This window comes from Microtus pennsylvanicus, chromosome 11, assembly GCF_037038515.1.
Source record: "Microtus pennsylvanicus isolate mMicPen1 chromosome 11, mMicPen1.hap1, whole genome shotgun sequence".
Lineage (NCBI taxonomy): Eukaryota > Metazoa > Chordata > Mammalia > Rodentia > Cricetidae > Microtus > Microtus pennsylvanicus.
Window position 1 is genome coordinate 91,739,634 of NC_134589.1, and position 69,345 is coordinate 91,808,978.

At 48.7% G+C, this 69,345-nt stretch overlaps 5 protein-coding genes across 5 annotated transcripts in view; all 5 read right to left on the reverse strand.

Annotated features, from left to right (window-relative positions):
• LOC142831647 (prostatic spermine-binding protein-like) overlaps nt 1–699 on the reverse strand; it is a 3,051-nt gene extending 2,352 nt beyond the window's left edge. The window contains exons 1-2 of the mRNA XM_075941852.1: nt 615–699; nt 398–503 (exon numbers count right to left, since the gene is read on the reverse strand). Of these exons, the coding sequence (XP_075797967.1) occupies nt 398–503; nt 615–669 (161 nt within the window). The 5' untranslated portion in view covers nt 670–699. The remainder of the gene's footprint in view (nt 1–397; nt 504–614) is intronic.
• A 16,574-nt stretch (nt 700–17,273) lies between these two features.
• LOC142831499 (pancreatic adenocarcinoma up-regulated factor-like) lies at nt 17,274–19,259 on the reverse strand. The gene is made up of 4 exons (XM_075941687.1): nt 19,182–19,259; nt 19,013–19,093; nt 18,705–18,807; nt 17,274–17,684 (listed from the first exon to the last, which is right to left on the reverse strand). Exons 2-4 carry the CDS (start codon nt 19,083–19,085, stop codon nt 17,366–17,368), a joined length of 495 nt encoding a protein of 164 aa, XP_075797802.1. The 5' UTR covers nt 19,086–19,093; nt 19,182–19,259; the 3' UTR covers nt 17,274–17,365.
• Nucleotides 19,260–32,350: 13,091 nt separating this feature from the next.
• Nucleotides 32,351–34,250, reverse strand: LOC142831498 (pancreatic adenocarcinoma up-regulated factor-like). The gene is made up of 4 exons (XM_075941686.1): nt 34,188–34,250; nt 34,019–34,099; nt 33,719–33,821; nt 32,351–32,763 (listed from the first exon to the last, which is right to left on the reverse strand). Exons 2-4 carry the CDS (start codon nt 34,089–34,091, stop codon nt 32,445–32,447), a joined length of 495 nt encoding a protein of 164 aa, XP_075797801.1. The 5' UTR covers nt 34,092–34,099; nt 34,188–34,250; the 3' UTR covers nt 32,351–32,444.
• A 10,241-nt stretch (nt 34,251–44,491) lies between these two features.
• Nucleotides 44,492–49,387, reverse strand: Prss21 (serine protease 21). The gene is made up of 6 exons (XM_075941688.1): nt 49,291–49,387; nt 49,166–49,192; nt 48,699–48,864; nt 47,886–48,169; nt 45,028–45,182; nt 44,492–44,745 (listed from the first exon to the last, which is right to left on the reverse strand). Exons 1-6 carry the CDS (start codon nt 49,385–49,387, stop codon nt 44,506–44,508), a joined length of 969 nt encoding a protein of 322 aa, XP_075797803.1. The 3' UTR covers nt 44,492–44,505.
• Nucleotides 49,388–62,951: 13,564 nt separating this feature from the next.
• The window catches only part of LOC142831492 (serine protease 33-like), a 6,481-nt gene continuing 87 nt past the window's right edge, over nt 62,952–69,345 (reverse strand). The window contains exons 1-5 of the mRNA XM_075941678.1: nt 69,038–69,345; nt 68,411–68,573; nt 66,792–67,072; nt 64,949–65,112; nt 62,952–63,624 (exon numbers count right to left, since the gene is read on the reverse strand). The exon at nt 69,038–69,345 is cut by the window's right edge and continues 87 nt beyond it. Coding sequence (XP_075797793.1) covers nt 63,358–63,624; nt 64,949–65,112; nt 66,792–67,072; nt 68,411–68,573; nt 69,038–69,167 — 1,005 coding nt within the window. The 5' untranslated portion in view covers nt 69,168–69,345 and the 3' untranslated portion in view covers nt 62,952–63,357. The remainder of the gene's footprint in view (nt 63,625–64,948; nt 65,113–66,791; nt 67,073–68,410; nt 68,574–69,037) is intronic.

The following is a 69,345-nucleotide window of genomic DNA, read 5'->3' on the forward strand; positions in this document are numbered from 1 at the left end:
AACAGAGCTCATGAGGCAGACACTGGTGAGGACAGTCACGATCTGGCCTGTCCCTGGGGGATGGCCAGGCTCTCTGGAGCAGAGCAGAGGTCTAGAGTGGCAGAGTGACCTGCACATTTCATGTCCTGTGGACGCAGGGACATCTCTTAGACCATGGAATCAGTTTGTGTCACTACCAAGGAGCACTAAGTGGAGAAGGGAGCCTTCATCCTCTGTGATTCTTTCTGAACCAGAAAGGTGGAGGTTCCTCTCTGCCTGCCTCCCTGATGACTGTCCAGTCTACCCCAAGCCTGAGCATCCCAGCTCTGTGTAGGCTAATTCAGGTTAGGGATCTAGACCATCCAAAGGAGCAGGCACAACTGGGGAGTGCGGGAGCCAGGAGTCGGAAGCTACTCACCCCATGATGCACTTTGCTATTGTTAAGTAGACCCGGATGACCTTGATTTCACCCTGATCTTCACCACGAATGTAGAAATAGGTGCCAACTTTTCTGCCCAGTATGTCTGGAGAAAGCGAGGCAGAAGAAGATGCAGGGTCACTCCCTCACTCAGAGGCCCTTACACCTAGGACGGGATGGAGGAGGTGAATGCCACAAAGGAGGCTCAGGTACTCACTCTGGGCTCTGCAGGTGGGGCCAGCAAGGAGGGCCAAGGTCAGCAGCAGCAGCATGGCTCCTGAGGGTTTGGGGCACAAGCCTGGGGCTTGGAAGTCACAGGGAGATGGCAAGTCTTCAAGAAGGCTCTGAGGAAAAGACATCAGATCTAAGGGATCCCAACACCCAGACTGAGACAGTGGAGCATTTGGGAACCCTCTTTCCCATAGGCACCAAACGTTTCAGAAGAACCCAAAGACAGTTTCACCCACATGCCCACACTGAGAGACCCCAATGACAGTGTGCTAGCATTCTAACTAAGCTCTCAGCAAGAGGTCCCAGGATGTCACCTTACCCTGGGCTCCCCAAAGTCTAAAGCTTCTCCTGGAGAAGCCCCGTGTTCCAAACCTCTCCACCTGCCCTTCATGGTTCAGTCTCTATCTGGCTCAACCCATCCTCCCTTCCCCTCTGACCTCTCCTCCTGCACCAGGCTGGGCTGCTGCTCCTTCCTTACCTGTGCTGTGTGGTGTGAGCCCCTTGGCTCGTTCCTTTATACCCTGATGCCACTCAGTCATAGTGGCTGTGGGAACGGTTTCTGGAAATGCTTTGTCAGTTGGCCTTCAGAAACTGGACTTTTGCCAAACCCTGTAAGCAAGATGTTCATATGCTTTGCACCATTTAAAACTATGTACGCAGTATGCTACTACTGTGTACTCAACGTGTTTAAATTTATTTTGACTTTAAGAAAACAATGTAACCAATCTACCATGCCTGGGACTCCCATGTAATCAAGTTTTACAATCTAAACTAAACAAATAGTTTTAGAAGGCTAGGTCAGACACAGCAAGGGAACTAAGAAGGAGTGCATACAGGTTAGGAACTGTCAATCAGCAGAGGAGGGTGTTTATCAGAGGAAAATGAAAGAGAGGAGGGCCAGGATGATGGAGAAGAGTTTCTTCCTCCTCCTCTTCCTCCTCATCCTCCTGATGAGACAGACTTAGAATATGGGGGAAGTTGGGGAAGTGACTGCCAACACAAAAGCTGTGTTTAGAGCCAGGCAAGTTCCTCACAGAAGAGCCACTGATCTGATCTATGTCTTTCTTGAAGGAATGTGTTGCCTTTGCAATCTCGGCTCTTATTGTACACTCTTTGAGCTACTCGATAATGCAAGACATCCTGGTTTGCCAAGAACAAGCCGTGACCAAAGTCATGCAAAAGACTGTAGACGGCCTTCAGAAGAACAGCTCTGTGTATCACAGGAACAATGCCTGTCTTCTGCAATGACCTCTCCAAAACCAGCTGCTTCTTTCTGATGCTCACACCTGGTGCTCAGTTTCCATACACCCTTTCATTGCCTGACCCAGCACGATGTATGTGTGTTTGTCTGTGTTCTAACCTGCTGAGAGCAGCAGATTGAAGGCAACCTAGAAGATAACAAATCTCCACCATAAATGTTGGAAGCAACATGTGGACCCAGGTTGCTAACATCTGTTTGATGCTTTTGTTGTTTGTTTGTTTGTTTGTTTGTTTTTATGCTCTACTGGGTCAGTAGGGGCCAGTAGAGAAATTTCTTCCCTTGTTAAAATAAAAGTCTGGTAACAATTATTTGTTTGTTTGTTTGTTTCTTGAAAAAGGGTTTTTTCTTATAGCCCTGTCTGTCCTGAAACTTGATTCATATAGTCCAGCATGGTCTCAAACTCAGAGATTTGCCTGTCTCTGCCTTCCAAGTGCTGGGATCAAAGGTGTGTGCCACCACCACGTGACATGGTATTAAGACAAAATTCCACCCGCCTTTTCCCTCCCTGTTTCAATCTGCTGTTCAGTGAGCAGCAAAGGTGGTCTTCTGCTCAGTGGGGAAGGACCAATGAGGTCTGTCTGGTTTGCTTTTGCTTTAAAGGACTGTGCTAGAAATAAGTTCAGGGTTTCAAAAAGCCGCTCAGCATGACCAAACTTCCCTTCTGACAGAGATATGAAGAGCAAGTTCTCAAGCAGGAAATTCAACTGGTTCTATCCAAGTCCAAGGGACTGTGTCTTTTACCCACTGGCTGGTGCAAAAGATTTCACAGTTTGCTAGTTGGTTGTTTAGTTTGAAAGGAATTGGTGCAAAGAAAATGAAGGAAAGCAGGAAGGGGTGGGCTGCTCAAGTTCTGGGAACGTAGCAACCTTTGAATAGAGGAGAATCTAACTGGTTCTGCATAGCGGCTGGAGATACGCATAGGGGTTAACTGCGCGTGTTCCTCTAGAGGACCAGGGTTCAGTTCCCAGGACCTAGATGATGGCTCCCATCCATCTGAACTTCAGTTCCCTGATATCCAGTGCCCTCTTCTGGCCTCTGTAGGGACCAGTCACACATTGATACACATCCATACATTCAGGCAAAACATTCATACTTAAAATAAAGCTCAAAATATTTTTAAGCTTTCCATACATTTTACTAAATGGTGAAGATTTAAAAATTTGCATAAATCTTACAAAGTAGGAGTCACTAAAAGATTTACATAAACTTTATAATGTCAAAGAGATTGCATGATGTAAAATTGTAGTAAATAAACATTTTATTGTGTTTGATAGAAAAGACTAAGTTAACGTTTTATATAAATCCATCCTCTAATATCTAAACATTCTTTTCTTCAAACTCATTAACAAGGCATTGGCTCTTTTTTTCTGTCATATCATAAAATAAGAAACGTGTGGCTGGGTGGTGGTGGCCCATGCCTTAAATCTCAACACTGGGGAGGCAGAGGCAGGCAGATCTCTGAGTTCAAAGCCAGTCTGGTCTACAGAGGGAGTTCCAGGACAGCCAGGGCTACACAAAAAAACATTGTCTCAGAATCAAAAAGGGGTGTGTGTGGGGGGGTCCTGAGCAGATACTGATCCCTTCAATAAACTCCATGGATTTACCTGTGTGCCCCACCCCCTATCCCCTGGTTTTGGGGTTATAGCAGCAGGCTTCCCTGAGCAGCTTTTATGTGGGAATTCAAAATTGGGTCCTCCTGCTTGCACAGCAGACTTTTTCCCAAATAAGTCATCTCCCAAAGAGTCAAATTTCCTAAGGATCTTCACCTAACAACACAAGCAACCCCCATGGCTGCCTAAGCCTCTGATAGCAGTGATAATTTATCTCATATCAGCTTATGTTCCAGAAGGGTGAATCCAGATGAGCTTGATACAATAAATGTAGAGATAACTATTAAACCAAAACGCCAAACCAGGTGCACCAAAGAGCAAACAGAAGGCATGCTCTGCCAAGCAAAACCTGGACTTCCTGGTCACATAGCAAACAACCGTTTCAATGGCTCAGTGGAGCCATCATTCAAAATGATGAGCATCTCAAATGTCCCTTCCTTAACAATTGTCGCCAGTCGTGCAACAGAAGCCAAGTTCACCAGCAACTGTGCAAACTAGAAAGTGAACAATTAGAGTATTGTACATGGGCAAAAACAAAAGCTCTTCTCCTTCACGAATTCATCAGTATGCATTTATAGCCAACCAAAACTGATGGCACAGACCCCGGGACGGCTCCCTGCATCCCAGATGCAGGAGTCAGTGAGCCACTTGTTTTATTCTCAGGGGTTAATTTTATTCAACCTGGGAAGCTGATTTTAGCCGAGTTGCTGGAGGGAGTAAGGAGTTAGACCCACAAACCTGCTGTACCATAAAAAAGGATTAGGAGACAAATCAATAAATCGTACACACATACATAGCCCACACATACACACTAAACAGGACAAACAGAATAAAAAAGTGGAGAGTGGCTGGGAGAGACACCGATGCTTTTTGCACACCCATAGGCACACGTGTACAAACACAGGAACATGCTAACTCACTGAAAACACGGCCACTCTCATTCTCTCCCGCTGGAGCCAGCTAAGCCCTACCTCCCTCCCAGGAACCATGTGTCAATGTCACAGTAGGCGGTTGGTTGACTTCCCATGGGCGCTAAGGAGTTCAGGATGGAGTCTGTGCTGTGGGTAACAAGACTGGAAACACTTTAGTCAACAGTGCAGAATTGGAGGTTGACCTTCAGGGAACTGCTCCTTCCTTTGTTTCCTCGATCACTCGGTCTCTCATGAAGTCTCTGGGAATTAGACATTATTATCATTCTTTTTGGAGACCTGGTCCTCTGGATAGACCAAACACGCTAATAACAACCTAAAATTATCCATTAAAAGGCTTTGCTAGGATTAACAATATTACTACTTGAGAGCAATATTACCTGGAGAGAACAATATTACCACCATCCCTCCTTACACTTCATATTGGCCCTAGTTCTTGCAGACAAGAACTCCTTGCATTTCTGAAGTGCTTTATGAGTTCTTTTTTTCTTCTCTTAAAAATATATATATACACATATACATATATATTTATATATACATACATATATATGTGGCTTAGGAGATGACTTAGCAGTTAGAGGGCTTATTGACAACTATGAGGACCAGAGTTCAGATCCCCAGCAACCCACATAAATGCCAGGTGGCTCTAATGGGTCTGTCTGTAACTTCAGTCCCAGCAGACAGACAGGATGCCCAGAGCAAGCCAGTCATATTAGCAGTGACCTCTGGGTTTGATTGAAAGATCTGCCTCAATGAAAAAGGAGGAAGAGCAATCAATGATGATCCCCAGCATCCACCTTGGGCTCACACATGCACGCACACACACACACATACAAACACACACACACAAACACACACACACGCATGCATGCTTGCATGCACACCCAAACATACATATGTCCCCCCAACACATGGAAAAGGCACGTATATGGGACTGGAGAGAAGACCCAGTGTTTAAGAGCACTGGCTGCTCTTTTAGCCTTAGTTAGGTTCTCAGCACCCACAGAGTGGCTCACAACCATCTGCAAGGCCAGTTCCAGGGGATCCAATGCCCTCTCCCGGCTTCTACAAGCCCCAGGCAATATATGATGTGCACACATAAATGTATACATTATATATATACATATTTTAGAGCATGCACGCCTTTAATCCCAACACTCTGGAGGTAGAGGCAGGCAGATCTCTGTGAGTTTGAGACCAGCATGGGCTACATAGTAAGCTCCAGGCCAACCAGAACCACATAGTGAGACCCTGTCTCAAGAAACAAAACAGCAACAAATAAATAAGGTACTCATACACATGAACACCACATACACAGTAAATGTAAAACAAAGAGTACACTATTATTGTGTGTCTGTTCAATATATGAGTAAAGGATGTATACCATATTGTGCCTGTGGAGGTCAGAGGCCAGCTTTATGGAGCTGGTTCTCCCCTTCCACCTTTACATGGGTTTGGGAGATTGAACTCGGGTTGCCAGGCTTTTGTGGCAAGCACTGTGACCCACTGAGCATTCTCACTGGCTCATGGAGTCCCTTTCCTATATCCATGGCAGTTCCTAATGACGCAGGAGTTCTTCAAGTCAGCTTGTCTCTAGACTCTGGATTCTGACAAGAACATGGGTTACTGGTGTAGGAGGTCCTTCTGTTTATGTGTTGCTTTCATTGGTTGAATAAAGAAACTGCTGGCCTGATAGGGCAGAATTTAGGTAGGCGGAGTAGACAGAACTAAATGCTGGGAGGAAGAAGGGCAGAATCAAGAAGAGATGGATCTCCTGCCTGAGACGGACGCTGGTTAGAATCTTGCCACTAAGCCACAGGCCTGTGGCAATATACATTAATGGAGATGAGTTAAATTAATATGTAAGAGTTAGCCAATAAGAAGTTAGAGCTAATGGGTCAAGCAGTGTTTAAATGAATACAGTTTCTGTGTGATTATTTCGGGTATCACCTAGCTGGGCGGCTGGGATGAAAAGCAGGCCCTCTCTCCGACAACAGGTTACAGAGATCTCCCTGCAGACAAAGAAGACAAGCTTCATTCTCCACCAGAAGAACAGGCGTACACTAACAGTTAATAGAAAGGACCCTCAGGGCCAGCTCCTCTTCAGACCCTTTCTCTGTACTTTTGTGTAGAAAGAACTTTTCAATGGTCACGAGAGACAGCCTTTGGGTGGGCTAAGCCCTCCCTTTCCAATAGTACTCTCCCAACTATTAGAGAGGCGGTTCTGGCAATATATATCCAGAATGAATACGGATAGACTATGGCCGCAAAAGCCCGTTCAAGTCAGCCAACCTCCTTACACAGGAGCAACAAACCACACTCAGTCCATGCCTCCCAGACATGGTTCAGTCCCCAGCGTGGCTCTCCTGGATTACATCAAACAGGACCATCCCTCAGAAGGGTTTGCTGCTCATCCTTGGGCTGAGAATAATTTGGACCGCTCCCTATGAGAGCAAACAGCTCTGTGGTACTAACCCCTGGCCTTGGTTACCTCCAGAGTGGACTGACAGATGTCATCTAGAGTTGCTTGGGTGCAAGGGGCAACAGGGAAAAGTCCAACTGTTGTCCCAAGTTACCATACCCCTTCTTTCCAGGCTGAGTTTTCCATGGGGACAATCACTTAGCTCCCATTATTATCATAGCTACAGGACTCGAGGATGCCATTTGGTATGTTGAGACTCTCCGAATATACTGAGAGAGCTGAAGTGACTTTGACTCTATCTGTTCCAACAAACTATGTCATCCATTCTCAATATGTCAATCAAAGCAAAAAGTAATACTGAAAACCAGAGAAAAGAGATGTAGTCAGTGTGGTCACATTGGGATGAGGAACAGAAGGAGGGCACCCCAACCCCCAAGTCCATCTTCAGGATCCTGCCATGAGTTTTAGGTCTAAATAGAGGGCAAGCTGTGTGCATAATCAAAGTGTTAGTCAGAGTTAGTCCTATCCATCAAAGACTATATCTCATGAGTTATCAGAATGATGTGATGTGAAATTATTTTCTGGTAGGTAAGTTCTAACTCTGGCTAGTGGGAGGGTTTCAATCAGTCCATTTTCGCAGCCTGGGATTCCTGGGGTGCCATTAGGAGCAACCCAAGACAGCTCTTCTTCATGGCCCACTTGGTAGCAAACGATTCTGGCATGCAACGTTTGAGGGAAGTCATGAGAGATCCATCCGAGTCAGCAAGCATCTCTGGAACACACTGAATAGAATGCTGTTTCCATCAGAAGGGGGCTGGCTGTCTTCGGGGTCAATTCTTTCAGTGGTCTCACAGCTGAAGGGAAGGCGTAGCACCTCTCTCCAGAACTCTTCCCCACCTGCTTGTCAGCTACAATGCAACCTCTCTTCCTGATCCCGAAGTCATGCAATAATGAGAAAATATGACGAGAAAAGCAGTCATAGAAAACTGTACACTCTAGATACTCTTGGAGCATCAGTCTCCTTGTACTATTATCAAGATTGAATGCTGTGTCTATAGCCCTAACAATTCCACTCTCATCTGCTTTACATGACCTACAAAACCAGATTCAAACCAACCCAGACACCACCATGTGTTTTGGTAAGCAACCTCAGAATTAGCTCTACAGATTTCATAGTGGAAATAGCTTAGACTTATTATAATCTTAGCACTAATCCTATTAGTCTCTAGACTTTGTGTGTTGTATTGCTGCCTCAACTCTCCCTTACAGCTGACCCACCCTCAGATGGTTCCGTGGCAGTCTAGCACTGGGCATCTGGATACCTTGATTGTACACTGAGGCCAGAAAGTAGACAGGAGTGAAGACAGTATACCCCATCTCAGCACGAGGTAACCAGACTGACTCAACACCTCCTGAATGACTTTAGGGTCTCAACTCTCGAGGGAGAGATTGTTAGATAGCTAGTGATATGTTGGCAGGAATGGAAGACATTTGGGCTGAACGCGGCTCTCATAGTCAACAGCTTGTAAAACCAGCAGTTTATAAAACTGGAACTACAGGACCCTGGTCACACAAGTCCTATCTCTGGCCACGGGAGGAGCTGAGACATCGTGAACTCGTCAGAGCCTCATAGTTAGATTCCTGATTACTATACAAGGATATACCATCACCCTCCTAATGCCATCATCCACAAAGACCTGTCAACCATCCACACAGGAAAAAGCCCCTTGGGAAAGGCATTTTAGAAATCGTGTGGAGCCTGACCAAGACAACGATCCCTTAGGCCATTGTCCACTCTTCAGCCCTCCGCTCTACACTGTAATAAACCCTAGCTGCCTCCTCTCCAGGGTGCTCTGTGTGTCTTGTCTGAATTCTTTTGATGATCACAAGGGCCAAGGAGTCCAGCGTGCATTCTAACTCTGTTAGATCAGCTGTGTGTGCCTGTGGGTCTCTCTCTCTCTCTCTCTCTCTCTCTCTCTCTCTCTCTCTCTGATCGGTGGGTGGTTTGAGACAGGGCTTCTCTGTGTAGCCATGGGTGTCCTAGAACTTGCTCTGTAAGCCAGGCTGGCCTTGAACTCACAGAGTTGACGCACACCACCACTGTCTCGCTTGTGGATCTCTTTTATGTGAGTTCCTTGGTCTCATCACTGTTTTCTCAGCAGAAGCCAGAACTCTAGACTCCACTCACCAGCAGGCAATCCCTCATTTACTTCCTTCCTCTGTCACCAAAGCTTCCAGGAAAAGCTGGATTTGGTCCAGAAAGCTCCAGAATTTTTTCCAGCCTGATGCTGACAATGCACAAAGATAGCCTGCTGTCTCCTCTTTTTCGGTTTTCCCTCCCCAGATGGAAATTGTGGAGGAGAGAGAAGATGGAAAGTGTGCTCATACAGTCTTTAAGCCCCGAGGCTTAATCTGGCCGACCAAGGAAGGCTCTCTGGTGCTGGTGTGGGGGTTGAGGGCACAGTAGCCAGGGTGGTTCTGGGTCCGGGAGAGATGATGTAGCATTGCATCCACAGCTCTGGTAGCCAATGTCTGCACATCTGTTGAAGCAGTCTCTTACAAGTTGCTCTTGCTAAGAAGTGTCCACACTTCTGTCCTCACATTAACTAAAAGCAAGATGAAAGTCTGACATCTCTGCTTTCATTTTGTGCCCGTCACCTTGGCGTCTAGTCAAGTGGTACCCAGCTTTCTCCAAGGATACAGGAACAAGAGTAAGTGGGCCTCTTCTCCGTTTTTACAGTGTCCCGATGGTGGCAAAGCTCCTCAGGTTCTCTAGCCATCGTCCTAAATGTGCAATCACCTTGGATTCCAGTGTTCTCTGAAGTTTTAGTCTCACTGGAATCCAGGAGAAGGGCTATGATGATGTTGCACCCTGCAACGTAATTTTCTCTGAGAACGTTTCTTCCTTCAAGCAATAAGAACTTCTTCCCAGCACCTTGCAGCATATAGCTGAGGTAACAACAGACAAGACCACACCTAGACCAGGGCTGCTCAGTTATGCATCCCTCTTGCCCTTTGTCTTCATTCTTATGTGATTGCATATATGTTTCATGTATGTTGTCCGTGCATACATGTGTGCGCCTGCAGAGGTCAGACAAAGGCATCAGGTGCCCTCCTCTGTCACTCCTCTCCTTTATCCAATGAGGCAGAGCCTGTCCTTGAACCTGAAGCTCCAGTTTGTCCAGCTAAATTGGCAGCCAATAAGTCCCAATTATCCTCCTGTGTCTGCCCCCCATAGCACTGGGGTTGCAGACACTGTGAGACCATGCCCAGCTTGTTAAATTTGGGCTAGGATACAAACTCATGTCCTCGTGGTTGTACAGCAAGCACTTTTAATCACTGACCCATCTCTCCAGTTCCCCATTTCTTCTCTATTTAAACCCCAAAACTCTTGTCAGTACCCTGAAGATGGAACTGGGGTCACAGATGTCATAAATATGCTAGGTCACCAGTACAAATATGTTTGTGTGTTTCCACAGTGTCAATATTTATTGAATAACAAAAAATTCATAAGGGACAGTGGCTTCATTGTCAGCAATTAGATGCCAGATGTCCATCTCTTTACATGAGGGAATTGTACCCTTTCCTTGGTCTCGTGTGTCTCATAAATTCTTGGGGCTGATTCTCCTGATATAATTTTAATATACTGTACTAGCTGGTTTTGTGTCAACTTGACACAAGCTGGAGTCATCAGAGGAAGGAGCCTCAGTTGAGGAAATGCCTCCATGAGATCCAGCTGTAAGGCATTTTCTCATTTAGTGATTAGCTGGGTAAGGGCCAGGCCATGGTGGTTGGTGTCATCCCTGGGCTGCTGGTCCTGGGTTCTATAAGAAGGTAGGCTGAGCAAGCTTGTAAGCAGCTCTCCTCCATGGCCTCTGCATCAGTTCCTGCCTCCGGGATCTTGCCCTATTTGAGTTCCTGTCCTGACTTCTTTCAGTGATGAACAGCAATGCTGAAGTGTAAGCCTAATAAACCCTTTCCTCCCCAGCTTGCTTTTTTGCCATGGTCTTTCATCACAACAACAGAAACCCAAACTAAGACACATACCAATGTGCTTCTACAGTCTCAATAAATGTATAGGCTGGTACCTTTCCTGCTTCCGTGAACAGGTCATTGGTAAGTCTCTGTACATGAGTGGCACCAGACACCAGACAGACAGAGGGCGCCATTCATGTGCAAGAGTCATCTTGTATGCTCAGGTGTCAGAAGCTATTTTGACAACTACGAACTAATCAGGGAATCCTCTGCTGGCTAACTTTCCAAGTCCTGGAGGGTACTCTGGTGGGCTTTGGGAAAGAAGAGCTATCAGCAGTTCTGCCCAACACTGGGTCCTGCATGCTACAATACTGTGGTAATTTGAATAAGAATGGCCCCCATAGGCTCATATATTTCAATTCTTAGTCATCAGGGAGCAGCCCCACAGTGAGATGGATTAGGAGGTGTGGCTTATTGGTGTGGGTGTGGCCTTGTTGGAGGAAGTGTGTCATTGAGGGAGGGAGCTTTGATGGATCAAGAGCCCACCCCAGGCCCAGGAGCTCTCTCTTCTGCTGCCTGTGGATCCAGATGTAGAACTCTCAGCTACCTTTTCAGTACCATGTCTGCCTGAATGCCGTCATGCTCCCCACCATGATGATAATGGACTAACCCTCTGAAACTTTAAGCAAACCCCAACCAAATGCTTTCTTTTATAAGAGTTGCTGTGGCCATGGTGTCTCTTCACAGCAATAGAACACTGACTAAGACTAATTCCTACATGCTAGGCAAGTTGTGCTCAGTGGTGCAATAGTGGCGTAGGTTACAGGGCTAACCAATTGTCTTCTGATTAGATTTGAAGCCTGTTACATTGGAGGGACTTTATATTTGGTACTCTAAACTTGGTTAGAATCCCATGACTGAATATATCATAGTCTGTTGGGCGAACTTAACAGGTGTTTTGCTAAATGACACTGCTTTTATTTAATTTTTTTTGTTTTATTTTATTTTTAGACAAGGTCTTACTATGAAGTTCTCATTGACTTGGAACTTACTACGTACATCAGCAGAGATCTTCCTGCCTGTACATACTAAGTGCTGAGATTAAAGATGTATGCCACCATAACCAGGAAACTACCTTCTAAATATATATGTTTATTTCCATAGATTTGTGTGCCTCTCAACCTTGGTCAGAGAAGTTTCTTTTTGCAATGGGCAAAATACTGATCAAAATGCTAAGAACTTGTGGTTGTGCATGCTTGGTCACCTACAGCCACCTCCTCCCCATCCAAGACTCAGTCAAGGACCATCACAGCCACCTCCTCCCCATCCAAGACTCAGTCAGGGATCATCACAGCCACCTACAGCCACCTCCTCCCCATCCAAGACTCAGGGACCATCACAGCCACCTACAGCCACCTCCTCCCCATCCAAGACTCAGGGACCATCACAGCCACCTACAGCCACCTCCTCCCCATCCAAGACTCAGGGACCATCACAGCCACCTACAGCCACCTCCTCCCCATCCAAGACTCAGGGACCATCACAGCCACCTCCTCCCCATCCAAGACTCAGTCAGGGACCATCACAGCCACCTACAGCCACCTCCTCCCCATCCAAGACTCAGGGACCATCACAGCCACCTACAGCCACCTCCTCCCCATCCAAGACTCGGGGGCTGTCACAGAAGAGCAGTACAGAGGAAGGGAAGAACTGTGAAGCACTGAATTGTAAACAGGATGTGATGGTTGCACAGACTAATTTACAGCAGCTGCGGTTGCCTGCACAAGATATCTATAAGATCAAGCTCGTCAACATTCCAGGGATAAGAGAGCGGCTCCCAGCACCCCACCCCTAGCTGAAGAGCTATTGGCAGTTGGTAAAAGTTGAGGGAGGGAAGAGTCATTTTTCTTTAGGAGTGTGGCCATTGGGAGGTTATGACTACAGCATAGAATCTGCCTGGAAAGCTGGGTCCAAGCTTGACTGTGCTGGCTTTTAACAGGTAAGATTTATACTTGTGGAAGAAAGAAGAAAAAAAGCTGCTTGCAATAGAAGCTTAACGGAAGAATTGACAATAGTGGACAACAGCTTAATATGCTTAATATGTTTAAAAAGCAGGGTTGGAGTACATATACAGTGTTTTTGTAAGAGATTCAAAAGTACATACAAATTTAAAACATGGGGGGGACTGGAGAGATGGCTCAGTGGTTAAGAGCATTGCCTGCTCTTCCAAAGGTCCTGAGTTCAATTCCCAGCAACCACATGGTGGCTCATAACCATCTGTAATGAGGTCTGGTGCCCTCTTCTGGCCTTCAGGCATACACACAGACAAAATATTATATAATAAATAAATAAATATTTTTAAAAAATTTAAAATTTGAGATTTATGTTTTCTTAGTCTGGAATCCACTGCCCCAATTCCTTTAACCTGTGGTGCCTAACCTCCCGCCTTTTTATTACAAAAAAGGAGATGGGAATGTAATGATCTGTCTCTTTAAGAGACAAGCCACGAGCACCCCCTCCCCCATGTGCTGAGGCAGGCAGGTCTTCCTTCTTGTTTACATCCTTAGTCTCTCTCTCTTTTCCAACTCCCTCTTGGAGATGCAGCTTCGGTCTCTCCTCTCTCTCTCTCTCTCTCTCTCTCTCTCTCTCTCTCTCTCTCTCTGCCTCTGCCTCTCCCTGCCTCTCTGTTCTTCTCCCCTTCTCCCTTCCCTTCCATAACTACTAAATAAATATCCAGCCTCATTCTGTATGGTGTGCCTATCCGTCTGTCTCTCGCCGTCTGTCTATCGCCAGCCTCCACTGGGGACCAACCACCTTTGGAGACCTGCTGAGTGGTCTCGTGCACCATCCCTGCCTGGGACTGGCTGCTCTTGGGACCCCCTTCCCACTGCCTGCCGCCGCTGGGGATCCCACAGCAAGCTACTTGGGGATCTGTAGCAATTTTTAATAATCCATTACACCTGCCCTCTCAGATACTTTGTCAATGATACGTGGTTCTTTGCTAGGATTTTGTGCCCAAAACACTGACCAATGGTTTCAGAAATCTTCTTACTCTGTGTTTGGTTGGAAGCATCACCCCAGCTCCCTAACACCCATTTATACAAAAAGTCCAGATTGTTTGCCTGGGGCTTCATCCCAGCTCCTGGAATAAGCCCCCTCCCCAGGGAAGGTCAAGACCACTCCCACAGGCTATTTAAACTGTGCCTCAGAAAATAAACACATGGTCTCCCAGCAGTGTATAAACCTGACTTTTCCTATAGGGCAACCAGATAGCTCCCCCATACCATGAAGCAATGGGGTGAAAACGATTCAGTCAGTCAAGTCCTTGTTCTCATAGACAAAATCTACAAAAAAATGGTCCCACACTGCCGGGGTCTGATGCCCCAACATAAACTATCTTTCCCTCCAGACTAGCATGAAGGCACGGGAATAATTGAGACACAGTTCACACAGCAATATCGGAAGGGAGTCTTGGGGTTCTTTCAAATCCTGAAGATCACCCCGTGTTTATTATCCAAACACCTTTTTCCCCCCAAGGTAAACTGAGGTGTAACTTCATTAGCCTTCTGTTTCCAGGATAGCAAGACTAAAGTCATGTCTGCGGCTCTGTCACTAGCTTGGAATTGACACCTCTTCCCAGGTGATCTACATAATAACAAAGCAAGGAGCAGCATATCCTAAGCTCAGGAGACATCATCTGAAGATGCTTTTAGCACCTCTGTTGCTATTGTGGCCTGAGAGTCTGGCTGCTGATACAATGATAAATATGTGGCCTGTATAAAATTACCCCACACCACACAAACCTTTATTGACAGTACTCACTGATAAGAAAGGAGCCTCATCCAGGAGGCAGTATGTCTGCTCTAACAGCAGACTCAGGAAGGTGTGATCTACAGGTCTTCTGCTCTACTTAACAGGCTACTAATATTCTGTATCACCCTTCTCCTTGGTTTCAACTAACATAGGATCACAGCCCCGGAAATTAAGAGGAAAGAGCAGCAATTTGTAATCCCCAGCAAGGCAAGACTTCCTTTACTTCTTCAAACATTTTTTTCTAGTGTCTGCCTTTGAATTAGCTAATAAGATATCATTCAGACTGTGATAAATTACAGATTGTGGAAACTGTACAAGAATTATTTCCAGTAGTTTTGCATAAAATATTGCACAGCATGGGGCTATTTAACATTTCCCTGTGGAAGAATCTTTCACTGATATCTCTTAACTGGATGAGAATTATTACAAGTAGGTACCGTGAAAATAAATTTATCCCTATCCTTTTCTTGTAGAGGTATAGTGAAGAAACAAGCTTTTAAATCAGTAACTGTAATAGGCCATTCTTTAGGTAACAAAAAAGGCAAAGGCATTCCAGGTTGTAGAGAGCCCATTGGCTGAATTACTTTATTTATGGCTCTCAGGTCTGTCACCATTCTTCATTTTCCAGATTTCTTTTTAATATTTATTTATTTATTTATTTATTATGTATACAATATTCTATCTGTGTGTATGTCTGCAGGCCAGAAGAGGGAACCAAACCACATTACAGATGGTTGTGAGCCACCATGTGGTTGCCGGGAATTAAACTCAGGACCTGCTTTGGAAGAGCAGGCAATGCTCTTAACCTCTGAGCCATTCTCCAGCCCCCGCTGGAGATTACTTTTTAATAACAAATACAAGAGAATTACAAGGGCTCACATATTCTTCAATATGTCTAGCATTTAGCTGCATCTGAACCAACTGATTTAAATAAAGCCTGTAGCTTCTCTAATGTCAAAGGCTACTGGCCAACCCAGACAGGTTTGTCAGTAGGGCTGTGGGTACCTCTGAGAGTTCAACAGCTATTGTGTCCTGTTTTTGTACAGCCTGGATAGTCTGTGACTATTTTTTAGAGTGCCTTATAATATTATTCCTAGAAACATGAATTGGTTTATGGTCTGCTTCTGAGATTGAAGGAATATTAGTGTGTCCATTGCTGTAACAAATCTCTCTTGCTCTCCATCTCCCCCCCTCCCTCTCTCTGTGTATCTCTCTCTCTCTCTCTCTCTCTCTCTCTCTCTCTCTCTCTCTCTCTCTCTCTCACTCTCTGCTCCGCTCCTGGTTCTCTCCAGTCCAGGTCTACTCTGCTGGCCAGGTTCAGCCTCTCTTTCTCTCTCTGCTCTGGACTCTTCCTGTTGCCTCCGGCTGTTCTCTCTCATGTTTGTAGTGAAAACTTCCCCTTGACCAGACTAAGAAGCAATCATGCCATCAGTTTATATGTCAGTCATGAATACCATTTTGAGGACTCTCAAATTACATCCAAGGGTTGTGAAGACACTTCTCTATTGATAAATGAGATTACAGGTGCCATCCAGGTGCCTTACATGGAATTACAATGTGACCAAACAAAGCCAGGAGTAACAAAATGTTTAATGCTTGTCCTCTTACTGAAAATATGGTTTCTGATGAGATTCCTAGGAAACATCAGGCTGTTTCGCTGAGAAACTCTCTGCAGTCCACGCCTTGTCTTCTGTTGTGCTATTGGTGAATTGCTTGTTACTTAAAGACTGAGGTCAGCTGCAGTCTGAGTGGTTATTTGGAGTTACATGCCAAGGAAGCTAGGTCTTGCTTGACAGTTTGTTTCTATTCTTTGTAACCTGGTTTTCCATTTGTATTGAGATTTTGTTAAAGAGTTATCTCTACATTTGTGGCATGAGACCCAAGTGGATCTTCTTGGGCTACTTTGCCACAACAGGTGATATAAATTATCAGCACCCTTAGCAGCACTCTGGGCCCCTTTATTTGTGTCTATATCTGTGCGGTGTGCATGTGATGTATATGTCTGTGAGTGTGCACGAGAGTGAGGAAAGGCACACACTTACATGTGCGTACATGCATGTGGAGGCCAGAGATTGACCTTGAGTGTCTTTCTCTGTTCCTCTCTGGCTTATTCGTGAGCCAAGATCTCTTCACTGAAGCCAGCCCTTGCAGATTTGGCTGGACTAGCTGGCCACTGAGCACCGAGGATCAGCCTGTCTCTGCTCCTCCCCAACAGGTCCCATGGCTGTGGTTATATTTGGGTAGGTGCTGGGGAACCAAACCTGGGTTCTCATTTTTGCACAGCAAGCCCTTTACACATTGAGCCATCCCCCCAGCTCCTCCAGCCACACCCTTTTTTTTGATCCCTCAGTGCCAAGAAGCTTGGTGAGACCCAGCTCTTGGCAAATGTTTAGTGGCCTCCCTGAGGACCCCTGAACACCCAGAGAAGCCTGGAACAATGTAGAGTCAGCAGAGGACAGCCGAGTGTGGACCACATACACAGAACAGGACACAGTGGTGGTGTCTGAGCTGACACGCAGAGACTATAGCCTAGGGTCATTGTAGGCAGAGCCTAATCCTTGCCTGATCTACTTCTACCCACCCTTCATTTCAGTTCACAGAGACTGCTCAGAACAAATCCCACCTGGACACAGAGTTCATGCAGATGTTGTATTTATTAGTGGGTTCAGTTTGGAAATCGGGGAGGGGAATTAACACAGACCGCTTCAGCTTGCGTGGCCATGCGCCTTAGTCTGTGCACGTCCCACTTGCACTCCCCCACACAAATTTGATGGCCCTTAACCCACCCCTCACATAAAAGCCACAGAAACCCTTGAGCACATGGTCAGCATTTTGAGGGTAATCGGAGAACTCATTGGGACCTTTAAGGGACCCAAAATACTGATCCCGTGGCCTGCTGGTGTACAGGACTATTTGCTGAATATAGGTTCTGTATGTGCCGAAGACCCAGAGGACGTGTTCATCCTCGCTCAGAGTTAGCACCACAGGAGTCCCCTCGGCGTAGCCACTTACATCACCCCAGTTGTGATCATGCTCCGCCTGGACACTAGGAGAGAGGACAAGCTTAGGACCCTCATCCAGACATGGCGTGACCTGCCTCCTGGTCCATGGTGCCCCTCCCTGCTCTCTTCTGACTTCTTGAGACACACAAACAAGTCCCTCACTTGGAAAGCCACTCTCAGACACTGTGGTCCTTACTCAGCCTGCTGGGGACTCAGTCCCCCCACATGCACAGTGACATCACAAGCAGAGCAGAACCTGGTTACCTGCTCAGGAGACCTTCAGACAGAACAGCTACTGTCACGAGAAACTGACCCTGGCCAAGCTGGGAATTTCTCAGTTTTGGTCACTTATAAGACAACAGCATACCCAGAAGAACAGGTGCCTTCCATGCTCTAGGGGACTTCACCAGCCCCACCCACTGACTCCACTGGCATCCTCATCCTTCCGGCCTCAAGGAGGGTGAACCCCACTATGAAAGGCCTACTTTGAGTTTTCTGCTTCCAGCATATCATGCCACTAATAATCAGTCAGAGCTCCCCTCTGACCCTTAGCTCTTAGACTCTAGCCAGACAGCTTAGATTTTGCTTCAAGTGTGGGGACTCAGCACCTTGTGTGTTTGACTTGAGTAGGCAGGTGCATCTCCAACCTTGATCAACCAAGATGGGCTGATCAAATGGATTAAAAATGGATTCTATAATAACAAGAGTGTAATCAAGAGAGGTTTTTTGGGGACAGAGACAAGACAAAAGGTTTGTCTAGTGGCTTCCTGACTATAAACATCAAATAGCTTTAACCAGTCACCAGGAGCCAAATGGGAACTCTGTGGGAAGACACCATTGATCAGTCACCCAACAGGGCTACGGAATAACTCAGTTTCTCTGCCTCTGTCCTCTGTGTGTGTGTGTCTCTCTCTCTCCATCCCACCTCTCTCTCTCTCTTTCTCTCTCTCTCTATCGCTCTCTCTCCCTCTCCCTCTAGACCATGTACTTATAGATGGGTTCCTGAAACTGGAAGAATTGGGACAGGACACAGCAGGAGGAGCCGTGACCCCGCTCATACTTACCCCATGATCACGTTATTCCGAACATACATGCGAACTCCTGTTAGGTTTTTTCCCTCAGGTATGGAAGTACAGAAAGGTGTGCCCGTTGTTGTGCCATGATAATCTGTGTGGACAGAAACCCAGCAAGGAGAAAGTCCACTCAGCCATGTGGAGGGCCTGTCTTCCCACCCTTGAAGCCAGGGAGGTTGTCCTGCGACCTCATTTAGTCTGTGGCAAAGGCTGAGAAGTGTCCCTGGGCTCCGGGGTTGAGAAAGATGAGGTGGCCACCAGAGAGAGGAGCAGAGGTGCACACCCCACAGCTGGCTTACCATCTGCCGAAAGGGCTGGGGTCCCCAGCAAGGCAAGAATCACCAACAGCAGCATGACCTCCGGCTGAAACATCTCAAGATCTGAGAGAAAGAGCAAAGATGACCTAACTCCTAGTCAGGGAACCAGCTGGACTTCGCCATGCCCGCCCCTGGGAGCCATGCGCCTTACCTGACTGGGAGAATCTGCCCAGGGTATCTCGTGCCTGGACCTCCTGCCCCTCCCCTTATATGCTCCTGGAGTCTCTTGGGCCCCTGTCCAGAAGGAAGCAGCCACAGGCCACCAGAGGGACAGGAAGGCCCTGGTGGGGGGCTCTTCCTGGGAGAGTTCTCAAAGCCATGTGGGGAGGCTCCAGGACACACTGTGTTTGCCGACTTGGCACTGCAGCTTACATCAACAGGGCTGGTGACAGTGACAGCCATTTATTCCTATTGTCACCTCTGGGTTCTCTCTCATGAGAGCCTGGTCAGAACCTGGTATTACAAGTGGGGGAGGTTTGCTGGGAGCCCTTCCCCAGCTCTGCCAGGCAGGTTTCAACCAGCTCTGCTGAAGGAACAACTGGCCTCAGAAAGTCTACAGAGCAGTAGGAGTCCCAGGCCTCCATAAGCTTAGGCAGCCCCAGGTCTGTCAGTCTTTCCAGAGCCCCTACAAGGTCCTGATGACCTCAGAGAGTCAGGGACCACAATCATGCTCCTGCCCTGCTTAAGGAACAAGGGGCACTTAGTCATTGGCTGCTTGACCTGTCACTCAGGTGTTCAAGGTGGTCTCCCTCATAGACTGGATTTAGGAACAGGACGGGTGAACAGGTGCCGAGGGACTCGGAGGTTTTGGGGATAGAAAGACACACAAGACGTTAACAGGAGCCACAATTAGAGGCAGAGACTGAGGGGAGGGTGAACTCTCTTGTCCATCCCATCTGTAGCACCTGAAACCAGACCAGGGTGTGTGTCTGTCTGTCTGTTTGTCTGTCTGTCTGTTTGTGTGAATGTGTATGTTTTGTGTTTGTGTGTGTCTCTGTGTGTCTCTGTGTCTGTGTGTATGTCTGTGTGTCTGTGTGTTTGTCTCTGTGTCTCTTTTTCTATGTGTTTGTGTGTCTTTGTGTCTGTGTTTGTGTGCCTCTGTGTGTCTGTGTGCCTGTATATTGTGTGTGTCTGTGTCTTTGTCTATATTAATGGGATTGAACCCGAACCACAGATACATTTGGCATGTGCTCTCCCTGAGCTTTTAAGGGTCTTCCGTTTCTGTGTTACTTGTATGTGCATGTAGATTCGGAGTTCATGCATGTGTGTGCACATGTCAGTGTACATTAGGTGTCTTCTTATTTTTCCCCTCCTTCTCCCTTTCCTCTTCCTCCTCTTCTTCCTCCTCCTCTTTTTTATTTCTTGAAGACAGGGTCTTTCTATCACCCAGGCTGGCCTGGACTAGGTTTGCCTCAGATACACAGAGATCTACCCCATCTCCCAAATGCTGATATTAAAAGCCTGAAATACTCCTATTTTTAATTTTAAACATTTTTATGTATATGGGTCATTTTGCCTGCACAAATGTCTGTGTACCACTTTTATGTTCAGAATGCTTGGAGGCCAGAAGAAGGTAGCAGAACCCCTCGAACTGGAGTTACAGACAGTTGTGTTAGTGCCGGAGTCCAGCCCCGCTCCTTGGGAAGAACAGCTGCTGAGCCACCTCTCCAGGCCTTTATCCCTGCTTTTAGACCATCTCTATCTAATCCTAGAGCTCCCTGGTTCGGTTAGACTGGCTTGTCAACAGGCCCCTAGGATCCTCCTGTCTCCCCACTTTCTCTGTACTGGCATTACAACCATGCATGGCCACAGCCAGTCTTTTTTTTTTTTTTTAAGACAGGGTCTTTGGGCTGGGCTCCAACTCCCAGAGATCGCCTGCCCCTGCCTCCCAAGTGCTGGGATTAAAGAGACGAGCCACCACTGCCCAGCTGCTTTGCTTAATCTTTAAAACATATTGTGAATTCAGAACTTTGAGAGAAATGTAAGCTGAGAAACAGCAAAAGTAGAGGAAGATATATAAATATATATGCATCACCGAATTGTGGCGCTTTTTCTCTCAAGGAGCCTGCACGCCTGTCCTGGTGCCGTGTACCATCGTCTTCCTATGCACTCTCTGCTTAAATACTTGCTAAGAAATTCACTAATGTTGCTTTGCTCTGGTTCAAACAGAAGTTCTCTTATGGGGCATAGATAAGGTTCTGGCTTTATGTAAACAGAAGTCCCTAAACAGGAAGGGAAATCCTCCAGCTGCTGTGGGTTTGTTGAGCGGTGTCTCCCTGCAGAAGCCCTTCTCTTGGGCTTCTCTGGATATTTCTGTAGCTGCGGGTGAGCTGAGTTTGCCTTGATTGCTCTTCATCATCTCAGCCTCACTTCTCTGGCTTCTGTTTCTTTTGTTTCTCCTTTCCTTTGTTTTCTGACTAGAGACCCATCAAGTATTTAATACATGTCTCCAGCCATCAGCTAGGAAAACCCAAAGTCTCCATACACTTGTCTTGGGTCAGAGAGAGGAGCACACAGCTTGCCTAGGAAGACATCGCTAAAGGAATGACCCAGGACATGTTCTGAGCTGCCCTCTGCATAGACAAGTTCAGGAGCCTTGCCTCGATTCTGTTCAGATGAACTGACTCTGGGGTGATCCCAGAGAAGCTAACCTGGTTAGGAGTTACATTTTCAGACCCAAGCATTTATTGGCCAACTAGTTGCTGAAGAGGACTCTTGTCTCTTTCTATTGGTGCTAAGGTTCTTCTGTCTGCCATCTCTCCCCCACTAAGCTACCTTACTGAATCTAAGTGTGGTATACACCTGCAGGAGCCCCTGGAGGCTGGAAGGGGGTGGCAGATCCCTGGAAATAGTGACAGGTGTTTGGGAGCTGCTATTTGTGTGCTGGGAACCAAACCCCAGTTCTCTGCAAGAGCAGTAAGCGCTCTTAACAGGCCAACCATCTCTCCATTCCCCTCCCCAGCTGTCTTTAGAAAGCTTGTTAAGCGTCCTGGATAAGTGGTCAGTGTCTCTCCTGGCAAGGACATGCAACCTTCCATGTCAGCCTCCGGCTTTTCCTCACGGGGACTCTCTGACTCTCACCCTGGTTCTAGATTCTAATGAACAATGCTTGGGAAAGTGGCCTTCAAAAATTTTCAAAGCTGAAATGGATGAAGAGAATTTTTATGGTTTCTTTGTTACCCAGATGTTCAGTGCTTCTAAGCCTATCTTTAGAACTTTGACAAGAAGACATAACCTGACATCCTCAGAAGCCTGCAACACTCCTAGAGGAATCCTGCCGCCTAGCTGTGGGAATACCAGCACCAAGAAAATGCCTGTATAGGACAAATCAATGTTGTCTAGACCAGAAATGGGGAACCCAGAGTAAGGAGTACCTGAGATCTCCGGAGGCAGAGGGTCAGAGCTCTACGAGTTCAAGACCAGCCTGGTCTTCAGAGCTATCTCCAGGAAAGTCACAGCTCTATAAACAGACCCTGTCTAAAAAACCGCATTTCCCCAGCTTTTAAGGGGAAACAGAATTAAGGTCTATTTCATATCATACACGAATATTTTCTCCTTTTCTTTTAGGTGCACAGGTAACTAGAGAGACAACATGAAGCCACAGGCAATCAATCATCTATTCCTGACCCAGCCTTTAGGCCGAGTTTGACATATTTGGGGGGCAACTTTATGGTAACAAAGACTTTTATATAATTCTGCCTAATCATAGTGCAGGTTAAAAGGCATGACTTAGAAACCAGCTTCTCTAAAACTGCAGCATAAGAGGTTTTCATTTTCTTTCATTTATTTTGGGGCACAAGGGATTAATATAAAGATCTGACTGTTCCAGGCGAGGGCTCTACCACTGATCCTCATCCCAGCCCTAATATACAGGTTTGTTTGTTTGTATGTGTGTCTCTAGGACAGTTATTCAAGGTGCCTATAAAGCCAATTCCAGATAAAGCATAGCATTCAAGAGTTCAGTGTTGGATTTGAAGTGCAGCTCCATTGAGAGATGCCTGCCTGGCATGCACCTGGATTCAACACCCAGTACTGTCTAACTTGGGCATGGTGTCACATTCCTGTAATCCAAGAACTTGAGAGGCAGAGAATCAAGTATTGTATGAGACTTGTCCTAGGATGGCAGGAACAAATGTCTATTCATCCCAGATAGGAACCAATGACATAAAAGTTAGGACACCAGAGAGGTCGGCACATGGTGGACAAGTAGCCACATAGCCAGGAAGGAAGATTTAGAGAGAGAATAAGGAAGCCCCAAGAACCAGAAAATCCTACTTAGCTCTGGTCAGCACTCAGAAGAAAGCCCAAAGAGAAGAAAAAGAGAAAGTTACACCTTCTGAGGCAGGACTCAGAGAGGCAGGCTGCTCCAACAGAGCCTCATGGACGGCCCCCAGAGCACTAGCCAGAGGAGGGAATTCTGGGAACAAAATCACATCTCACTAAGGGAATAATTGTTCCTCCTACCTGTTTTATATAGCCTCAAGTGGACCAGCCTTCCTGAGGAGTGGTCCTTCGCTATGTGATTGGTTCACACAGCCGGATTAACTCTTGAGGAGCAGACAGAGGATGTCTCCATCCACAAGAGTATTCCATGGTCCACTGTAACCAGGGTAGGGTGTTCTTCACCCTCCTGAGAGTGCTCCTAGACTTTGGATGCCGTCATCTGAATGAAAAACCTGTCCCTCTGGCAGGACTGTACTGCATTGAAAAAAACACTAGCCCACCACAGCCTGTGCCCCTCACCTCCCCCCTTCCCTCTGTCTGGATAAAAACTGTTACGTTACATCCCTAAAGTCAGCCACCAAGGTCTATTCCCTTCTTTGGCCACTTCCTCCTCCTGAAGCTGACTACTGAAGTCCAGTAATCAATAGTTCTCTTTGGCTCATTTAATTAGCATGCCCAATTAAAATGAAACACTTCATCCTAACATGGGTTTTCCCCTTCACCTTTATAAACCACAGCTTGCCTCTGGGATCATCTGTCTCCGCTCTATTCTGAGGCAGTCCTTGTCCCTCTGGGACAAATATCCCTGGCCTCTCATCCCTTGTTCCCTTCCCATTAATACTGGTTTTCTGTGTCTCTTACGTCCACATCCTAGCCCATTTTAACATAGATCTCCCCTTCTCCTCCTCTTAAAAACTACACCTGCAGGGTCTTTTGCTGCTGATTTTCTGCCTGAGTCAGAGAGCAGCCACTTTAACGTTCCTTCCCTGCCGCCAACACTTAATAAAGGCTCTCTCTGTGAGAACAGGTGTGTGCTATGACATGCAGGAATACGCAGCCATTATTCAACTGTCATTTCATGAGGCCAAAACATCAGAACTCAGCATTCTGTTGGAGGATTAAACCAAGACGTAGGCATATTGGAGCTATTGCCTTGTGAATGAATTGGCTGCTTTCTGACTGCAGATTTCTCCCATAACTTACTCCCAGCTGTTACAAATTTGGAATCTATTTCTCCCACAGTTCAGCAGTATTTGATCATTTATTGGGCACAATTTCCCCCTATGCATTTGTGGCATACTTATTTATAAGATTCCCTAGCTATGTGTGAAGACAATCACACATTTGAAAAAAAAAAACAATCCTCTTTCCCACAAGCAGTTACGTCACCAATTTGGTTTTAAGATAAACTATTACGGAAAGAATATAATCTTATTGACTAAGACATGTAGCCAGCTGTAGAATTTGTTGAGGTAATAGTGCAAAGTACCCTAACTGCAGTACCAGGGACAATAATGAACTCTCTGCACGGGTCCCTCATCTCAGTTCTATGGCCTTTGTTCAGACCCTCAGAATTAGATGCCCTGACTAGCCAGGGTGAGCTACAAAATATAAGCTAACTTCATAGTCCCAAGGAAGAGTTACAAGTTTCTCTTTCTATGGTCCCGGGTTACATGCCGGACAGACAAATATATCTTCAGATTGAAAATGCTTTTAATGTCCCTGAGCCTTGGCGAGGGCTGAGTGGACTCCTGTGCCATGTGCCAGCCACTTGCACTCCTGCAGCAGCCTCTGAGGACACGCTTGTAAACAAACAAGTCTCCAGTCCCAGAAAGCCTGGCTTTTATGGCCAGTAATCACAGAATGCTTAAGATGTTTTATACACTCAAAGGTACAGGATATAACACACAGTTTCCTTATTGCTCTTACTAGTTTAGTCCTACAAGGTTACCTCTACACATAAGATAACAAAAGGAGTTCGACTTCTGCAGCTGCGCTGTGTAGCCCACTACTTGGGGAGTTAAGAAAATGCTCCTTCCTTCCTCTCTGGGCTTATTGCAGTAGGAGTTGTTGGAATAACTCCGCGTCTTCTCATTTACTTAAGAAATGGCATGTGACCTTCAGATGAATACCTGCAAGATTATGTGGGTCTTCATTGAGCTGGGTAGAACAAAGAGAGTTAGCAGAAGATGTAGCAGAAGCTGGAACAGAAGCTGGAAGAAATTAGCAAAAATGTAAAAGAATAAAGAATGCTGGAAAACGAAGAAGAAGAAGAAGAAGAAGAAGAAGAAGAAGAAGAAGAAGAAGAAGAAGAAGAAGAAGAAGAAGAAGAAGAAGAAGAAGAAGAAGAAGAAGAAGAAGAAAGGCCGGGTGGTGGTGGCGCACGCCTTTAATCCCAGCGCTTGGGAGGCAGAGGCAGGCGGATCTCTGTGAGTTCGAGGCCAGCCTGGTCTACAAGAGCTAGTTCCAGGACAGGAACCAAAAACTACGGAGAAACCCTGTCTCGAAAAAAAAAAAAAGAAGAAGAAGAAGAAAAAAAAACGGAGCAGAAAATTGAAGTTGGATTAGAATTGAGATAGAAAATTAGAGCTAAGAAATTATAGACAATTAGGACAGAAAAATTAAAATAGAGGCAGAAGAAAAAAGAGAACAATAAAGAGACAAGCTGGGGGAAAGTCCCCTGTGAGCTGATTAATTTCATTTACCCTTAGATATTTCCTTGTTGACTCTAGCACATCAACTGGAACATGAAGGAGTCTGGAGGGACTGGTACCCCCCCCCCAAAGACCACGTTTGGTGTGTAGGTGTGGTTTGCGACTAATCTGGGGTCTGGGTGGAACCCCCTCACCCATGCATAGGTCTCCTTCAGCATCAAATAATAAACGCACACATTTTGTCATTGATAGAAGCAGCAAAGAGAGAGGGAAGCACCTTTGAGGAGTTCCCTTAATCTTTTGGGGACCTAGACACACATAAAACCAGATCCTTGGCTTCGATGCCGAAAATTACTTCAAGATAAGCCAGTAAGAAGCAGAGTTGGACTTTATTCAGAATAGAGAGCTGCCCGGGAGAGGAATAAGGCTCCTTGAGAACAAGGATGTGGCTTCTCTAAGAAGAGTCAAACTCAAATGTCTTGACATCAGCTGTCAAGTCCAAAGGAGACTCCAGGTCCCCAGACTCCAAATGACATCCAGAGAGCAGAAGGCTCAGCCTGAACTGTGGGAGGACTTCTGGTGGGTAGGTGAAAGCCAGCATGTCTAGGAACTTGTGAAGCTGGGTCCCCTCTACCAAAAAAAAGTCATTTCCCTTCTCTCTGGAAGAAGGGACAAATGGCTATGTGTGGTATCTATTATCATATCAAAGCTCACACTGGCCTCCAGGCTCCCTCAGTATCTCATTACCTGTTACACATTTCCCAGTCCATGCTGGCGTCCTAGCCCCTCTCACCTCCTCCCCTACCCGAAAGTCCCCAGCTCATTGGCTTCCCTGCTCCAGCTACTCATTCTCCTTAGAACCCTGCTGTTTCTGGGTATTTCACACTTATTCTCTCTTGCTCTCCATCTCCCCCCTTCTCCCTCTCTCTTGCTCTCTCTCTCTCCCCTCTCTCTCTCCCCTCTCTCTCTCTGTCTCTCACGCGCGCGCACGTTCTCCCTCTCTCTGTCTCTGTCTCTCTCTGTGTATTTCTCTCTCTCTCTCTCCTCTCCCCCCTCCCCCCTCCCCCCCCTTCCGCTCCTGCTTCTCTCCAGTCCAGGTCTACTCTGCTGGCCAGGTTCAGCCTCTCTTTCTCTCTCTGCTCTGGACTCTCCCTGTTGCCTCCGGCTGTTCTCTCTCATGTTTGTAGTGAAAACTTCCCCTTGACCAGACTAAGAAGCAATCATGCCATCAGTTTATATGTCAGTCATGAATACCATTTTGAGGACTCTCAAATTACATCCAAGGGTTGTGAAGACCCTTCTCTATTGATAAATGAGATTACAGGTGCCATCCAGGTGCCTTACATGGAATTACAATGTGACCAAACAAAGCCAGGAGTCACAAAATGTTTAATGCTTGTCCTCTTACTGAAAATATGGTTTCTGATGAGATTCCTAGGAAACATCAGGCTGTTTCGCTGAGAAACTCTCTGCAGTCCAGGCCTTGTCTTCTGTTGTGCTATTGGTGAATTGTTTGTTCCTTAAAGACTGAGGTCAGCTGCAGTCTGAGTGGTTATTTGGAGTTACATGCCAAGGAAGCTCAGGTCTTGTTCGGCAGTTTGTTTCTATTCTTTGTAACCTGGTTTGCCATTTGTCTTGAGATTTTGTTGAACAGTAATCTCTAGATTATGAGAGCCAAGTGGATTGTCTCAGGCTACTTTGCCACACCAAGTGACATAAATTACCTACTATCTAAGGTTTGCACACCTGTAGGATGGTACATTCGTTAGGAACATAGATTGCAATTCTTACATTAGGTGTGACATCAAACTTTGGAATCCTAGCACTGGGAGATGGTGGAAGGAAGCCTTGTTCAAAGGCATCTTCTTTTACTACACCCAAGTTAAAGGTCAGTCTAGATTGCATGAGATCCTGTTTCAAAACTGCCTAACCTGGCCAGGCAGGGTTCTCTAGGAGGCAGAGGCAGGAGGATCTCTATTGGTCTGAGGCAAGCCAGAAGTACATAGTAGCGATCTGTCTCAAAATAACATGTCTAACAACTAAAGAAGATTAAGATCCTTTGAGTTGGTTTGATTTTTGCCTTTTTGAGAGAAGGCCAATGTGACCTTGCCGGTGATGCAGGGTCCAAGCCCCTGATTATATCACACACATTCAGAAGAAACCAGCCGTATATCCTTCTGAAGCAATCTAGGCCTATGAGAAAAGAAGGTTCCATATGTCCCCTTGACCCACCTTTGGTGACCTTCAATATTACAGCTGTTGTTTCTCCAGAGATGCCAGGAAGACGTGCTACCTCCCTGTGGCCCCTGGATCCTCTAGATCAGTAGTTCTCAACCTGTGGGTCTTGACCACCTGAAAACACATTTTTCTGATGGTCTTAGAAGCTGAGACACCTCTCAGTAGCAAAATGGCAGCTATGAAATAACAACAAAAATAAATTTACAGTCTGGGGTTCCAAGACCATCGCAAACATGTGTTTTCCCATGGTCGCCTGCACTGCTGTTGTTTACCTTGGTTCTCCTCAGCAGTCCCTCCTGGACAGCCCAGGATGGGTCACAATGCCTGGGGTGCGGCCTCAGCTTAGCTGCAGTCCAGTTCTAAAGATGCAGGGCTCGGTCTTCTGCTTCACCTTCCTCAGAGGTTCGGGGTAGGAAGGTGAACACCTGCTTCTTCTCCATGGAGGCTAAGAGCAGGGATTGGGGTGTGGAGAGTCAGAGCATCCTTGTCTTCGTGGGCACCCCAAGCACAGTGGAGCAGTGAGAGAACCCTGGCTCCTGGCCTTCCTTCCCCGGGACACACTCACCTCCCGCAGCCCTGAGGGAATGCTCTGGCCTTATGCCCTCATCTTCACCCAGCACTCCCTTCTTAGCCTCTGCTTCCCTAGCCTGACCTGGGAGAGCCCACTCAGGGCTGGAATGCCCAGCTGGGTTAAGGGTGGAGCCCATCCTCAGGAGAGGGACTTCCAGTTCAGAAAAGCTCACAGAGGCTAAGGGTCCCTCCTCCAGGTAGTTCTGGAGACCAGGGGGCCCCTTGGCAGTTACAGATGACTGACAGGAGGGTGCCATGTCCTGTCTGTCCTAGCGGCACAAGACCATGTGCTTCGCTCTCTGTCTCGGGCCCTTTGCTCTACTCAGGAAAAGCGATGGACTTCTGTAGGGGCTGGATCTCGACTGTCTTCACCAGGCTCTGCCTCCAGGGTTCTATGGCTCTACTAAGGCGCCCTGAGGGTCGTGTTGCCAAGGGAGTGAATAAAAGGACAGTATGCTGTGGGGAGGGGCCGACAAGAGGGCTCAGCACTCAAGAGCACTTGCTGGGTTTGTAGAGGACCAGAATTCATATAAATAAAGACAAAACTGTGCCATGATGGAGCTCCCCTTTAATCCCAGCACTCGGGAGGGAGAGGCAGGTGGATCTCTGTGAGTTCGAGTCCCACCTGGTCTACAGAGCAAGTTCCAGGACAGCCAGGGCTACAAAAAGAAACCCTATCTGGAAAAACCTAAATAAAAAACTAAAAAAAAAAACTAAAATAAAAAAAATTGGGCATATAGTTCAATAGAGTGCTTTCCTAAATCCAGTCTTGAGAAGTGCAGGTGGTGGTCATCATCATCATCATCATCATCATCAAGGACTGGGAGAGTTAGCTCAACATGTAAAGACATGAAGGCGCCTGTCACCAAACAAAGCGTTCAGTCCCTGGGATCTGCATGGTAGAGAAAAAAACTCTTGCAAGCTGTTTTTTTGACATCCACACTCACGCCATGTACACTTGTACCTACACACACACACACACACACACACACACACACACACAATTAAAAAGGCATGATGGTCCAGATGTGTAATATCAGCACTGAGGAGGTAGAGGGAGAGTTCACAGTCACCTCTGCTACATAGTTTGTTCAGGGCAAACCAGGGCAACACGAAATTGCCTTTAAAAATTAAGGAACTAACTCACTAAAGGGGAGGGGAGGGGAGGAGAGAGAGAGAGATCTTTAGGAAGCAGAGGGGGAAGGGGCTGTCCTCAAAGGGCAGAGAAGGGAAGGAGCCACTGGTCCCTGAAACATCAAAGAGGGGAATCTCTGGTGAAGCGTGCTCTGGGAACCAGGACAGAGCGCAGCTTCCAGGAAGGAACAGTTACTCCTTTATGTGAGTATGCTGGCTCCACCTCACCCCAGCACCCAACTGCAGTTCCGTGCACACTGCAGCGCCCCCTGCCGAGCACCTGGTAGAAACTCGCAGGAGCTGTGGCAGTGAAATGGCCAGCGCCCTGCATGGGGGTGGGCACAACCCCGTGCCACCTGCCCTGTGTGCCCAGCTCTGATGCTAGCCCACCTTCGGTGCAACTATCTGTTATGGGATCTGATTCCCTCTTCTGATTTGCACGTGGACAGATCACTCATGTACGTAAAATACTGGAATAAATAAATCTTTTTTTAAAAGACTAGGTAAAGTCAAATTACTTACAAAGGAGGAAGAGGAGGAGGAGGAGGAGGAGGAGGAGGAGGAGGAGGAGGAGGAGGAGGAGGAGGAGGAGGAGGAAGAGACAGTCACTTTTAAGGCTGCATGATCCTGTTCCTGATCCAGCTGTCTCGTCTCTTGGAGAGGCACTGCAAGACACGTGCCTGCCCCAAGGAAGGGTGAGGAGATGAGCCCACTTAGCACAGAATCTGAATTTCTTTCTTACCAAACCAGGAGATAAACAATGGATAGAACCCCAGAAAGGTGGACCACCGAGGTCCTGTGGGAGAGCCACATCCAAGCCCAGTGGCTTTCATTTCCCTCTGCACAGCTAAGGACAGCTACCCATGCACACTTTCCAAATGTTTAACCCTTGCTGGTCTGAAACCCACTGTAGAGAGGAGGCTGGTGTCAAACTCACAGAGATTTGCCTGCCCTTTAAAGAGTGTTGGCTTTAAAGATGTGTACACCGTGTATTGCAATTTTTTTTAAGTTATAGGAGTTTTTAAGCATGGAGCTATAGCTCAGTGACAGCTGTAGCATGGTTGAAATCCCAGGTCTGATGTCCAATCGTAATAATTAAAATAGCTAAATGTAAGAGAAAAAAATGCTAGTTTGTGTCTTAAACAGCAATGAGGATTGTTTATTAAATCTTTAATTTTTTGTTTTGTGATTTTTGTGTTTTTTTTTCTTTTTTTGTTTTGTTTGTTTGATTGATTGTTTTTGTTCTTTGGGAGGTTGAGTCCAGATATTATGTAGCCCAGGCTGTCTCCATACTCAGTGTGTAGCTGAGGATGACCTTGAATTTCCTGATCTGCCCACCTCCACCTCTAAGTGATTTGGGGTCAGGATTCAGACTTCCCAGCTGAACCTCAATGCTGCTATTACTACTGCATGACGCAGGACAAATTTCTTTGCTTCTGTGCCTCAGTTACCTCATTGAGGCAGGGCTAACACTGTCTCTCTATGTAGCCCTGGCTGTCCTGGAACTCACTCTGTAGACCAGGCTGGCTTCAAACTCACAGAGATCTGCCTGTCTCTGCCTCGTGATTTTGGGGATTACAGGTGTGTGCCACCACAGCCAGCTAATTCTTCCTTTGCAAGTGTGTCTGTGTGAATGTGAAAACCAGCTCAGATCCCATTACCTCCAGAAGACTCCCCGAGGCTCTCAGCCTACTTCCCCTCCGCAGGTGGTTTCACGCACCCACCTGTACATAGTCCAGTAATGCAGGAACCTGCAATCACCATGAGTTTCTGCATGGACCCTTATGGGCAAGCAACCCCTCAGAGCCACTCTGGGCCCCTTTCTGTGTGCCTATATCATCTGTGCGGTGTGCATGTGATGTATATGTCTGTGTGTGTGCACGAGAGTGAGGAAAGGCACACACTTACATGTGCGCACATGCATGTGGAGGCCAGAGATTGACCTTGAGTGTCTTTCTCTGTTCCTCTCTGGCTTATTAGTGAGCCAAGATCTCTTCACTGAAGCCAGCCCTTGCAGATTTGGCTGGACTAGCTGGCCACTGAGCACCGAGGATCAGCCTGTCTCTGCTCCTCCCCAACAGGTCCCATGGCTGTGGTTATATTTGGGTAGGTGCTGGGGAACCAAACCTGGGTTCTCATTTTTGCACAGCAAGCCCTTTACACATTGAGCCATCCCCCCAGCTCCTCCAGCCACACCCTTTTTTTGATCCCTCAGTGCCAAGAAGCTTGGTGAGACCCAGCTCTTGGCAAATGTTTAGTGGCCTCCCTGAGGACCCCTGAACACCCAGAGAAGCCTGGAACAATGTAGAGTCAGCAGAGGACAGCCGAGTGTGGACCACATACACAGAACAGGACACAGTGGTGGTGTCTGAGCTGACACGCAGAGACTATAGCCTAGGGTCATTGTAGGCAGAGCCTAATCCTTGCCTGATCTACTTCTACCCACCCTTCATTTCACTTCACAGAGACTGCTCAGAACAAATCCCACCTGGACACAGAGTTCATGCAGATGTTGTATTTATTAGTGGGTTCAGTTTGGAAGTCTGGAGGGGGTGATGTGACACAGACCGCTTCAGCTTGCGTGGCCATGCGCCTTAGTCTGTGCATGTCCCACTTTTACTCCCCCACACAAATTTGATGGCCCTTAACCCACCCCTCACATAAAAGCCACAGAAACCCTTGAGCACATGGTCAGCATTTTGAGGGTAATCGGAGAACTCATTGGGACCTTTAAGGGACCCAAAATACTGATCCCGTGGCCTGCTGGTGTACAGAACTATTTGCTGAATATAGGTTCTGTATGTGCCGAAGACCCAGAGGACGTGTTCATCCTCGCTCAGAGTTAGCACCACAGGAGTCCCCTCGGCGTAGCCATTTACCACGTCCTGGTTCCCATCATGCTCCACCTGGATACTAGGAGAGAGGACAAGCTTAGGACCCTCATCCAGACATGGCGTGACCTGCCTCCCGGTCCATGGCGCCCCTCCCCGCTCTCTTCTGACTTCTTGAGACACACAAGTCCCTCACTTGGAAAGCCACTCTCAGACACTGTGGTCCTTACTCAGCCTGCTGGGGACTCAGTCCCCCCACATGCACAGTGACATCACAAGCAGAGCAGAACCTGGTTACCTGCTCAGGAGACCTTCAGACAGAACAGCTACTGTCACGAGAAGCTGACCTTGGCCAAGCTGGAAATTTCTCAATTTTGGTCACTTATAAATTTCAGTCACTTATAAGACAACAGCAGACCCAGAAGAACAGGTGCCTTCAGTGCTCTAGGGGACTTCACCAGCCCTGCCTACTGACTCCACCGGCATCCTCATCCTTCTTGTCATTCCAGAGCTTTCTCAGCCCTGTTCACACGCTGTCTTCAGCTTGTCTGACTTGTCCCATCTCCATCTCTCATCCTCTAAGCACAAAGCAGAAATCTACTCTAGCCTCAAGGAGGGTGGACCCCACTATGAAAGGCCTCAGGGAGGGTGGACCCCACTATGAAAGGCCTCAAGGAGGGTGGACCCCACTATGAAAGGCCTCAAGGAGGGTGGACCCTACTATGAAAGGCCTGACTCTGGGGTTTCTGCTTCCAGCAAATCATGCCACTAATAATCAGTCAGAGCTCCCCTCTGACCCTCAGCTCTTAAACTAGCGTGACGGGTAGATTTTGCTATCAATTGTGTGGATTCAGGAGACTTTCCTATTGACTTGAGTAGGCAGATGCATCTCCAACCTTCTTTGATCAACCCAAAAGACAGAATAGGACTTTACAAACAGATTCAGTAAGATAGGACTGTGTTCAGGACAGATTCCTGAAACTGGAAGAATTGGGATAGGACACAGCAGGAGGCGCCATGACCCCGCTCATACTTACCCCATGATCACGTTATTCCGAACATACATGCGAACTGCCGTCAAGTTTTTTCCCTCAGGCATGGAAGTACAGAAAGGTGTGCCCGTTGTTGTGCCATGATAATCTGTGTGGACAGAAACCCAGCAAGGAGAAAGTCCACTCAGCCATGTGGAGGGCCTGTCTTCCCACCCTTGAAGCCAGGGAGGTTGTCCTGCGACCTCATTTAGTCTGTGGCAAAGGCTGAGAAGTGTCCCTGGGCTCCGGGGTTGAGAAAGATGAGGTGGCCACCAGAGAGAGGTGCACACCCCACAGCTGGCTTACCATTTGCCGAAAAGGCTGGGGTCCCCAGCATGGCAAGGATCACCAACTGCAGCATGGCCTCCGGCTGGAACATCTCAAGATCTGAGGGAAAGAGCAAAGACGACCTAACTCCTAGTCAGGGAACCAGCTGGACTTCGCCATGCCCACCCCTGGGAGCCATGCGCCTTACCTGACTGGGAGAATCTGCCCAGGGTATCTCGTGCCTGGACCTCCTGCCCCTCCCCTTATATGCTCCTGGAGTCTTTGGGCCCCTGTCCAGAAGGAAGCAGCCACAGGCCACCAGAGGGACAGGAAGGCGCTGGTGGGGGGCTCTTCCTGGGAGAGTTCTCAAAGCCATGTGGGGAGGCTCCCGGACACACTGTGTTTGCCGACTTGGCACTGCAGCTTACATCAACAGGGCTGGTGACAGTGACAGCCATTTATTCCTATTGTCACCTCTGGGTTCTCTCTCATGAGAGCCTGGTCAGAACCTGGTATTACAAGTGGGGGAGGTTTGCTGGGAGCCCTTCCCCAGCTCTGCCAGGCAGGTTTCAACCAGCTCTGCTTTAGGAACAACTGGCTTCAGAAAGTCTACAGAGCAGTAGGAGGCCCAGGCCTCCATAAGCCTAGGCAGCCCCAGGTCTGTCAGACTTTCCAGAGCCCCTACAAGGTCCTGATGACCTCAGAGAGTCAGGGACCACAATCATGCTCCTGCCCTGCTTAAGGAACAAGGGGCACTTAGTCATTGGCTGCTTGGCCTGTCACTCGGGTGTTCAAGGTGGTCTCCCTCATAGACTGGATTTAAGGACAGGACGGGTGAACAGATGCCGAGGGACTCGGAGGTTTTGGGGATAGAAAGATACACAAGACTTAACAGGAGCTACAATTAGAGGCAGAGACTGAGGGGAGGGTGAACTCTCGTGTCCATCCCATCTGTAGCACCTGAGGCCAGTATGTCTGTGTCTGTCTGTCTGTCTGTTTATATGTGTGTGTCTGTGTGTGTATATGTCTGTGTGTGTGCATGTCTGTGTGTGTGTATCTGTGTGTATATGTGTGTGTGTTTGTGTGTGTCTCTGTGTGTCTGTGTATATTTGTGTGTATATCTGTGTGTGTATCTGTTTGTGTCTGTGTATATGTGTGTGTATATGTGTGTCTTGTGTGTATATGTGTATATGTGTGTGTCTGTGTGTATGTGTCTGTGTATATGTGTGTATATGTGTCTGTGTCTGTCTGTGTGTCTGTGTCTGTCTGTGTGTGTCTGTGTATGTGTGTGTGTATGTGTCTGTGTGTGTGTCTGTGTGTGTGTCTGTGTATATGTGTCTGTGTGTGTATGTGTCTGTGTGTGTATGTGTCTGTATGCGTGTCTGTGTGTGTGTCTGTGTATATGTGTGTGTGTCTATATGTGTCTGTGTGTTACTGTGGATTGACCCCAGACCACCAATACATTTGGCACATGCTCTCCCACTGAGCTATCAAGGGCCTTTCCTCTCTGTGTTATTTGTATGTGCATGTGGATCCAAGGTACATGACTGTGTGTGCACATGTCAGTGTACATCAGGTGTCTTCTTATTTTTTCTCATCCTTTTTCTTCTCTTCGTCCTCCTCCTCCTCTTCCTCCTCCTCCTCCTCCTCCTCCTCCTCCTCTTCCTCCTCCTCCTCCTCCTCCTCTTCATTTAGTTCCTTTAAGATAAGGTCATACTATAACCCTGGCTGGCCTGGAACTCACTACATAGACTCGATTTATCTCAAATTCACTGAGGTCTACCTCTGACTCCCAAACGCTAAGATTAAAGGCCTGAAATGTTCCTAATTTTTAATTTTAAAAAATTCATGTCTTCGGTGGTTTTGCCTACACATATGTCAGTGCACTAATTTTATGCTTGGTGCCCTTGGAGGCTGTAAGAAGTTATCAGATCCCCTGGAACTGGAGTTACAGACAGTGGTGTTAGCACTGGAGTCCTAGCCGGCTGCTCTGGAAGAACAGCTGCTGAGCCACCTTCCAGCCTTTTATCCCTGTTTTTAGACATCTCTCTCTAGACCTAGAGCTCAGTGGTTCAGTTAGACTGGCTTGTCAACAGGCTCCTCGGATCCTCCTGCCTCTGCACTTTTCCTCCTGTCTGTACTAGTATTATAGCCATATAATAGATAATATATAGCCATATGTGGCTATAAAAGACTGTTGTACCCAGATTTTGGGGGGTGCTGGGACTCAGACTCACATACATGATGGCAAACGCTTTGCCAACTGAACCATCTCTATCTTTCTTCCTCAAGTTCCAAGAGTGTCCCGACCAGCGGGACACGATCGGAACAGGATCAGCCCTGAAGGGGAGGAATGAAAGGGGCAAGAGACACAAGAAATGGACAGCAAGTCTGCATTCTGATCAAGCTGCCAACTTTATTTTTTCTCAGGAGAATTGTATAGCAAAAGGGCAGGGTGAGGGTAGGATGCTGGGATGTCAGGTCTGGAGGCATCCCCTGGCTGATAGGAAGAGATGAGGAGATGCTGAGGGTCTGTAAGTATTTACTAACAAGGGAAATGCTAATGGATCCGCAGGTCTGCCGGGGATCTTAACTCACAGGGAGATGAGGGTGATCCTCGGCCTGGACTTGCCCTACCGAGGCTTCTGAAGAGCTTACTTAGTTTGTGACTGAGATGGCCATAACCAAATACAGGCCTTTGTTTCCAGCACAAGAGCCTCTTCTTTTTCTGGGTGGTGATATTTCTCTCCAGGGCTTAGGCCTTGGGTAGCTTGATCTATTTCCTTTTATCCCTCCTCCATCTGCCCCTACTCAGTTCCTTCTTTTTTTTTTATTGAGAAAAGGAGAAAAAAAAAAACAAGTTTCCACCTCCTCCCAGCCTCCCATTTCCCTCCCCCTCCTCCCACCCTTCTCCCCCTCCCCCCACTCCTTTCTCCCTCCCTCTCCAGTCCAAAGAGCTGTCAGGGTTTTCTGCCCTGTGGTAAGTCCTAGGTCCTCCCCTCTCCGTCCATATCTAGGAAGGTGAACATCCAAACTGGCTAGGCTCCCACAAAGCCAGCACATTACGTAGGATCAAAACCCCGTGCCATTGTCCTTGGCGTCTCATCAGCCCTCATTGTTCGCCATGTTCAGAGAGTCCAGTTTTATCCCATGCTTTTTCAGTCACAGTCCAGGTGGCCTTGGTGAGCTCCCAATAGATCAGCTCCACTGTCTCAGTGGGTGGGTGCACCCCTCGTGGTCCCGACTTCTTTGCTCATGTTCTTCCTCCTTCTGCTCCTCATTGGGACCTTGGGGGCTCCGTCCAGTGCTCCAGTGTGGGTCTCTGTCTCTATCTCCATCCATCACCAGATGAAGGTTCTATGATGATATGCAAGATATTCGTCAGTATTGCTTTAGGATAGGGTCATTTCGGGTTCCCTATCCTCAGCTGCCCAAGGAACTAACTGGGGACCTCGGCTTGGGCACCTGGGAGCCCCTCTAGGGTCAGGTCTCTTGCCAACCCTAAAGTGGCTCCCTTAACTAAGAATTGTGGTTCCGTGCTCCCCTATCCAACCTTCCTTTATCCCAATCCTCCTGTTTCCCCAAGGCCCCACCTCCTTCCCTTCTAACTTTTCTCTCCCCATCTCCCCTTACCCCCATCCCACCCCATACTCAGTTCCTTCTTGAAGGAAGACCCATGAAAGGAGCACGAAGATCTCTGTCCTACACCATCATTTCCAGACTTCACTTCAAGTGACTGAAAAACCCCATTTGAGAGGTCTGGAGAGATGGAGGGATTAGGATAATGACGGAGGAAATAAAGGCTATTTGATACCCCAGCTGAAGCAGAGAGCATCTTCAGGAAGGGTATGGGGTCTCTGGAAATAGTGCCAGGTCATGATTGTCGACAAGGCCTAGAAGCCAGACTGATGCGAAGCCCAGCTCCTTAACCACGAGGGATGTGATGGGTGAGCCTTGGTCTCCACTGTGCTCCCGTCCTTTCTTCCATCACGTGTGGAAACTCGGTGTTGCCATGGAGATCCACAGAGCTTTTTCCACCCGAGTACCCGATGCTATGGTACATTCAGAGTCATTCTCTGTAAAGGACAACGTCTTAGGAAGAACAGATGCATGTCTCTAGGGTGCCAGAGGGCAATACTATGGTGAGCCCCCTCTGGATCACCGAGGAGTCGTGAGAAGGAGCATGAATCCTCCCTACACTGCTTTCCTCACCGTGGTGAATGGATGGAGAGCAAGCAATCCATCTTCCCTTGACCGCTAGCCACCTATTCTGAGTTCTCTCCTTTTGATTAATGATGACCTTTCATGGTTTACATCATTCTCTACTTGACTTTTTTTCCTAATTAAAAAAAAATTTTATTCATTGGAAAAGCATGAAAAGACTCATCAAAACAGAGACCTGCTAGTGCCAGCGTTCTGCAGTGACAGTTCTCTGTCCTCGTCCCTCCTCATCCCTCCTCGTCCCTCCTCGTCCCTTCCACACCCAGCCAGTCCTGACACTGACAGTACTGAGCGTTTCTGTCGCTACCTGCATGTGAGACTTGCTTTCTTGAGTTCCTGTGGGAGCCAGCATGCAGCAAAGTCTTCCCCATCTGTCTGAGCCTCTGCCTGACACTGTTGGCCCACCCACAAGTCCACCGCCAGCTTCCCGACTTCCAGATGGCTCCCGTTTTCTATGAGACTCCCTACTCGCCCTGCCTGGTTCCTGTCCTTCTCCACTCTGCCTCTGCTCCTGATTCCTGTTGAGGCCCTCATGTGCTTACAAACAGTTGCAAAGAATGGCCTTGTTTGTACACAGCCTGGCTCTTTCCAGAAACTAGGGACACTGGTCCCATAAGGATGGCAATGAGGGATGGGCTTCGGAACTAGGAGGGGCCTCCATTACCTGAGCTAGGCGCTATTAATGCCTATACAAGGGGTGGGAAAACTAGAGACGCAAAGGCCAAAGTAGCCTGGCATGTGTTTGAGATAAGAGTGTTTTTCATGTGTTATAATCCTCGGAAAAGTTTTTAAAAATATACTTTGTGACTCACGAACATTTTCAGGTTGGAGCGATGGTTCAGTGGTTAGGAACACGGACTGCAGTGGGCGGTGGCGGCGCACACCTTTAATCTCAGCACTCGGGAGGCAGAGGCAGACGAATCTCTGAGTTCCTGGTCTACAGAGCGAGTTCCAGGACAGTCAGAGCTACACAGAGAAACACTGTCTAACAGAAGAACATGGACAGCTCTTCCAGAGGACCTGGATTCTGTCCCTAGCAGCCACATCAGGTGGCCCACACCACTGACAACTCTAGCTGCAGGAGATTGGGTGCCTCTTCTGGTCTCCAAGGACACTGTACTCACACGAACATTGTGTGTTCATTGTCCCCCTGAGTGGACATGGACATACATAATTAAAAATAAATCTTTCCTTTTTTTTTTTTTTTTTGATTTTTCGAGACAGGGTTTCTCTGTAGCTTTTGGTTCCTGTCCCGGAACTAGCTCTTGTAGACCAGGCTGGCCTCGAACTCACAGAGATCCGCCTGCCTCTGCCTTCCAAGTGCTGGGATTAAAGGCGTGCGCCACCACCGCCCGGCAAATCTTTCCTTTTTTTTTTTTTTTTTTTTTTTTTTTGGTTTTTCGAGACAGGGTTTCTCTGTGGCTTTGGAGCCTGTCCTGGAAAAATCTTTCCTTTTTTGAAGACAGGGTATTACTATGTATCCCTGGCTGGCCTAGAACTCACTATATAGACCAGGCTGGCCTCATAGTCACAGAGATCTATCTGCTTCTGCCTCCCCAGTGCTGAGATTTTTCTGCAATCCTGATGCCTTCCCTGTCGCCAAGGTCAAGAGTCAGGGCATTTGTCTGCTGTCTGCAGCTGCTGATGGCTCCCGAAGCACAGAGTTGTGTTGCCTGGTCCTTCACACGGAGTTCTGACCCTGTCCACACTTACTCCTTACCCTGGAGCAGTTACAGCCCCGTCCCTGATTGGCTGGACAAAGTAGAGGGCAAGGGGCTCTGCACAGCAGCTGTCTTTGACATCTTTGACGGGGCTGGGAAAAGCTCTCTTAGCAGGACACCTGCGCTGTTTCAAGTACTGCACTGGCTCCCTAGGGAGGCTTGTAGCGCAACTCCATCCATGGATGTTGCAGAGGTGAGAGCCCACCTCACCTGCCCTCCCAGCCCTCCTTACATCTCTTCTCTGCAGACACAATGGAAGCTTGGCTGCAGACAGGGCAGCAGGTCCCCTGCTGATGCTCCCGCAGGATCTTTGGGGAAGTGGAGGAGGCCAAAGGGCCTAAGCTCTCGGCAGACCTGCTCTTGGAGCCAGGGGCCTGGAAGGAGCACAAAGGGGGCTTGTGTTCTGTCCCAGCCCAGCCCGGGAGCATTTCTGTGGGTTTGCTGTCACTTCAGGTGCCAAAAGGAGGGTCTGGCTGGCTGAGATTCAAGGAAGTACCCCTTGAGTGGAGGGTGGGGTGGAAGGAACAGACAGTGGCTAGCCAGGCCAAAGGGGATTGTGGGATCTGCCCAGTTACACAAGTAAAGAACAGTTTCATATTGTTGGTATGTGGTAATGGCTGTCACACTTTCCCACATCTATGTGTGAAAATACACACTCGCCCAGCTACACCCACATTGGACAGGTGCAGTCCTCACATACGCAGGTGGGGGGTCCAACCCCAGAGTGTCTTCGTATCCCCTCAGCTACAGAGCTGGCCCTGAGCCTACACTAAGGAATGCTCAACACAGGCCTTTTGTACCTCAGGATCAGGACTCCCCAAAGGGGGATTTCCTGGGCATTTATCAACTGCCCTGGGCACAGCCCAGTCTGCATTGTGCCAGGAACTGGAACAATGCGGCCTTCTCCTCCAACAGAGGTGGACCCTAGGCTGCTGAGTCCTTGTGTGGCAGAAGGTGGTTTTAACACCTGGCCCTGGTATCCCACCTCTCATGATAGAGGACTAGGAAAGACCCCTCTGAACACTCTGGATGAGTGCGTCTCCATCTACGACCCTCTCAGAGCCACACCCACAGGGCCATGCTGGTCAGCTACAGGAAGCTTCTGTTCTCACTTGGAAGCTAGATCCTGGTCTGGTCTTGGGACATTCTGTCCAGAGGGTGATTTCTGGGGCCAAGGAGGAAGCTGGCTCCTCCGTATATCCCCAGCTGATCCCTGGAACCGCAGGAACCAGAGGAGACCGATGGGAGGGGAAGAAGGATCAGAAGCCAAGTGGCATATCTGTACAGGGAGGAACACAGGCTGTCTTTGTATATGGACCTGAGTCTACGCTGCTGGGGGAAGACACTGAGAAGCAACCAGGACTGGGAGACGACATTTCTCCTTACTGAGATAGGTAGCAACCTTCATCAATACTCCCGCCAAGTCCTCTCTCTCTGTGCTGAACGTTTCTGCTACACTCTAACCCAGAAAACTCAGCACTTGATTAGAAAACCAAGGTGCCAATCACATGTATTCCTTCTTTATTAGCACGATTAAAAATCCATATGTGGGTCAGTGAGATGGCTCGGTGGATAGTGGTGCTTGCCGCCAAGCCCGCCAAACTGAGTTCGATCCCTGGGACCCACATGTTGGAAGGAAAGAACTGACTCTTGCAAGTCATCCTCTGGCTGCTTCAAAATAAAAAGCTGGATTGTAAGAGGCGGGGCAAGCCCACCTTCACTCTGGAATGTGAGAGAGTGTGCCCATGTTTTCTGGGTACTTGGTGTTGAAGCACAATAACAAGAGGAGTTATGGGGACACTGCCCCAGCAGCCAGGAGGGAGGAGGTGCTGGGTTGTGAACATGCTTTGGGGTTCTGACATTTTCCTTTCTATCCAGTTTACACCCCAACCCAGCCATGCAACCCACTGGGTCTCTAATCCTCAAGAAAAGTCCCTCCAGCCGCCCTTCTCCTGGTGCCCCGTGGCATAACAGAATAGAAGAGTGGGGGGCGGTAACGGTAAGCAATTTCTGGAGGTCTGATGACTAAAGCATCAAAGGCATAAGGAAGCTGAGGTGTTCTGATGGGACTTGTCCATCATGTGTCCTGGGACCTCACCGAAGCCTTGGTTCTAAACATACAGTGTCCACCGTGCCTTGCATATACCACATACCGCCGTACCACACAAGGCCAATGCTGCCTGAAGGGTCTGGGCTAAGATTCAAGACTATTGTCTTAATAATTGCATTGTTTTGATTTTTACTGTTCATACAAAGTTTTCTGGTCTTACGGAAACATAATAGTTTAATTACAGGAAACAAAGACTTAACTCTTTCCCATATCACTCTTCAGCATGTTAAGTATCAGATTGTTATGCCTTTGGATTGTAGACTAATGGCATCTTATTAGCATACAGGTTTGTATTCAGGAAAAGACGGTTGTGGGGGCTGGGGAGACGGTTCAGTGGTTAAGAATTTTTGTTGCTCCTCCAGAGGCTCAGAGTTTGGTCCCCACCCCCTCATCAGTAGGTCACGATAGCCTGTGACCCCAGCTGTGGAAGAGTTGACACCCTCTTCTACCTCCCCAGCTCACACTCATATACACAACCAATAAATATTTTTTAAATGGTAAAACTTGCATATTCCAAAGAATTGTTTTTAAAAAGTTCTTTGTGATCGATTATTAGTAAATTGGTACACCTATTTTATATACTCACATACTGGGGTCACATAAAATTTTCCCAGTAAGAGACTGGAGAGACAGTTCAGTGGTTAAGAGCACTGTTGCTCTTCCGGCCAAAAGTTTGGTCCCAGCACTTAGATCAGATGGTGGTACCTTCAGCTGCCTTTAGCTTCAGGCCCTGGAGATCCAACACCCTCTTCCAGCCTCTGCATGCAAGTGTTCTCCCATGTACATAGCCCCACACAGAAACACATGCATACACATGACTAAAATTTAAAGAATAAATAGATCTCTTCTAAAAACCTCTCCAGTGACAAAGAGCCAAAAGGAAGAAAGTTACTAAGTCCTGTTCTAGTTAAGGGATCTAGTTAACCCACCCCCAACTCATCACCAACTCTTACACCACTGAGACGCCCTGGGACATCTGCTCTTGTCCAAGCCACAGCTTTCTCCATCGTGGGGCCCACGCTCTCAGCCCCACCCCTCGGCTCCAGCTCTCTGCTTCCCATGGGCTTCCCTAGCTAGAAAAGCTACTTCTTGGCGGCTGCCCGTCTCAGGGTTTCAGCGGGTGTCATTGGCCCCTGACCACACACGTAGGGGGCACTTGGTAGCTGTGAACCGCCTTTTGACTTTGACACATTCCCTTGAGCCTCTTCTCCTAGATGGCCTCTGTCCTCTGGAAATTACTAGTGGATGGAAATAAGTAAAGGCAAAAGCCGTCTCATCCACATCATCGCCAAGGAAAATTTCAGGTTCAGCTGTGCATTTGGGGTTCTAGGGAGCTGCAAGCCCTCAGGCATAATGCTTCCCTTGACTCTTAGCCCAGAGACCAAATGGAAGATGGCCAAACAACGGAGATCTATGAGGAAGCAGAAACACCACAGGAGTCAGAGTGTCCTGTAGCTCTCCTGCACCACATCAATGTTGGCAAGCCTCCCTCCCTCCTTCTGGCTGCCTCTGAACCAAAGATCTAGGCCCATGACTGCTCCCTAATGGACAGTGATGGACATGTAGGTGCCTACCCTATGTGGTCACATAGCAGGGACTTTGGCTTTTCCTGGTTGAAACACAGTTGATGGGGCAGAGTGAGGTTTGCCTAACCACGACCCCTCCCAGAACAAATGTCCTGAAGACTTCAGTTCATGTCCACCTTGTCCCCTTCCTTCCATCTCCTGGGGGTCCTTGGACACGGCAATACAGAACAGAAGGTGGAAGTCCCTGGTTTTGCCCCTCTGGGGTTTGGTCACATCCAGTACCCCAGAGTCTCAGTTCCAGTGCTGTGGGGTGTGATCAGAACAGCTCCCGAGGAGCCTGGGTGTGTTCTGTGGTTGGTGCAGTGCCAGGCACGCTACACACTGGTCCCATATCAACAAAAGATGAGGGTTGCGGATGCACTGACTCCTGGATCAGGATGGGGAAGACCAGAGGACCCCAGAGCATGTCTCAAAAAGAAAACAGAAAGGCTCAGCAGCAGCAGAACTCCCACTGGGCATACTGGGCATACTGGGAAACCCAGCCTGTGCCGTTAGCAGCAGAGCTCCCACTGGGCATACTAGGAAAACCCAGCCTGTGCCACTGGGAGCAGGGACCTTAATCAAGCTGGACTCGCTGTCCTGGATGCTGCTCTTTGCAGAAGGCTCCTGATCCTCCTGCCTCCGTCTCCCATGTTCTGGATTACAGGTGAGTGCTTCCATGCCCAGCCACAAATTGTAGTTTTTGTAATTGCACTAAATGGATGTTACTGCTTAAAGCCGAACTTGATGTGGATGGGCCAAGATTTCGGGGATTAGATACAGGGCTTGAACTGGGAGAAAGGAGGTGCTTATATGGGAAGCCATCCAACTAGAAGGAAAACTATGAAAATATAAGCATGTTTATTAGCAAACATGATACAAAAGATGACAGTATTTTCACAGGTGGGCTCAGGCAGGCCTCAGCAGAGAGGGGACCCAGAACAGAGTGAGAAACAACAGCAGGGGGGCTGGGTCAGGCCTGAGCATCCCATTGCGGATCATGGTCAACCGGATCCAGTTGTAATGATGACTGATGTTGGTGTAGACTCCAGGCCGGTTGGGCCGCCCACAGCCTATACCCCAGCTCACAACTCCAACCTGATACCACACCGTATCCTGGTCGCACACCAAGGGTCCTCCTGAGTCACCCTGAGGAGTAGCACAGGTAAGCCTGGCCTGGGGGGTGACAAGTGGGACTAGGAGGGAGGCCAAGGGAGAGGGAGTGCTGTGGAACTGGCAGATTAGGTAAGGATCTGACTCCCTGCCCTGACAGCCTCAGCTTCTTCATCTGCAAAATGGGGCCACAGTCTATTTCCCAGGGTTGGCCTGAGAGTGAATGAGGTACCTTGTGAAACTCAGCTGGACGGAAGATGGAGCTAGGAATGGTAGGTACTGGGCCCAGAAGCCATGGTGGGGTGCGGTGATACTCACAAAGCAGGCGTCCTTGCCACCAGCAGGATTGCCAGCGCAAACCATGTCCCCCCAGATGTTTATTCGGAAGTCTGTCTTCTGGAACATGTGGTTGCACATGCTGTTGTTGAAGATGGCTACTTGCACTTCCTGGAGAGTGTAGGGAGTTGGCAGACCTGTGGAGGGACAGACAGAGAAATGGCCCCTGGATCCCCTTCTCCTGGCAGGAATGGCATAGGGTGTGGAAACAGGGGTGTCCTGGGGCACCTGCTGTGCCTGAGACATCAATGGTCCCCAGCTGCAGCCCCACACTAACAGCGTGGGTAATTGGCATCACAGGACTTGATGGATGGAGCCACTGTTAATGCCATCTCCAGACTGGGTGGAGAATGTAAGTCCCTGCCTGCGCATGTAACCAAAATGGGCTGTGATGCTGAAGAAATCAGTGGATACAGCAGCCAAATCCTGTAAGACATCCAGGTACTGGACCAGGGGTAGCAGCTCTGTGATGCTCTTTCCTTCTAAGCTTTTCTTAGGCCTGAGCCAAGAGCCTAAAACACCTCCAGGATATAACAGCATCAGGATACATTATTTTAAAAACAGTTCTGGGGAAGAGCCCCCTTACCAAAAGGCACTAGTGAACTGTCGGAGCCGATGAGGACTCCCAGATGTTGGATCCCCGAGTCTAGGCTCCTAGCACTGTCTGACTCAGTGGCAAGGGTGGCAATAGCTGCAGAGGGTGTCTCCTGTCTGCTGGGAGCTCTCTGAGAGCTCAGATCTCCAGCGTGCTCTCAGAAGCCAGAGCTTCCGTTATTCTATTCCACAGAAGAGGAAACTGAGGCATGGTTCAGCCAAATGTCTTGTTCAGCATGTCCCAGCTGCAGGGGGAACAGAGCCTATATCCACACCAGAAGGGCCTGCTGCCTGTGTCTGTGTACTGAGAAGAGAGAAGCCAAGGCTCAAGGAGACAAACACCCCCCAGGCTGCCACCCATCACCATGACCACCTGCTCTGCAAAGGGCAGCGAAATGGACCTGGGTGGGCTCCTGGGCTCACAACCCACTCCTGCCTCACAGGCAGACTCAGCGTCGGGTTCTCTATTCTCCCTGCCAATCCCCATTGAACCTCCTAGTTCTGGGGCCTTGGACACTCTCCATGATACCCACGATTACCTCAGCTATAAAGTGGACATAAAAATACACTATTGCCCAGATGAAATGGTTCAGTGGGTAAAGGCCCTTGCCATCAAGTCTGGTTTTGATCTGCAAGACCCACAACTCTCGGAAGTTGTCCCTGGCTTTCACATATGAGCCACTGTGTGAATTTGCCCCACCCCCATCACATATGAAACAACCAAGGCTGGAGAGAAGGCTCAGCTGTTAAGAGCGCTGACAGCTGTTGCAGAGGACTTGGTTTCAGTTCCCAGCACCCACAAGCAGCTCACAACCACATGTAACTCCAGTTCCTGAGGAGCCAAAACCCTCTTCTGGTCTCTGCAGGTATTGCATGTATATGGTATTCATAGATACACTCAAGCACATAAACACTTAACAAGTAAAATAAATATTTTTGCTTTGTTTTTCAAGACAAGGTTTTTCTGTGTAGCCCTGGCTGGCCTGGAACTCTCTTTGTAGACAAGGCTGGCCTCATACAGAGACCTGCCTGCCTCTGCCTCCTGAGTGCTGGGGTTAAAGGCAGACACCACCACCACCTGGCAATGGCCCTTTAAAAAAAATAAATGTTTTAAAAACAAAACAAATAGATGTGATCCCTTTAAAGCTGCCTGGAGGGATGGCTCAGTGGTTGAGAGCACTTTCTCAGTAATGAGGACACAAGTGGGGACCCCAGCATTGCTAAGAGGCTCAGAAACACCTGTAACTCCAGTCCTGGGGGTTCCACACCCTCATCTGTCCTCTGTGGGCATCTTGTACACATCTGCACATACACTCAGATGCACTCACACGTATATGAATTAAATAAAATATTTAAAATCCCCTTTTAAAAATTACGCTGCTGGGATAGGGAGCCGGGTCCAAAAGACCTAGGTTTAATTTGCAGCACCTGTGTGGCCGCTCACACCTGTCTATAACTCCAGCTCCAGGGATCCGAGACATCCACGTGCTGGCAAAACACCCATGCACAAAAAATAATAATAATAAGATGAATCTTTTAGTTACGCTGTCGCTTTGCTGCACCAGGGTCCCCAAGCCTGTAACAGGGCCAAGCACATGCCATGCAGGAAAGGAGATGACTCTATCACTGCCATTTTCATTAGGGGACGTTGCAGAAACGGGCCAGCTCAGGGAGCAGGCAGGGTCACTCTGGACACAAAGGGCATGCCCAGGCTATAGGGTTGTAAGCCCCAAGGCAGCATGGGATCCGTGCATCTTGGGGGGGAGTGTTCCTGTTGAACTGCAGGCAGGGGTTTGATGATGTCCTCTAAGGACCTCCAAAGGGATTTCAGTGGTAAGTACAGAGTGGAGGGAAATGACTTGGGAATTGTAAGGCATGCACCGTCAGAATCAGGGTGGGGATGGAACAGGCATGGAGGGGCGTGCTTCCTGACACTCATGGATGAGGGTGGCTGCAGAAGTAGAGAGATCATAAATACAATACTGCAAAAGTCACCCTGTGGGTCCTATGGGATCCCCCCACCCCGCCCCTTCAGGCCTCCTGGCACCTCTGAGCTCCAGCCTACACCCTGTCTGGAAGGAAAGGGCTGCCTCCTGTCCTCCTGGCAAGCAGAAGTAAGAAAAATTAATGAGAAAATGTTCCTTGGTGGAGGAGAGGGGCTCACTGCAGCAGCAGAGTCAGGGAGGGGCTGGTGTGGAAGAACGGGGAGGCACCCCGACCCCGACCCCGTCTGTACCCAGACTCACTTTCATCCTCTCCAATAGTCCCCCAGCCAGTCACCCAACAGTCATTTCGGTTCTCAAACTTGAATGTGGAGTTCAGGAGGCAGATGGGCTGGATATGGTTATTGTAGTTGACAGGAGATGACAGCTTCAGTAGGGCGATGTCATGGGGATATGACTGCGTATACTTGGGGCTCAGGAAGATGTCTTCTATCTGGTAACGGTTGGAATAGGCCTGTAGGTTCCAGAGAGATGGCTTGGAAGTCAACTCGCCAAACTGGACTGTCCAATCAAAGGGATCACTATCCCTGCCAGAGAAGGAGAGAGCAGACAGGCCACCTGAGTTCACCTGGGCCTCTCTCTGTGGTGCCTCTGTAAGGCTGCTCATTCTTAGTGTAATTGCCAAGGCCTTCTTATGGGCACAGAAGCCTTCTATAGGAAGCACAGAACCCAGACAGGCTGGAAACAGTTCTTGCTCCTGGGCACTGGGAGTTGGGGAGCAGAAAAGAGGTCTTGCCATTTCTTAGAGCTGTCCTAAAGACAGCAGTTGGGCCTAAGGGAACCCTTGTGCAGACCCCAAAAGATCTGAGCAAACATGGAAAGCAGTGTGGGGATATTTGGGAAGGTCTTGAGGAAGAAAGCGGAGGTAGAAGAGGGACAGAGAATGTCCTGAAAGAACATTCTAGAAGAACTGGGAAAGGGTTCCCTCCTGGGGCATTATGTTATAAATTCTTATGGATTTAGCCCATCACAGCTACTCCTGGGGCTACACTAAAATGCCTACCCAGGCACCAAACTCCCTAGCCCTCAACTGCCCCGGCTTGACCCCACACTCACTTTTGGAAGCAATGGGCAGCTGTAAGCACCCAGCGCCGGTTGAGCAAGGTCGCTCCACATAAGTGGGAACCCCATATGCGCAGGCTCCCTTGCCATGGCCAGCGGCCGAGCTCTGCGTCATCGCCACCCACTATACGTGAAGGGATGGTCCTGTGACCACAGGGTCCTGTGAGGAGGAACAGACTGAGCAGACACACACACACACACACACACCACTCACTCACACACACACACACACCCCCACACACACACTCACACTTTGTAACTGAAGGGCATGGGGAGGGAGGGACGTCCTAAGGATTCGCGGGGACATTCCCACGTGATCCGTGCGCACCTGTCCCCACCCCCACCCCAGGGGCCGTTACTAGAAACACACGAGTTCTGGATCCTGGGGCGAAGGAGAGGAATGGTTGAGGCACACCCCGGTGTAGGCCCACCACGCAGGAAGCATGTTCTGATCGCCTTACCTGACAATACGTCCGCTTCCTGCCATACTGCAATGAAGTGAGAGAATGCGAGACACTTCACCTTCACCTCCCCATCTCCCTGTCGCCGCCCCCAATCCCACAACAGTACCCCCAGAGCAGCTCACAGGGATTCTCTGGTTCCACCTGCAAAAGGGTTGACTGTGAAGCCACCGCCGCCACCACCAGCAGCAGTGGCACCAACGTCTTGCCCCACGCGCCCATGGCCACTTCTCCCGCCACCTGGCACCCCCTCTTACTTCCTGCTGCGCTAGGCCCGCGCCCACTGGGGAGAGGCAGCTCCTTAGGCCCAAAGGCTGTTTGGGGACTATGATGCCCTGGCACTGTCTTCCAGGGCATCCATTAAAGCTGTTGATAAGACACAGCAACCGGTGAACCCGAGCAGACCTTGTGTCATCTGAGCTCAGGGGCGCCCCCTGTCCTCCGCCCACAACTTCGTCCAGGACCGAGCCTCTGACCCTTAGCCAGAGGCCCCCAGGAAGCTCCATGAGCTCTTCTGAGACCTACCCCTCATGGGATTAGCCAAGAACTTGCTCCTTCACAAGACTTTCTTGGCGGAAAGAGAAGGTCCTGGGCAACCGGCTAAGCCCCGCCGGCTTAGGCTGCCCCCTGGCGGCAAGCTCATCTTTGATGGCCTTCCTCCTTGTGAAATTTTTTTTAGAGCATTTACTCTTCTCTATTTTCTTTGATTTTATCCTTGTTTGTTTGCTTTTTTTTTTTTTTGAGACAATGATGCATTTTGTATCCCACTCTGGATTCAAATTTATGCTCCTCTGGCCGTAGCTTCCTCAGTGCCTCCTAGGATTTCTTTCCTTTGCACACACACACATGTGTGTACACATTCACACATGCATGCACACAAAGGCGAAGACTATCAAAAGATTTAAAAATATGGAGATATTTTACTTCAATATTTAATTTCCCACTCTTTTTTAATCTTTTTTGATTTTGTGTTTTTGTTTTGTTGTTTGTGTGTTTGTTGAGACATAGCCTCACTATGTAGCCCCAGCTGTCCTATAATTCTCTCTGTAGACCGGGTTGACCTTGAACTCACAGAGATTTTCCTGTCTCTGCCTCCTGAGTGCTGTGATTAAAGGTGTGCACCATCTTGTCTGGTTTATTTTCTCTTTTAAAAAAAGAAAAATGTTTGTGAGACTGAAGAGATGGCTTGTTGTATGAGGAGGGGAGGCCCCTTGTTTGTCCTGGGCCACCCAGCTAGCTTACACCTGAAATAACCACACAGAAACTGTATTAATTAAAACACTGCTTGGCCATTAACTCTAACTTTTTATTGGCTAACTCTTCCATATTAGTTTAACCCATCTCCATTAATCTGTATATCACCACATGCCAGTGGCTTACCAGAGATTCTTTTTTTTTTTAAATATTATTTATTTATTTGTTATGTATACAATATTCTGTCTGTGTGTATGCCTGCAGGCCAGAAGAGGGCACCAGACCTCATTACAGATGGTTGTAAGCCACCATGTGGTTGCTGGGAATTGAACTCAGGACCTTTGGAAGAGCAGGCAATGCTCTTAACCTCTGAGCCATCTCTCCAGCCCCGCTTACCAGAGATTCTAACCGGAGTCCATCTCAGGCAGAGGATCCATGGCTTCTCTCCCTCTGCCCTTCTTCCTCCCAGCATTCAGTTCTGTTTTCTCCGCCTGCCTAAACTCCGCCCTATCAACTAAGCCAAGGCAGTTTATTTATTAATTAACCAATAAAAGCAACACAGAAACGGAAGAAACTCCTACGCCAATGGCTCAGTGGTTGAGAGCACTGGCTGCTCTTCCAGAAGACCCGGGTTCAACTCCCGCACTCACATGGCAGCTCACAGGATATGGCATCTTCACACAGACATACATGCAGGCAAAGTGCCAGTGAACACAAAAATAAGTAAATCTTTTTAAAAAATGTTTGTGAGTGTCTCTGTGTATGTTCCACTCATGTGTAGCTATCAGAGAGGCAAGAACAGGGTCTCAGATCCCCCGAAGCTGGAGTTACAGGCTTTGTGGGCCAGCTGTAAGTGCTGGAAACTGAATTTGGATCCTCTAGGAGAGCAAGCAAGTGATCCTAACCATTTAGCCCTCTCTTCAGCACCATCACCACCATCTTTAAATTTTATTTTACGTGTATGAGTGTTTTGCCTTCATGTATGTAACATGTGTTGCACATGCATGTCTGGGGCCTGTAGAAGTCAGAAGAGGGTGTTGGATCCCCTGGAGCTGGAGTTACAGATGGTTGTAAACAAGCGTGTGGGTGCTGGGAACCAAATCCGGATCCTCAGCAAAAGCAGCAAGGACTCTCAACTGCTGAGCCCTCTCTCCAGGCCTCAATCCTCTATTTTTAACTTGTATAATTATACATATTTATTTTTTAAAGATTTACTTATTTATTGTGTACAGTGTTTTGCCAGCATGCATACCTCCACCCCAGAAGAGGGTACCAGATCTCATATTATAGATGGCTGTGAGCCACCATGTGGTTGCTGGGAATTGAACTCAGGACCTCTGGAAGAGCAGCCAGTGCTCTTAACCATTGAGCCATCTCTCCAGCCCCCAATTATACATATTTATGGAGTGCAGTGTGGTGTTTCCCTCATTCATTCTTCGTTTCATTTTTCTGTTTGTGTGTTTTGAGAAAGGGTCTTTCTATGTTCTGGAACTTGCTATGTAAAACAGACTGGTTTAGAACTCCTGCCTCCCTACTGCTGGGGTTAAAGGCGTCTAGTACCATGCCTGACTAGCATGGTGTTTCACTATAGATACAAAATGTGCAGCATCAGATTAGAATAAATGGCAAATCCATACTATCAAACGTTCATCTTTTCTTGTGTTGGAAATATTGAAAATGTTCTCCACTATTCTGAAATAATCAGTAAATTGCTGTCACCCATAGTTCCCCTCACCTTGCTATGGCACTTGCTACCCCGGCCCCCTAGTGCTCACCATCCTCCACCATCCCCCTCTCCCACACTTCCCAGACTCTGGCTAGCACTATTTTGTTCTGTACTTTGAGATCAACTTTTATGGCGTTTGATTTTTGTTTAGGTTTGGAGAGGTATGTTTGTTTTATTGCGGTGGGATGGACCTCGGGGCCTTGTACCTTCTAGTATTTATCATTTAATGCATTTGTACAGCGTCCTGGAGTCTCATCCATGCTGTGAACAACTGACCGAATAATGTCCATGCGTGTAGTAATATGGGCGGCGGGGCCGCCTGCCCAGCTAGCTTTACCCGAAATAATTACACAGACACTGTATTCATTTAAACACTGCTCTGGCCCATTTCTAATCATCTGTGTAGCGCCCCTAGGTGCGCTTACCGGGAAGATTCTAGCCTAAGTCCATCCTGGGTCGGAGCTTCATAGCGTGCGTCTTCCCTGGAGCAGGTAGCATGGCGTCTCTCCTGAGGCGTCTGCTCCGGAGAGCAGAGCTGTGGAGTCTGAGCTCACTTCCTCTTCCTCCCAGCGTTCTGTTCTGTTTACTCCACCCACCTAAGGGTGGGCCTATCAAATGGGCCTAGCAGTTTCTTTATTGCTTAGCCAAAGAAATCAACAGATTGATATATGACACTCCCACATCACTTCCCCTTTTTCTGTTTAAACAAAAAAAGGAAGGCTTTAACCTTAACATAGCAAAATTACATATAACAAAACAGTTATCAAGTAAAGTTACATCAGAAACATTTATACATATAACAAAATTGACCGTAAATCTCTATCAATAAAGCGAAATCTATACTAATGCAAATTATTCATGTCTATATCATATCCCCCTTTAAATGTAAAAGAACATTTATAAACCATATTTGGGAACATGGGCGCAGTTTTTTCTCTCCAAACTGCTTCCTGCTGAATGGGGGCGTCGTTAATTAGGCCTTTCATGGTATAACCTGTGTGCCAGGGTCATCTCAGTTGGCAGTTGAGTGAAGCAATTTTCTGAAGATGTTCATAGCAACCCTTCAGGAGGACGTGGTCCATCATACCAAATCGGAATAGAAGAAATCCATAGAGTCTCATCCTCTGTGAAAACAAAAGAAGAATCTCTTTTCCAAAGTATCATATCCTTAGATCCAAATTCTGAAATCATACCCTCATGATATCCGTTCTGGTTCCACTGGGCAGTCCATATAATGAAATGTCTGTCTGTACTTAGCTCCTTTACAGTCAAAAATTTTAAAGAAAACACAATGTACATAATCCAGACTCTCTGTGAATTTTCCATCTTTACGCGGCTTATTTTTACTCTATCACTTTACTTTATTCTGTCTCTTTAAAGACTTTACTTTTACTTTTTTCTTTTTAAACCATTAACTTTATTCTCTATATTCCTTTTCTTCTCTCTCCCAAGCCTACGTACATTCATCCAACAGTGTGACTCGTTTAGTGGTCTGAATCTGTCCTATTGTGAATCTGCAATTTTTTACTATCCAGGAGCACTTTTGATTTGCGCCTTTAAATCACTAGGCGCTTAAGAATCTCAGCTGTGACATTCCTAGGTTAACTTTTTGCTTTTTTTTTTTTTTGGTTTTTCGAGACAGGGTTTCTCTGTAGCTTTGGAGCCTGTCCTGGAACTCGCTCTGTAGACCAGGCTGGTCTCGAACTCACAGAGATCCACCTGCCTCTGCCTCCCGAGTGCTGGGATTAAAGGCGTGCGCCACCATCGCCCGGCAACTTTTTGCTTTTTGAGCGTATATCTTTGACCTGTAATAACCCTGTAGACCAGGCTGTCTTTGAACTCTCAGAGATCCGCCTGTCTCTGCCTCCCAGGCATTGGGATTAAAGGCGTGTGCTACCACACCTTGAACTCACAGAGATCTGTTCGTCTCTGCCTTCTAGGCACTGGGATTAAAGGCGTGTGCTGCCACACCTTGAAGTCACAGAGGTTTACTTTAAGAATTTTAACTTTTAGTCTGCATATATTTTAACACACAGTAAACCATTTAGAAATTTTCATTGTCTTTGAATCTCTCTTTACTGTATGTCTCTCTTTTTCTGACCACATGAGTCTTTAATTTACCAAACAATCTCAGTAGGACTAAAGCCGTGGCTTTGACGGCTGGATCCTTAGCTTTCCAGCCTCATGGCTGAGGTACTGGCTGTAGCCATGTTTATAGCCACAACTGGCTTTTCAAGGTCCCTGCCAGCCAGCAAGCTACAACAGACAACACTCAAGTCCTCTCTCAGTAGCCGGCCCTCCTGCCTCAAACAGTCAGAGTTTGCCCTGGCAGGATGGCCCAGAAAGCCGGCATTTTTAAACGCGCAGCTTTTTTCCTGCTATGGCTGAAAACCGAAAAGCATGCGTTCAGCTTTTCGCCAACACCGTTTAAGTGTTTCGTGGCAGGACCTCTTAATGAGCTGCAGGCTTTGCAGCTAAAGCTGAGTCAGGAAGCCTCTCTTAGATGAGGCACTTGCTTGCCTCTAGCAAGCAAAGTAGACCAGAGATATTGTCACAATCAAGAAAACATGCTTTACTCTTTCCCAAGCTTTCTCAGGCTTTCAGTGGGTTCAGTTAGCCACACATCTGGGCGTCATTTGTAGTAATATGGGCGGCGGGGCCGCCTACCCAGCTAGCTTTACCCGAAATAATTACACAGACACTGTATTCATTTAAACACTGCTCTGGCCCATTTCTAATCATCTGTGTAGCGCCCCTAGGTGCGCTTACTGGGAAGATTCTAGCCTAAGTCCATCCTGGGTCGGAGCTTCATAGCGTGCGTCTTCCCTGGAGCAGGTAGCATGGCGTCTCTCCTGAGGCGTCTGCTCCGGAGAGCAGAGCTGTGGAGTCTGAGCTCACTTCCTCTTCCTCCCAGCGTTCTGTTCTGTTTACTCCACCCACCTAAGGGTGGGCCTATCAAATGGGCCTAGAGTTTCTTTATTGCTTAGCCAAAGAAATCAACAGATTGATATATGACACTCCCACATCACATGCGTGCGTCTACACCACATTTCTTTGTCCATTCATCCATTGGCAGATATCTCTGTGGATCGGTGTCTTGGCTGCTGGGATTGGCCCTTCAAAGGCTCAGGCTCAAGTTCTGGATTGAACCCTTTCTTCTTCGTTTTTCAATTGATTTCTTCACTAATATACAAAGTAAAGGGAGGGTTATGTTGCCATTCCCGTCCTGTGAGCGTCATTATTCTGTGTTCACACTCACCTGTGTTCTTCTCTCCTGGCCCCTCCCACCGCTCTCCTCCCAAATAACTCCTCAGAATATTAGTGGAGGGCAGAGGAGGCTTAGCGGGTAAGAACACTGGCTGCTTTTGCCAAGGATCCCAGTTTAGCTCCCAGCACTCACATGGCAGCTCACAAACATAGCTAAATCCAGTTCCAGGAGATCTGAGCCCTGATACATGTGGTACACATACATACAGACAGACAGACAGACGGACCCATACATATATACACATACATACATACATACACAGACAGACAGACAGACAGACCCATACATACATACACATACATACATACACATACACACAGGCAAAGACTTTTGTTTTGTTTTGTTTTGAGACACTATCTCACTATGTAGCTCTGGTAGTCCTGGAACTTGTTCTGTAGACCAAGCTGGCCTCAAACTCACAGTGATCCTCCTGCCTCTACCACCTGAGTTCTGGGGTTAAAAGTGTGCGCCACCACGCCCTACTGAGGCAAAGACTCTTACAGAGATTTTTGATTTAAAAGGGAGTAGAGCATTCAAATGAAGATCCACTTGAGTGAAAACGAGTGATGTTCATCTTGCTCTGGTTACAGCCTCTCTTCTCTCTCCTCCACTTATTCTGCTTCCTTCTCCCCGAATAGTCCTCTATGTTTTCTTATATACGAATTGATTTTTTTAAGGCATTTTTATTTTATGGGTCAGAAGAGATGGCTCAGTGGTTAATAGCACGTATTTCTCTCCCCAAGACCCAAGTTCAGTTCCCAGCACCAGTGTTGGGCATCTCACAGCTCCCTGTGACAGCAACTCTAGGCCTTCTGGCTTCTCGGCACACACACATAAATATAAGCAAAAGACAAAGATTTTAAAGTTTAATTTTATGTGTTTAAATTTTTGCCTGCATGCCTGTACGTGCAACAGATGCATATATGGAACCAGCGGAAACCAGAAGGAGGCATCAGATCCCAGGAATTGGCAGTACACCATCTGTAATGAACCCAGGACTTCTGAAAGAACGGGTGCTCTTAACTGATGAGCCGTCTCCATACCTAGGGATTTTGTGAAATCATGTGTATAGGTGGGGAGTCAGGAGTATGTGTATGTGAGTGTAGGTACCCTCAGACTCCAGAGACATCAGATCCCCTGGAGCTGGAGATGGATGTGGATGGTGGGAACCAAACTTGGGTCCTCTGCAAGAGCACAGCCACCGAGCCTCACTCCAGCCTCCCTGGATTAAATACTGATGAAGGCTGATGCTGTCTTGGACACACTTGGGAGTCTTTCAATTTGAGTTTGATCCTGGAACCCACCTAAAGATAAAAGGGGAGAACAAACCTGCAAAATGCCGTCCCCTGACCGCCACCCTTGAGCTGCTGCAGGTGTAACACCGCACACCATGCTGTCCCCTGACGGCAACACTTGGCTGCGGCAGTGTAATACGGCACACCATGCCGTCCCCTGACGGCAACACTTGGCTGCGGCAGGTGTAATACGGCACACCATGCTGTCCCCTGACGGCAACACTTGGCTGCTGCAGGTGTAACACCGCACACCATGCTGTCCCCTGACGGCCACCCTTGGCTGCGGCAGTGTAATACGGCACACCATGCTGTCCCCTGACGGCCACCCTTGGCTGCGGCAGTGTAATACGGCACACCATGCTGTCCCCTGACGGCAACACTTGGCTGCGGCAGTGTAATACGGCACACCATGCGTCCCCTGACGACCACCCTTGGCTGCGGCAGTGTAATACGGCACACCATGCTGTCCCCTGACGACCACCCTTGGCTGCGGCAGGTGTAACACCGCACACCATGCTGTCCCCTGACGACCACCCTTGGCTGCGGCAGTGTAATACGGCACACCATGCTGTCCCCTGACGGCCACCCTTGGCTGCGGCAGGTGTAATACGGCACACCATGCTGTCCCCTGACGACCACCCTTGGCTGCGGCAGTGTAATACGGCACACCATGCTGTCCCCTGACGACCACCCTTGGCTGCGGCAGTGTAATACGGCACACCATGCTGTCCCCTGACGGCAACACTTGGCTGCTGCAGGTGTAACACCGCACACCATGCTGTCCCCTGACGGCCACCCTTGGCTGCGGCAGTGTAATACGGCACACCATGCTGTCCCCTGACGACCACCCTTGGCTGCGGCAGTGTAATACGGCACACCATGCTGTCCCCTGACGGCAACACTTGGCTGCGGCAGTGTAATACGGCACACCATGCTGTCCCCTGACGGCAACACTTGGCTGCGGCAGTGTAATACGGCACACCATGCGTCCCCTGACGACCACCCTTGGCTGCGGCAGTGTAATACGGCACACCATGCTGTCCCCTGACGGCAACACTTGGCTGCGGCAGTGTAATACGGCACACCATGCTGTCCCCTGACGGCAACACTTGGCTGCGGCAGGTATAACACCGCACACCATGCTGTCCCCTGACGGCCACCCTTGGCTGCGGCAGGTGTAATACCGCACACCATGCACATACATAATAATAAAATGACTAATTCATTAGTAACTTTCTTGTCCAGGGGTCAAGAAAAGTGTATGAAAGGAAAAGAGACACCACCGGGCTGTCCATCTCAGGATCCCAGTGACCTGTGACCCCTGGAGGAAGTCTGTATTAGTTTCCTCTTGTTATAATCAAAACACCAAACAGAACTTGAGGGAGGAAGGTTTTGTATCAGCTCACAGTTTGAGAGGTGTGAGGCTGTCATGGCAGGAAAGGTGTGGAAGAGTCAGTGCACAGTTTGAGATACGACAGGCTGCTTTGGCAGGTACAACACACAACAGGTGTGGCAGAGTACAACAGTTCACACCACAGAGGGCAGAAAGCAAAGAAAAAAAAGAAAGCAAGATACAGCCCTAAAAGGACGGCGCCCCAGTAAAACCATTCCTCCTGCTGGGTCTCAGCCTCCAGCTCAGTTAGTTAGCTTTTTATATTGGGATAAGACACCATGACCCATGCAATTTCCAGGAAAGAGAGTTTATTTGGGGCTTACAGTTTCAGAGGGCTAGAGACCATGACCATTGCGGCAGAAACATGTCTGCAGGCAGACAGGCATGGTGCCTGAGCAGCAGCTGGGAGTTCACATCTTGAGACACGAGCACGAGCCAGAAAGAACTAACTGGGAATGGTGGAGTCTTTTTGAAACCTCTAGGGCTGGAGAGATGGCTCAATGGTTAAGAGCACTGCCTGCTCTTCCAGAGGTCCTGAGTTCAATTCCCAGCAACCACATGGTGGCTCACAAGCATCTGTAATGGGGTCTGGTGCCCTCTTCTGGCCTGCAGACACACACAGACAGAATATTATATACATAATAAATAAATAAATATTTAAAAAAAAAAGAAGCCTCCAAGCCCACCGCCTGTGGCAGACCTCCTTCAACAAAGCCACACCTCCTAATCCTTCCCAAACATTGCTACTAATGGGGGAACCACATATTCAAATATATGAGCCTATGAGGGCTATTCTTGTTCAAATCACCACACCCTTTTTGTTGTTGTTGTTCATTTGTTTTTGCTTTTCAAGACAGCATTTCTCTGTATGTAGCTTTGGAGCCTGTCCTGGAACTCATTCTGTAGACCAAGCTGGCCTCGAACTCACAGAGATCCACCTGCCTCTGCCTTCTGAGTGCTGGGATTAAAGGCGTGTGCCACCACCACATGGCCTACCACACCTGTTTTTACCATCTTCTAATAATGCCATTATGTTATAAATCTATCAAGGGATTACTTCATTCCTTAGGTCAGACCCCTGGAGATCAAATTATTTCTGGAAATGCCCTCAGAGATACACCCAGAAAAATATTTGCTACCTATAATCTAGGTAAATGTTAAGATTCACCATCACTGGCGGGGTGTAATGGCACACACCTGTGATGGCGGGGTGTAATGGCACACACCTGTGATCCCAGCAGGGTGTAATGGCACACACCTGTGATCTCAGCAGGGTGTAATGGCACACACCTGTGATCTCAGCAGGGTGTAATGGCACACACCTGTGATGGCGGGGTGTAATGGCACACACCTGTGATCCCAGCAGGGTGTAATGGCACACACCTGTGATGGCGGGGTGTAATGGCACACACCTGTGATGGCGGGGTGTAATGGCACACACCTGTGATCCCAGCAGGGTGTAATGGCACACACCTGTGATGGCGGGGTGTAATGGCACACACCTGTGATGGCGGGGTGTAATGGCACACACCTGTGATCCCAGCAGGGTTTAATGGCACACACCTGTGATCCCGGCGGGGTGTAATGGCACACACCTGTGATGGCGGGGTGTAATGGCACACACCTGTGATGGCGGGGTGTAATGGCACACACCTGTGATCCCAGCAGGGTGTAATGGCACACACCTGTGATGGCGGGGTGTAATGGCACACACTTGTGATCCCAGCAGGGACAGGCAGATCTCCGTAAGTTCAAGGCTACCCTAGTCTACACAGTGAACTCCAGGACATCCAGAGCTACATAATACAGAAATCTTGTCTCAAGAAATAAATAAAAAAGATTAATGATTACAGGATATGTCCCCATTCGATGTCCTTTGTGTGTCTTGAGCCCCCACTTCCTCCAGGACATAGCGGAATTGGGAGAACAGAATTGAAAGAATGGCATATTCCCCCCCTGCCTTCAGGGGCTCTCTCTGGTCTAGGCATTTCTACTGTCAAGGGGATCTACTTCCTGGGAGTTCTGAGCCTTAAGCTTGGTGGCAAGGCAGGAGCAATCACCCAGGGATCCCACCAGGAGATTTGCACTTTAGGGGGCATTCCCAAATGGTGACCCCAAAAGGTGCTGGTGTGGCAACAGCAAAGGTCTCTTTAACTTTGCATGCTTGTCCTCTGTTCCTCTAGCCAAGAAAGGGCCAGTGGGCATAGGAGCTGGCCAAGACACTCCAGGGCAGAATGGGTCCAAGGCAGCAGGCTAGGGGAGCAGGTCCATCATGTAGGGAAAGACCAAGATTTTCCCCAAGAACCTTAGCATTTGCATCTCAGCCAGTCTCTGTGTGCTGCCTGCAGCCACAACCCAGCACAGCTCACCAGCCAGGCACAGGAGACCAGCTGCCCTCTTGGGAGACTGGGTGACATTCCTGCCTGCAGCCCAAGGGGTTGCTCAGGCCACAGGTCCCAACCTGACCTCGCAGGCTGTCCAAGCTATTTGTTTATGATTGGGGGGGGGAGTGTCTGAGAACAACTTACAAAAGTTGTGTACTCCTTTTACCATGTGGGTCCCAGGAATCAAAATGAGGTCGTCAGGCTGAGTGACATTGGCTTTATCCACTAAGTCGCCTCACAGGCCCTACCCAGTTCCTTGACTGCCTCTCCCACCTCTGGCCCCAGGCCATCCTTTCACAGATAGGCCTGCATCTGTCCCAGCTCCCAGGGGACCACAGACTATCTCCCAGACAGCTACGGAACTGGCACCTTCCTGGCCTTCTGATCCCTGTACTAGCGGCATCTCCTCGGCTGAGTTGAAGGGTTGATGATGAAGAAAGAACTGGGGAAAGGCCGGGCGGTGGTGGCGCACTCCTTTAATCCCAGTACTTGGGAGGCCTAGGCAGGTGAATCTCTCTGAGTTCAAGGCCTGTCTGGTCTACAAGAGCTAGTTCCAGGATAGCTAGACTGTTACACAGAGAAAACCTGTCTTGAAAAGCAAAAGCAAAAACAAAACAACCCCCCCCCAAAAAAAACCAAAACCAAAAAAGAACTGGGGAAATGGAAAAGGAAAAGGAAGATACAGGCTGTCAGAGTCCCTAGGGCCAAGGTGCTTTGGCTAAGGAACCAGATAAAATGAGGTAACCTGCCTCAGAGTGGCCAGCCTCAGACCTTCCTCTTTGGAAGCCTGAGACAGAATCTGCGAAGTTCACTGGGCGGTGGTGGGGCACACCTGAGGAGGCAGAGGCAGGTGGATCTCTGTGAGTTCAAGGCCAGCCTGATCTACAGAGCGAGTTTCAGGACAGGCTCCAAAGCTGCACAGAGAAACCCTGTCTTGGAAAAACAAAACAAAACAAAACAAAACCAGAATCTGAGAAGCTCGGAAGAGCCTCGGCTGTCCCCAGCCCCTCTGAGGGGATTGGAGCTTTCTTCTCTAACCTCTCTATTCTGTCTCATTAGGATGCCACCAATGGGGCTCCTGAGAAAGTGGACAGTAACTTCTGGAAGCCATGTCCCAGCCGGGCCATGCATAAGAAAGCCTTTCAGGAGAGGAGAAAGCGGGCCACACTCCTCGGTGTACCCCAGCCAGTAAGCCAGAGGCTGGGGAGAGCTCCTCAGCCGTAACAGGCCGAGGAGACTTGAGAACATGTCATGATCATAGTGATGTCTGACAGAGTGAGTGAGTGATCTGGAAACAGACATTTACCTCGGCGGGGCTGGCTGTCCGGCCCCATCACCATCATCACTGCAATCCCTGTTCCCATCTGTAGGTAAGCTGCCCAGGGTGCCTGTGGATGCCCCTGGTGATGACCAGCCAGCCGGGGGTGGGGTAGCTCTGGAGGCTGACACTCCTGTCACAGCCGGCAAAAAGAGTGTTGGGGACACAGGCACACCAGAGGAGGCTGCAGCGGGGAGCTTGTGACCATGTTAATAAAGCACCAGAGACAGGAATTGTGGGAAACTGAGGCTGGTGGTGGCTCTTCTGTATGTGGATCTGAGGCAAAGGGGACCTGGAACTCAAAGGGCTACGGGTACCCTGGGATGGTATGACCATTGATCCAGAGGGGTATCCTGGGGCAGGCTGAGGCTCCCAATCACAAACACAATTAGTCTGTCCCCACCTCCTACCCCCTCCCTCCCCTCTCTCACACCTCCACCACTGCCTGGGCTGCCACCTGAGGGCCATCCTCCACCAGAAGGCCGTCCTCCAGCTGAGGGCCATCCTCCAGCTGAGGGCCGTCCTCCAGCTGAGGGCCGTCCTCCACCTGAGGGCCGTCCTCCAGCTGAGGGCCGTCCTCCAGCTGAGGGCCATCCTCCAGCTGAGGGCCGTCCTCCAGCTGAGGTATCATATTCCCAGGCAGTCTCCAGGTTTCTCTGGATTAACAGAACAGGGGAGGACAGAGACTGAATGCAGCACCTGCTTGTCACCTTTCCAGAACTATTCACATCGAGGTGTGAGCTGGCATCTCACCTGCCCAGCCCAGGCAGGCACAGGCCTGACCCATCACCATCCCTGCTCATAGCCCGGGGAATGGACCTCACACTTGCCAGAAATGCTGAGATTCACTTCAGTCCTACCAATGACCTCGGATTTACCTCACACCCACCTATGAGCCTGAAAATCACCCCAGGCCTTACTCATAACCCTGATAGTATCCCTGTCCTACCAATGGCCTCAAACTCTTCAGGAAGCCCTGCTCTGCCATTCCTAGGAGGAAGGATGCTGAGCCAAGAGGACCTGGACAAGCTTAAGTTTCCAACCCTCGTTTTTCCTGCTTCTGAGTGATGGGGCTGACAGCGATGTGCACACAGGAGTGCCAAGAACCTAGCGACACTCTGCGGATGACACGCGCATATGTGGGGGCGTGCAGGGGCATCCTCTGGGTGCTCATAGGCACAGGAGGAACCACACAGTGGGAAACTATGCCTGCTGCATCCAGTATTTATTGCTTCAGATACAGGCTCACTCTAGAGAGACCAGGCCAGTCACAGACGCCACCAGAGGATACCCTGAGAGGTGGCTGCACCCTGGGCTCTGCCCTGGAGTGAGAGGCAAGAAAGATTCTTGTCCCTCCGCTCCTGGAAATTCAAAGACCTCCCCTGCTCAGGGCCCCTGGAGGCCAGGAGACCAGAGTTAGCTGATGGTTCCAAGGGTCTTAGGCCTCTGTGGGAGTGAGGAGAGGGTCCGTGGAAAGCAGACCACGGAGGGCGCACTTACGTGGCTATGCAAAGAGGGCACAAGAAGGGGATCCCTGAGAGAAGCCGCTCTAGCCTGGGGGCAGAGAGAGGACAAAAGTTCCAAATACAGGGGTTGGGATATTGAGGTTGCAGGTTAGGGCCCCAGGAAGCATAAGGTGCTAGCCAGGGATGCCAGGAACAGCAAGAGGCCAGAGACTGAGGTCCCTGCAAGGCTCGGAGAGAAACTCTTCACTTCTAGGGCTGAGTTCCACATTCTGTTCGTAATCCATGAGGTATAGACGCTGACGTTGGTGTAAACACCTGGTCTCTTGGGAAGGGCACAATCGGTTCCCCAACTCACCACCCCTGCCTGGATCCAGACACCATCGATGTCACAGACCAGGGGACCTCCGGAATCACCCTGGGAAGAAAGAAGGGATCCAAAGGTGTTGAGGTTGCTTGAGCCCGCTGCCTTTATTACACAGGTAGGAAAGCAAAGCTCTCCAACCCAGTCCCACCTGGCTCTCTTCTTCATCAGAGTATACAGGATCAATGAATTGGAAGTTCCTAGAAAGTCACAGGGTTGGGTGACTGAGAACTGAAGGTGACCCCTAGCAAATGGGACACACAACCTGTCTCTAAGCACCACAGCTGTGTGTTCAGAGCTGAGCGCAGGGGCCATTTCAAGATAATGCTGTTTGCTTCGGTTTGTTTGGCTTTATCTAGACATCTCTTTGAGGGCTGGAGAGATGACTCAGTGGTTAAGAGCTTTGCCTGCTCTTCCAAAGGTCCTGAGTTCAATTCCCAGCAACCATATGGTGGCTCACAGCCATCTGTAATGAGACTTGGTACCCTCTTCTGGCCTGCACTGTATACATAATAAATAAATAAATATTTAAAAAACAAGAAATCTCTTTGAAGTAGCAATCAAGAGGAACTTGGCAGTCAGGGTGTGTAGAAGAGCAAACGAGACAGGATAAGCTTCAAAGTGGGGGCTCCTCATGAAAATACAGTCAAAGGCTCTTATTCAGTCTCTCTTCCTCTCTCTTTCTCTTTCTCTCCCTCCCTCCCTCTCTGTCCTCCCCCCCTTTCTCTACCAATGGCAGAACCCAAGGCCTTTCAAACATTTGATAAACCCTCTACCACTGACCCACACCCCCACACTCTGATGATATGTATTCTATTTTATTTGAGAGAGGTGAGGCATGTGGTGGAGAGGTGCGCCCCCTCCTGTGTGTGCACGTAGAGACCAGAGGTCAACACTGATGTCCTCTCTCATTCCCCACTTTACTTTCTGAGACAGGGTCTCTGACCGACTGGCCAGCGAGCCTCTGGAAGCTGCCTGTCTCTGTCCCACTGCGCGCGCGCGTGCACACACACACACACACACACACACACCAGCCCCCGTGATAGCATTATAGACTTGTGCTATCGCACCCAGCTTTTATCTTTTTTTTTTTAATACTTGGGTGCTGAGGACTCAAATTCAGTTCTTTATGCTCGTGATGCAACAATGGACCATCTTCCCAGCCCTTCAAATATGATATTTGAAAGGGAGAGAGCATTGGGGTTTCTTTTTCCGAGCTCGTGTGTGTGTGTGTGTGTGTGTGTGTGTGTGTGTTGGTGATAGTAGTGGTACTGTTGTTTTATGAGATTCCCAGTCCTTCTGGAAGGTTCTCAGTGTGATGGGAGAGGAACACCCTGCCCACTGGTGAGGGGCCACTGTCTGGGTATGAGTCACTCACATTACAGGCATCCTTCCCGCCCTCCACGAAGCCAGCACACAGCATATCTTCCAAGATGACAGGCTCCGTGCTGGAAACGGAGTTCTCCTGGTAGTAGGCATTGCAGGTTTGGGCATCAATAAGAGGCACCTCCAGCTCCTGCAGGGTGAATGGTGGTAGGAGAGCTGGAATTGGGAGAGAGCAGAGTTAGAGGAAGAAGATGTGCCGTCTCCTCCCAGCTCCACAGTTTAACTGAACCCTGTGGTTGGGGCCATTTCTTCTGCTTCTTCAACAGAGCCGTGTTTCCCCACATGAAATCCTGAACGTTCTGAAAAGGTGGTACCCCAGGATGAGAACGTAGATTTGTCCTCACAGTCACAAGCTGCAGAGGTCTCGGTTCTTCCTCCCCCAGCTGGACACACAGACAGATGTGTGACAGCTGTGTGGGTCTCAGCTTCTCTCCCAGTGTCAAGACAATGGAATGGGATGCACACGGGGTGAGGGCACAAGACTACAAGCAAGAGCCTATACGTGGTTTCAGGACACTGCCTGTGGTCAAGTCACGTCCATCACGTGACCCTGCTCTTGTTAGCATTCCAGGTATCAAATCAAAGGTGACTTAGGTGCCCAGTGGGTTAAACAAGGTGGCCCCAAATTCACATCTACCCAAAACTTCAGAATGTAACCTTGTCATCAAGCAAAAGATTTGTAGATGTGACTGAGGTCACAGTGGATCAGGATGAGAGGCCCTTAACAGTCAGAGAGAGGGGACCTGGGGAGACTCATGCAGCGGAGGCCTGTGTGAACCCCAAGTCCAAGACTGGAGTGATGCAGCTAAGAACAATGGATCGCCCAGCGCTGGCAGAGGTTGAGAGTCAAAGAGGGGTCCTCCCTAGAGCCTTGAAAGAGTTGAGGTCGGATAATACTCTCATTTCAGGCTTCTGGCCTCCTGAACTGAGACTGAACACCTATCTGATTTAGCCTTGGACACTAAAACAAGATGAAATCACAATTATGATGGCAGGGATGGGAGCCATGCTAGTGACAGTTCGAAATGGAAATGCCTTAGACGGCATCAGGCCATGGACCCCTGGCATTAACCCCACCAGGCCAGCACTCTTGAGAGCACATTGGCAAGAGAACCAGGACCCCATCAGCTAGTGAAGGCTGCCCCAATTAGCCCCTGGTAGGCACTGTCCTCAAGGGACAAAGCAGCAAAGATAGAAGGAAGGTTGTAGTGCAGACTGGACCGGCATCCCTCAGTCCGTGACAGCTGTAACACTATCCTTCTGGTTCTTAAATGTTAGGAGGATTAAATGTTAGGAGGCTAGCAGCAGCCAGTTGGTTGATGGAGGAAGGTCATTGGTTAATTAATAAAGAAACTGCTTGGCCTCATAGGTTAGAACATAGGTGGGTGGAGTAAACAGAACAGAATGCTGGGAGGAAGAGGAAGTGAGCTAAGACGCCATGCCGCTGCTCCCAGCAGGGCAGACATGATGAAGCTCCGACCCAGGATGGACATAGGCTAGAATCTTCCTGGTAAGTGCATCTCATGGTGCTAAACACATTAATAGAAATGGGCCAAGCAGTGTTTATATGAATACAGTTTGTGTGTCGTTATTTTGGGGCATAAGCTAGCCAGGAGGCCGGGAGCCGGGTGGTAGGAACGCAGCCTGCAGCTCCTTCAACAAGTTGGTGATGAGCTATTGTGGCAATGTTTCAATGCACCCTCTGACGGTGGACATTCTTCGCATAACTCCGTATGGGCCCTGTCTGAGGGTGGGGGCTGGGGAAAGTATCAAGATGGGCCCTTGTTGAACACACATTTCCACTCTCCCCCTACCCTGCTACCAAACATCCTTACGTCTATTTGTGGCAGTGTTCCCCCATCCCGTGACCCAACACTGGGTGCCAGGGCCCAGGGAGTCTCCGGATTTCGGAAGGCAGACTGGAAGGATGTAGTCATTGAAAGAGATGGATGAAGCCAGCTGCATCAGGGCGATGTCTCCACTGCTGTGCTCATCTTCTGAGTAGCTCGAGGGCTTGATGCACTGGACCACAGCTCTCAGCTCCTTGGGCTCATTGGCCGCAGGGTAGGAGGAAATGGTACCCAGCATTACTGTGTAGGCAGACAGGGGCTGATCCCTGGGGAGAATGGGAAAGTCAAAGGTGAAAATGAAAGACAATCTTCATTTGGAGGCTCTAATATTGCCGCTGGGCTTTTCTGAGAGCTAAGCACATGGACACAATGCCAAGCACCCCCTTTTAAGGGCCACCATTAATGATCCTTGTGACATAGGTCTACCATCGTTTCCTCCATGTTTCAGGTATGGAACACGACTAGCAAAGTCAAGCCATCCATCGGAAGGCCACCTGGCTGTTGAGCAGTACATTCAAGATCTTGGATTCTTGAGATCCTAGGGAGATGGGTCAGTGTGTAAGGATACTTGTGGTACAGGCATAAAGACTTGAGTTTGGATGCCCACAACCCACATAAAAGTCGTGCCCGGCCTGTCTCTATGGAGAGGAGGGAGGTGAAGACAGGAGAGTCAGTAAACACTTGCTGACCAACTAGCCAGGTGTGCGCAGCAGTGGACCCAAAGAGAGAGCCTGTCTCCCAAAGCTAGGTGAAAGCAAGGACTGACACCCAAGGTCGTGGTCTGATCTTCACACACTGGCTGAGGAGGGTCTGGGCCCACATTCGCACACACACATGAACACTCACTTCGCATATGCATGCATACTTACACAAAGACCTTGGGTTCTAGAGAACTGTTTTCAGGAACTGTTGATTGGGGGGGGCTGGTGTGTGTGTATGTGTCTGTGTGTTGGTGTGTGTGTGGTGTGTGTATATCTGTGTGTTGGTGTGTGTGTGGTGTGTGTGTATGTGTCTGTGTGTTGGTGTGTGTGTGGTGTGTGTATGTCTGTGTGTTGGTGTGTGTGTGTCTGCATGTCTGTGTATCTGTGTGTTGGTGTGTGTGTGTGTGTTGGTGGGTGTGAAGGCTCCTGTGCACATATAGACAGCAGAAAATTGATATCAGATGCCCTGCTCTTTCTCTATTACCCTTGACCTTGACCTTGAGATGGACCTTATCACAGAACCAAGAGCTACACTGGAGGTCAGCAATCCCCAGAGATCCTCCTGTCTCCACACACACCCCCAGTACTGGTCACACCTAGCTTTTTACGTGAATTTGGGCAGGGGATTTGAACTCAAGGCCTTATGCTTGCACAGCAAGTCCTACCCTCTGAGCCGTCCCCTCCACCCAAGAGTTGATTCTTGGAAATAAGACTAGGTGACTGACTCACCAGGGTCAGCCTAGAAACAGGTAGACATTTCAATACTGAAGGAGCAGGGCCCTGTCTCGTCTCCTGTCATAGTTGGTAGAGGTTATAGTTTAAATGGAGAGATGAGGGCGTCTGGAAGGGAAGTGAGAAAGTCCAGCTGGCGCCAGCCCGCGTGACCCTTAGGGAAACACTCACTGGCTGAAGCAGTGGGCAGCCGTCAACACCCAGTCCTCAGCAATCAGGGAGCCCCCACACACGTGCTCCCCATTCTCCCTCACGCTGACCTGCCAAGGCCACTCGCCTGGCTGGGCATCCTGCCCAGACACAATGCGGCCTGAAGCCCTGGGACGTCCACACACTGCAAAAAAAAAAAAAAAAAATCAGAAATGGCTGACACAGGGCCACTCTGCCCTCCCGTATGCCCTCAGACCTGGCTCATCTGTCACAACCCCTGGAAACTTGACCAGTGTAGGCCAGAGGATGCCCCCATGCCTGGCCCCTAACAGCACCTGCTCATACAAGGCCACAAAGAACCAGGGTCAGACAGCTTTCTGGGTCTGCCTCTAAACCCATGCTGCTACTGGCTCCTTCCTGTATTCCTAAGACTTGAAGGCTGAGGCAGGATCAGTAGAAGGCCAGCTTTGACTATATAATAAAGTAGAGGCCAATCTGGGCTACAATGAGACCTGGTCTCAAAACTAAAATACACAGAAGAAAACTAAAAAATAAAACAAAGACAAACAAACAAAACAAACATCCTAGCCACAAAACGCTCATTCCACAATCTTCCTGAAGCTACTGCTCCTCACCCACCAATCTTACCGGAATCCAGGGGCATGCTAGGGCTGTCTGTTGTAGGGGACAAGCTGTAGGAGTCAGTTCCGGGGCTCTCGCTCCCCAGCAGGGCTCCAGGAAACAGGATAAATAGGATGGCAGGTAGGGCCAGCTCCATGATATACTTGCTGGAGGCCAGGGATTTCCAGACGACACTCCAGGAAGGAGGAAGGTGACTTCAGGTCTGTGGTAGTTTCTGGGCTCGCCCTGGGTGGGGCCCAGCCTCCATACCTGCCCTGCAGCCTTGGGAGAGGCATAACACCCCCACTGCTCTTGGGCCTGGAGACCCTAGTCTC

What these genes read in the sequence shown, in the direction of transcription:
- LOC142831498 (XM_075941686.1), bottom strand. Translation starts at nt 34,091, where the DNA reads ATGTTCCAGCCGGAGGCCATGCTGCAGTTGGTGATCCTTGCCATGCTG. An exon ending in CCCAGCCTTTTCGGCAAATG is followed by an intron (nt 33,822 to 34,018) that starts GTAAGCCAGCTG and finishes CTGTCCACACAG; the next exon opens with ATTATCATGGCACAACAACG. An exon ending in CGGAATAACGTGATCATGGG is followed by an intron (nt 32,764 to 33,718) that starts GTAAGTATGAGC and finishes CCTCTCTCCTAG; the next exon opens with TATCCAGGTGGAGCATGATG.
- Prss21 (XM_075941688.1), bottom strand. Translation starts at nt 49,387, where the DNA reads ATGGGCGCGTGGGGCAAGACGTTGGTGCCACTGCTGCTGGTGGTGGCG. An exon ending in GCTGCCCATTGCTTCCAAAA is followed by an intron (nt 48,170 to 48,698) that starts GTGAGTGTGGGG and finishes CTTCTCTGGCAG; the next exon opens with GGATAGTGATCCCTTTGATT. An exon ending in GTGGCAAGGACGCCTGCTTT is followed by an intron (nt 44,746 to 45,027) that starts GTGAGTATCACC and finishes GCTACTCCTCAG; the next exon opens with GGTGACTCAGGAGGACCCTT.
- LOC142831499 (XM_075941687.1), bottom strand. Translation starts at nt 19,085, where the DNA reads ATGTTTCAGCCGGAGGTCATGCTGCTGTTGGTGATTCTTGCCTTGCTG. An exon ending in CCCAGCCCTTTCGGCAGATG is followed by an intron (nt 18,808 to 19,012) that starts GTAAGCCAGCTG and finishes CTGTCCACACAG; the next exon opens with ATTATCATGGCACAACAACG. An exon ending in CGGAATAACGTGATCATGGG is followed by an intron (nt 17,685 to 18,704) that starts GTAAGTATGAGC and finishes CCTCTCTCCTAG; the next exon opens with TGTCCAGGCGGAGCATGATC.